This window comes from Heloderma suspectum, chromosome 6, assembly GCF_057233095.1.
Source record: "Heloderma suspectum isolate Gila_16-S chromosome 6, 16-S_ref, whole genome shotgun sequence".
NCBI lineage: Eukaryota > Metazoa > Chordata > Lepidosauria > Squamata > Helodermatidae > Heloderma > Heloderma suspectum.
In genome coordinates this window covers 85,455,925-85,528,013 of record NC_139463.1, presented here as the reverse complement: position 1 = coordinate 85,528,013, position 72,089 = coordinate 85,455,925, and the positions used below count along the sequence as shown (strand labels likewise).

Here is a 72,089-nt window from a genome sequence, read left to right as displayed (position 1 = left end):
AGGGCTGGAGGGGGAGGAAAACTCCTGTTGTGTGGGCAGAAGTCCACTTCTGTAACATTCAATTTAGCCAATAGTGTTTAAGAGGATGCATTAGGGATGTCAGAGAATTCTGCCACGGATCTCAGTGAGGCCGAATGCCAGTGCATTCGGCCCCCCGAAATCTGTGGCGGAACAGCCTGCCACCCCCCTGCCACCCCACGAATCCCCCCTGGGTCGAGACTTACCTGGGGTGGATCTTCCGGGTGGTGGTGGCTCCGGTGGCGGCGGCGGCGGAGGCTGGTCTTCCGACCAGCTGCCGCCACCTCCATTTGTCTTGTAAAAAAAACAAAAACAAAGAACGACATGATAGGCTACGTAAAGATTTACGTAGCCTATCATAGCTGGGTTAAAAAACAACAACCCGCGTACGCAAATGGCTGTGGCTACGGCTATGGCCACCGCCATTTGCGTTCCTTCTTTTTGGCCGTCTTAATCTATGTAAATATTTACGTAGACTATGATGGTGAAAATAAAGGGGAACGCAAATAGCGTAGCGGGCGCTATTTGCGTCCCTTTTTGATTCACCGTTTTAGCCTACGTAAATCTTTACGCAGGCTAAAACATTGAATCAAAAAGGGACGCAAATGGTGCCCACTATGCTATTTGCATTCCCCTTTATTTTTGCCGTCATAGACTACATAAATATTTACGTAGATTAAGACAGCCAAAAAGAAGGAATGCAAATGCGTACGGGGTTGTTGTTGTTTTTTCCCAGAGCCCTCCGCGGCCGGAAATCCGGCTGCGGACAGCTCTGGGCTGGGCTGGGCCTGGCCGACTGCTCCGCAGAGCTGCCGCGGAGCACAGCCGGCCGTCAAGGATTCCGGGGGGGAGGAACAGATTGCCTCCCCCCCATCAAGGATTCCAGGGGGAGGGACAGAACGCCTCCCCCCCAACAACAACATAATCTGTGGAAAGGAAAGTGACTTTCATACATCCCTAGGATGCATCCTCAGCTTTATGCAAATTTAGCATGCCAGGTAAAATTGTAAACGAGTTATCTTTGATAATCATTATTATCTTTTATTATATGCTACAATGGCATAGAACTACAGATGTGAGTGTGATCCACAAGGGGGCACTGGTGTCCTTAAAGAACAATACAAAAAGTCACACACAGATCTGTGCCTTTGTGAAGACCTTTGTGATCTTGAACTCCAGGACCACTTACCCGAGACTGGAAGTGTCTGAAGATGGGAAAAGTGTGAGGGACACCAGAAAAGTTTCTAAGGTTTCTAATGCTGAGCAAAGGTTTGACTCCCATACATTCGTCCTGGCATCCCATGGATTTTCCAAAGGCAAACATTACTGGAAAGTGGAGGTTGGCCAGAAAAAAAATTGGTACTTCGGAGTTGCTGCTGAATCTGCTCCTAGGAAAGAGAAGATCACACTGTCCCCTCAGAATGGCTACTGCGTCACAGGGCTTGATGGTGGGAAGGATTACTGGGCTCAGAGAAAACCCATGGATTCATCCCAAAGTGAATGGAAAACCCACAGGGATCGGCATATTCTTAAATATGTCAGTCGGATTCCTATCTTTTCATGATGTCCACAGCAAAAGTAAATTGCACACTTTTATGAGTAGTCATCCTGGGAAGCTTTATCCCTTCTTCTCGACAGGCTCGCTAACTGCAAATCCAGAGAGCCAGACACTGAAAGTTCAGCCATGGTTTGAAGATGAGGAGATTGTGGAGGAAGAAGGAAAGAAACCCAACATTCCTGGGATAGCTCAGAATTCATGTAGCTCTTCAGTTTAGAATCTTAGTATCACAGAGTCAGAAGGAGCCATTTAGGCCTTTGAGTCCAACCCCGCCCCCCTCCCGGATCGTGTTTAAAGCACCCCGACAGGTGGCTGTCCAGTCTCTGCTTCACTACCTCCAGCAACGGAAAGCCCACCAGCTCCCTAGGCAGTTGGTTCCATTGTCTGACTGCTCTGACTGTTAGGAGGTTTTCCTGATGTTCAGCTGAAATCTGCCTTCCTAAACTGAAGCCCATTATTTTGTGTCCTACAGTTTAACTAGGATGTTCTTCTCATATTGGTGGTGCAGATGGAGAGACTCAGAAGGAAATACACAAATGAGTCAAATCGTGCCTTGTCTTTGTCTCAATGAAAATGAATTGGGGTGGGGGCAAGTTAACTGCAAAGCCGTTAACTCTTGCTGCTCCATTTTATTTTGGCTCATGTTTTATACTTCTATGCTGCTTTTATAGATTTGCTGCTTTTAGAGTACTTAGATGCTTTACTTGATTTCATTGTTGTCCTTAATTATTCTTATTTGTAAGCCAGCCTGATCATCTAATTGAAGTGTGGGATATACATTGCTACAATAAACAAATAAATATGTAGAATATGCAATAAATTTTTCTGTTAAGATTTTATTTTCTTTAAAACATCTATTTTGCCAAAAAAAAACAACAACCCAGCAACCAATGTTTACAAAAAACACTTGCAATCTACCCCTATGCAATACAATAATGATGTCTTTAAAATGGTGGAGTAACACCTTCACCCCCTTCATGGATCACTGCCTTGTTGTGGCGAAGGGGCTTGCGTAACTCAGTGAAGCCATAAGCCATGCCGTGCAGGGCCACCCAAGACGGACAGGTCATGGCAGAGAGTTCTGACAAAATGTGGTCCACTGGAGAAGGAAATGGCAACCCACTCCAGTATTCTTGCCAAGAAAACCCCATGGAACGTATCACAAGGCTAAAAGAGATGACGCCGGAAGATGAGCCCCTCAGGTCGGAAGGTGTCCAATATGCTACTGGGGAAGAGCAGAGGGTATTTCCAAGTAGCGCCAGAAAGAGTGAAGCGGCTGGGCCAAACCCGAAAGGACACTCAGCAGTGGATGTGTCTGGCGGTGAAAAGAAAATCCGATGCTGTAAAGAACAATATTGTTTAGGAACCTGGAATGTCAGATCAATGACTCAAGGTAAGCTGGAGGTGGTCAAACATGAGATGGCAAGATTGAACATCGACATCTTGGGAATCAGCGAACTAAAATGGACAGGCATGGGCGAATTTAATTCAGGTGACCATCATATCTACTATTGTGGGCAAGAATCTCTTAGAAGAAATGGAGTAGCACTCATAGTCAACAAAAGGGTGGGAAAAGCAGTACTGGGGTACAATCTTAAAAATGATAGAATGATCTCAGTACGAATCCAAGGCAAACCATTCAACATCACAGTAATTCAAGTCTATGCCCCAACCACTGAGGCCGAAGAAGCTGAGGTTGATCGGTTCTATGAAGACCTACAACACCTTCTAGAACTAACACCAAAAAAAGATGTCCTCTTCATCATAGGGGATTGGAATGCTAAAGTAGGAAGTCAAGAAATCACCGGGATAACAGGCAGGCATGGCCTTGGTGTACAAAATGAAGCAGGACAAAAGCTAATAGAGTTTTGCCAAGAGAACATGCTGATCATAGCAAACACTCTTTTCCAACAGCACAAGAGGCGACTCTACACATGGACGTCACCAGATGGTCAATATCGAAATCAGATTGATTATGTCCTTTGCAGCCAAAGATGGAGAAGCTCCATACAGTCAGTAAAAACAAGACCTGGAGCTGACTGTGGCTCAGATCATGAGCTGCTTCTTGCAAAATTTCGGCTTAAATTGAAGAACGTAGGGAAAGCCACTAAACCTTTCAGGTATGACCTAAATCATATCCCTGATGAATATACAGTGGAGGTGAGGAATAGATTTCAGGGATTAGACCTGATAGAGTGCCTGAGGAACTATGGACGGAGGTCCGTAACATTGTTCAGGAGGCAGCAACGAAATCCGTCCCAAAGAAAAAGAAATGCAAGAAAGCCAAGTGGCTGTCTGATGAGGCTTTACAAGTAGCTCACGAAAGAAGGGAAGCGAAAAGCAAAGGAGAAAGGGGAAGATATACCCAACTGAATGCAGAGTTCCAGAGAATAGCAAGGAGAGACAAGAAGGCCTTCTTAAATGAACAATGCAAAGAAATGGAGGAAAACAACAGAATGGGAAAGACTAGAGATCTCTTCAAGAAAATTGGAGATCTCAAGGGAACGTTTTGTGCAAAAACGGGCATGATAAAGGACAAAGAAGGCAGGGACCTAACAGAAGCAGATGAGATAAAGAAGAGGTGGCAAGAATACACAGAAGACCTATACAGGAAAGATCTGAATGTCCCTGATAGCCATGGTAGTGCGGTCACTGAACTTGAGCCGGACATCCTAGAGAGTGAAGTCAAGTGGGCCTTAGGAAGCATTAGTAACAACAAAGCTAGCGGAGATGACAGTATTCCAGCCGAGCTATTTAAAATCCTAAAAGATGATGCTGTTAAAGTGCTGCATTCAATATGCCAACAAATCTGGAACACTCAACAGTGGCCACAAGACTGGAAAAGGTCAGTTTACATTCCAATTCCAAAGAAGGGCAACGCCAAAGAGTGTTCAAACTACCGCACAATTGCGCTCATTTCACATGCCAGCAAGGTGATGCTCAAAATCCTACAAGCTAGGCTTCAGCAGTATGCGAACCGAGAACTACCGGAAGTACAAGCTGGGTTTCGAAGAGGCAGAGGAACTAGAGATCAAATCGCCAACATTCGCTGCATCATGGAGAAAGCAAGAGAATTCCAGAAAAATGTCTATTTCTGCTTCATTGACTATGCTAAAGCCTTTGATTGTGTGGATCACAACAAACTGTGGCAAATTCTTAAAGTGATGGGAGTACCAGACCACCTTACCTGTCTCCTGAGAAACCTGTATGAGGGTCAAGAAGCAACAGTAAGAACCAGAGATGGAACAACCGATTGGTTCAAAATTGGGAAAGGAGTACGACAAGGCTGCATATTGTCACCCTGCTTATTTAACTTATATGCAGAGTACATCATGAGAAATGCCGGGTTGGATGAATCAGAGGTCGGAATTAAGATTGCCGGGAGAATTATCAACAACCTCCGATACGCAGACGATACCACCCTAATGGCAGAAAGCGAAGAGGATCTCAAGAGCCTCTTGTTGAGGGTGAAAGAGGAGAGTGCAAAAGCTGGTTTGAAACTCAACATTAAAAAAACTAAGATCATGTCATCTGGCCCTATCACTTCCTGGCATATAGAAGGGGAAGAAATGGAAGCAGTGACAGATTTTACTTTCTTGGGCTCCAAGATCACCGCAGATGGTGACTGTAGCCATGAAATTAAAAGATGCTTGCTCCTTGGGAGGAAAGCTATGGCAAACCTAGACAGCATAGTAAGAAGCAGAGACATCACCTTGCCGACAAAGGTCCGTCTAATCAAAGCTATGGTTTTCCCAGTAGTAATGTATGGCTGTGAGAGCTGGACTATAAGGAAGGCTGAGCGCCGAAGAATTGATGCTTTCGAACTGTGGTGCTGGAGAAGACTCTTACGAGTCCCCTGGACTGCAAGGAGGTCAAATCAGTCCATCCTAAAGGAAATCAACCCTGACTGCTCATTGGAAGGACAGATACTGAAGCTGAAGCTCAAATATTTTGGCCACCTAATGCGAAGAGAAAACTCCCTGGAAAAGACCCTGATGCTGGGAAAGACTGAAGGCAAAAGGAGAAGGGGACGGAAGAGGATGAGATGGCTAGATAGCATCGCGGATGCAATGAATATGAACTTGAGCACGCTCCGGGAGAGAGCGCAGGACAGGAAGGCCTGGCGTGCTATGGTCCATGGGGTCACGAAGAGTCGGACACGACTGAACGACTGAACAACAACAACAACACCTTCACATGAATCTAAAGAGGTAAATTAAAATAGGGATATTTCTAAATATGTTGCCTGGTAGCCTGTCTTTATAGGATGGAATGTACGCAATCCACCAAGGAACTCTAAAACAGGTGCAGCACTTAATTAGACTATCTTCGAATGTCCTTGATTAGGTATTCAAGATTCACGAGCTGTCTCGTCATCTGGTTCAAAGTGCTGCACCCATTTTCAGAATCCTTGGTGGATTGCAGCTGTGCTAGTCTGATTCTGGGAAAGAGGATGCTCCAGAACAGCCAATGGCCATCCTGGCTGGGAATGATGGGAGCTGCAGTTCAACACATCTGGAGGAGGGTGCCAGGTTGGGGAAACCTGTTCTAAAAAAAAACAAGAGAAGGAGGTGGCACTAAGTTATCTGTCATCAGTTTTCCACAATCCCAGAGTCACCTCTCCATATCATATTCTCCATCCTGCACATGCTTCATCTGCTTTGGGAGAATGAGCATTTCACTTGCACTTTCTGCCTCCTTAGGGATGACATGGTTTTAAAGCTTGTGAGCATTAACTCAAAATTTCCCTGCTTTTTGGCACTTGGCTGAAAGTTGTATAGCCTTTTTTATTTTTTGGTAAACCATAGGGGTTTTCTTGTTTTGTTTATTGAATTGACCTTGAACTCAGTCTGTACAAAGTTAAGAAGGGAAGAGGTAAAGCATAAACCTGAATCAATGAGATCTAAAAATGTCTAGCTGTATCGTGGATGTTTTTTAATGACTATGGTTGTGGCTAGGGCCAGGCCTCATTCATCCTATGAAATATATCCCACCCACCTGACCTTTTTTATCAGGGGACACAGTTGTTATCTTCAATAATTCTGGCAAGAATGAACAATAAACAGTAAGCAAAGGCAACAGCTTCCTTTAATCAAATCTACAACTAAATAACCGCCACAGGCTCAATATTCTCCTAATCCTAATGTTGCTCTCCAAAATATAATTTAATACAGTGCTTGACTGGCCTTATCGGGGTTTCCAGTTGTGCAGAGAATTCTACTGGCATTCAAATGAACATGAATAGAACCCCCTTTCAGACCTTGCTGTAGTGGAAATGAGAAAGACCATTGTATATCAAGGATCTAGTGGTGCAAATGTGTGGGCCTTTGGGCACAGCTGCCCTGCAGGGCAAGGTAGAGTGTGATAGAAGTGAAAGTACAGTAGGGATTAACACCCTGATAGAGAACTTGAAAGGCAGGAGATGCCTGCAAAAGAATGTAACACAGAGAAGTGATTTTACAGCCTGCAAGAAATAAGACGGGCGAGAGAAGAAGGGAAAAAAGGTCAGAGGAAGCAGAAAAAAATTTATGAATCATGAAAAAGGAAGTTTTGAAACCTCATCTGCAAAATTGGCATGTAGGGGAGAGAAATCAAGCGAAAGACAGAGAATGTTGAGAAGGCAAGAGAATGTTGAAGAAAGTTTGTGTCAAATTTGAAAGGAAAACTTAAGAGAAAACCTTGGGGAGAAAAAGACCTAGGCAGGGCAGCATGTGTGTATCTGAGAGAGAGGGAGGGAGGGAGAAGTTGAAGAGACAGCAGCAGCAATAGCTTCTTCAACAGGGTGCCCACAGAGCAACAAGCCCAAAGATGAAGAGTGGAGGGATGAGAAACACCTTTTCCCATGCAGTGCAGTTGTGATGGGGCCAATCTACACAGCCAAATCAATGCGGTGACAGAGTGCATTGGGGTCATTTGCAACAGATGATGCTGTGGTCAATCTGCCACCATCCCACAGCATCCATCCTGAAAATGTGCATTTTCAAAAAGTCCTTCTACTCCATTGTTTTTCTTAAATGCAGCTTCGGAGCGGTTCCATGGCAGTGTGCTCCATCCCCGCACGTTAAATCCTGGGCATGTCTCTGTGATCTGGCTGTGACCTGCAAATGACATGGTCAAGGGGTGGGATCATTCCCCCCCATTCCCTCTTTTCCCCCATTTGCAGTAGGGCTGCTTTCACAATAAGTAGCCACTTTTTCGCATTCATAATAGCAGTAGCACAGTTTCATTCACAATAGTGGAGTAGCCCATTTATATGTAGTGCACAATAAAGAATACACAGAGCTGAAGGAGAAAAGACTAGGGATGTCAGAGAATTCTGCCACGGACCTCGGTGAGGCCAAATGCCAGTGCATTCGGCCCCCCGAACTCCATGGCAGAACGGCCTGCCAATCCCCTGCCCCCCGCGGATCCCCCCTGGGACGAGACTTACCTGGGGCAGATGTTCTGGACAGCGGCGGCTCCAGCGGTGGCTCCAGCGGCGGCTTCGGCAGCGGCGGCTGGTCTTCTGAACGGCTGCTGCCGCCGCCGCCATTTGCAATCTGTTTTTTGTTTTTTTTACCCAGACTTGATAGGCTACGTAAGTCTTTACGTATTCTATCATGGCTGAGTACAGGGACGCAAACAGCGGCAGCTACAGCAGCCGCCATTTGCGTCCCTGCTAGCCAGTGGCCGGATGTCCGGCTGCTGGCGGAGCCGGCTGGCAGCTCCGCGGAATCCCCGTGGAGCAGAGTCAGCTGGCTCCCCCCGCCCCAGCGGAACCTGGCGGAGCCAGGTAAGCGGGGTTCCGTACACCCCTAGAAAGGACTGCCGGTAGTAGGAGCCTGCAGCCATTGTATTTCGCAGTTGTGTTACTGCAGTACACCTGCAACTTCACCGTTGCGTGATACACCAACAGGCACTACTGTCCCCAGGGAGAATAACTAGCCTGCCTTTCCAAATCATCAAAGCACTAGAGTGCACTTTTGAGCCTTCAGAATCGGTTTGTACTTCCTTTTCACCAGTGGGAGTAACTGGCCTCTATTTCCCAGCCCAGCCCCATTGTGAGGCATGATTTTGCGCTTCTCTGATGCTTGTGTTACATCGCAGCTTGAAAAATGTGCATAAAGGGGAAAACAGGGTGAGAGCTAAAACTCCCTGACAGTTTGCTGGAATGGGGTGAAATTGCACTGGTGGGGTACTCTCAGGGCGAGCCTTGAGATGGTATACTGGACACTTGGGGTTTTCAGCTTTTTTACTGAGAAGTGTGCACCTTTGGAAAAAGGGGTTGGCAGCTGAACTCCCTGACTGCTTGCTGAAATGGGACAAATTTGCACTGGTGGGGTGCTCTCAGGGCCTGAGATAATCTGAGCTGTCAGATGCTGTACTGGATGATTGGAGAGTTCAGTTTCTTCAATGCAAAGTATGCATAACACTTCAGAACTGCAAAGTAGTTACTTTCCCATTCATAATAATGTAGTAGTGGCGGGGGGGGGGGGGGGAGAGCCTCAACAAGGGCAGGACACAAGCCTCTCATTGGTTGAGCAGCACCTGCTGGGTTGATGAAGTTCAGTTCTACTCCACCCAACCAACCCAGAAGTATGTTCATTTCAAGCACTGTGTGACCCATAAAAAGTGGGGGGTTAGGTATGGTATACCCCACTTTTCTTGCTTTGTGTGTCCCTGACAGACCAAAGCCAATTCCATGAAAATGTGGATAATACCCTGAAGCACTTCTCCTTCCACTGTCATGTAGACGGGCCTCTGGAGGTTCCAGAGATGAGACTAAAGACAGACAGCCATCCACAGAGACCAACACCCATGCTTACCTATGGGGCGGGGGGAGAAATGTATGAGCTCCCTCCTGGGCCGTTCCATAGGGGGATTTATATCCTTGAATGTATTACTGGTATTGATTCATGGAGGTGGTGGGAATTTTAAATTCCCATGGGCTGATATGCATTTGAAATCCAAGAAATGGGAGGAGATAAAGGTGAATCCCCCTAAACATCCCTTCACCAGACAGACCAGTGAATATGAAGCTTTGCCACCTACTAGGCAGGTGAAAAGAAGTCTTTGAAAGAATACAGAGGTTATTGGAGGTGGGGATCTTAAGATTAGTGGTTTACCCCTCAGTTCCCCTGTATTCATGGTGAAGAAGCTAGATGGGAAGCAGAGGTTGATGATGGGCTGCCCCCGCCATCAGCTTAAGAAACAGGCCCCCGACCCTAGATATTGCTGTTGAGCTAGACATGGTCACTTTGCTGGAGCAAAGAAGAAAAATACTGGCGAGTGAATTCTGATTTGTTAAGAAGAGTGAGAAATTAATCCCCAAGAGTAATCCCAAAGAGAAAGTTCAGGATTCAACCCCACAAGTGCAGGGTCGGGACCTGTTTGCTGAAAAAATGCTGAACCTTGAGGACCCCAATCTCCCAGATCGCGGCTCAACATTTGTTGAACAGGATGGGTTCTTGGAGACAGTATTTACCACACCTTGTTCAAATCTTGCCCAAATGCCAAACTGACTGGGAAAAAGCCCAGTTTGAGTGGGCAGCATCAACAGAAAGCTGTGATGGATGGCAAAGCTGCTGTAGCAGCTGCAGTGCTGTTAAAGCTCCTTTTCAGGAGAATCTTCCCTGCAAACTGCATGTCTGCCAAGGCAGAGATAGCTGAGTAAAGTCTGTGGCAGAAAGAGCAAGAGTAGGGCCAGATTGACATGGGGCATTTACACCAGTCCTACTGTGCCCTGATGTTAATAGTGACAGATGACATATGCCCTTCTCTGTAGCCAGTGCACTGTTTCTAGCTCTAAAATCTGGTGTTTCCAAGAGCATCTCTACACCAGCCTACAAAGCCTCATTTAAAACAGGGCTTTCTCCTTCCATTTTAAATGCAGGATCACAACGGACTCCCTTGACACATGCTTCCTTTCCCCCCTCCCCTTTCCCCCTCCTTCTCCCCCTTATCTGAGTCTTCCATATGTTTCATGGGTCTAGCTCATCTTCTTGAGGCTTTTCCTTTTTCATGGAGTGAACTCAAGCAGAACACAAGCAGGGTAATTTGATAGCTCATTATCTCCAATCTATTTAAAAATGGAATAAAGTTCATTTAGTGCAGGAGACACCCTGGAGGTTCACGACGTCACCTAAAGGACCCGCAAACTTCCGTGAGTAACTCATCTGTGCAGAAGCCCTGAAACTGCTTTCCTGATGGATTATCCCATCGCAGGGCTTTCATGGCACTTTCGTGGTCTATATCAGCTGAGCTGCCCTTCGTGAGAGCTGCGGGAATAGCATCGATTGGTGGAAGGGAAAGCGGCAGGGCATGTGTGTGGGGAGAGCAGAGTCATGTCTACCTAGAAGTAACTCCAAATTGAACTTTGCAAAGTACAGGAGCAGAGGAGTCAGGATAATTCCTCTGCCTGTTATAACATTCATTGAGCTCAGGAATGGGGAGTGGGAGTGAGCAAGCCTCAAGCCTGTCATTTTAAAACTACATATCCCTACTTGGGAGTAACTCATCTTCTTTTGAAATTCACCACCTGTAAAGGGGGGGGATGAGTGGTGGGGAGCAAGCCTCAGACAGTGGGAGAGGGAAGGAATGGAAGGAGTAAAGCTTCCATTTTTCCTGGGGTGGGGGGGAGGGTTGGAAATACATATCTCAGTATCTGCACACCTATGAATGAAGCCAGTTCTCTCTTTTCTCCCTTTTAATTTATTTACCTTAAGGAAAAATGAGTTGGCCTGGATAACCATTTATTTATTTATTTATCGTATAGCACATTCACATCGCGTTACAATAAAAACATAGAGCATAATAAATATGAAATATAAAATATAGACAGGAAGATCACAAATGTATGTCTAAGTTACAGATATAGTTTTTTGCTTCAGTTGTCACAGCCAGGAAATCAGCAAAGTCTCCATCGTAGGCTCAGTTTTGGCACTCTGTCACTATGTGTTGGATAGTTTGTTTTTCAGCCCCACAATCACAATTTGATGATGTTATTTTGCCCCATTTATAAAGGGCATCTGCACATCTATCATGGCCCGTGTGAATTCGGTTCAAGGTTGTCCATATTGCACAGGGCTGGTGAAATTCAGGTGGTTTTTCCAAGATGCAGTGCAAGCTTCGGCATTGTGGAGGACAGTTTCCTAGCCAATGTTGTTTCCACGTGTTGTGGATATTGAAACCATCTTCTAGAAGAGCTTTAGTGGTAGAAATGGCTGGATGTCTCAATCTTAGCCTGTTTCGCTCCAAGTAGGTTGCATCATTTAATATTGGTAGCTGGAGATTGTCAATAATCTTCGGATATTCTTGAAGAAGGGCACTCTTTCGTCTTACATCCAGAGGTGGTATGTGGCTCAAAACAGGCAGTCAGTATGTGGGAGTAGGTCATATCGTCCCATAACCATGTCTATTCAGAAGTAAATCACATTTTTTTCAATGAGGTTTACTCCTGAGAAAGTCAGCAGGTTGCTTTTGGGTTCCCTTTATAAAAAAAATAAATCTCCATGCAGCAGTATTGTAGTTTCACACCCATTCCTGCAATGCCCTTCCCCTCCCCTCTTCACAATTCTCAGGTACCCAGACCTTTATTTCTTCTTCTTCTTCTACTTCTTCTTCATCATCATCATCATCATTGCTGTTGCTGCTGCTGCTGCTGCTCAGTCATTCACAATATCGCTTTCCCGGAGAAGCATTGTTGTGCACATTTGCATTACTTCACCGGGGCTTAGGGGCACCACCGCCACTGGAGGGAGAGAGAGGGGTGGGAGGGAGGGAGAGTATTTGTATGTCTACTTGGAAGTAACTCCTCTATTGTGCATAAGCGAGGGGGAGGAAACCTGTTGATTCATATATGGGAGTGCAGAACTGTGCATTTCTAGGCGCTCAAATAGCGATCGTCCTCAAACACACACACACACCTCATTCTCTTCCATTTCACTTGACTGAGCACAGAAAGGAGAACAAGGGTGGAAGTAACCAGGTGCCTCCTATTGACTTAACAAAGCACAGGAGTGGGAGGGGGAGCCTGTCTGTCCACACATCCACAGCAATTTAATTCAACTACTTTAATTCACCCCAACATCCTCTGAGAGAGGGCGCATGCGAGGGGAGGTATATGCTAAATGTGCCTGCTGGGGCATTTCTGAGGGCAGGGAGTGGGATAGCAGTTCATATTCTGAAGGAGAGCCACCAGACATGGGGGAGGTGTTTTCCTAGGCTAGTCCAGACATGACTAGGCCAGCTTCTCAAGTTACAAACGTCCAGCTGGCTGCAGATGAGGGTCCCTCTTCACCCCCACCTGTGAGAGGTAGTGAACAGGGAGAGGCGGGGTTTAGGGAGTCTGACTTAATAGACTCCAGACGCAGGTGCAGAGCAAAGAGAGAGAAGGCAGGGGTGGAACTTAGACGGTCCACCCAATTAGCCTTGCTTGAAAAGTTGCGCTTAGAGGCCTCACGAGAGGGACCTCCCCACCCTTAAGTTAGGCTAATGAGACCGCCTTCCTCTTCAAACAGCGGGCAACTCTCGTAACTTCCTTTTAAATCCCCTGAAGGCATTCCTTTGTAGATTGAGAGTCACTGAGAATTTGCATCTGTATGACCCTGTGAAGTACTGGATTAAAAGCTATAGACTGAAGCCTCTCCTCTGTGTTTGTTTTTGGCATTGAAATAAAGTGGGGGCTAAACGAATCCTGGCACCTACTGAGAAGTCATACACGTTCATTGCACTTGACTGAGCAGGGAAAGGAGAATAGGGGCAGAGAGCAAGCCTCAATTCATGACGTTGTCCTACTTGCCCACCCAACCCAAACTAATGCAGCTTCAGGTGCCATTTGCCCAATGCAGGTGATTTTTGTTTGTTTGTTTTTAAGGCATACATCACTTTACTGGCTACCATGTGCCACCAGAGAAGTAAACCTGAATTGATGAAACTCAGGATTAAACCGGAAATAGATCATGAAGCGTCTCCATATGGATGGGGCCTAGGTAAGGAGGGGGGGAATGGGTGAAGTAGAGGTTTGGTGTGAAGGCACGAGAGGCTGCAGCTGACTGACTACACCCCATTCGAGCAGCAACAGTTTGTATACTGAGCTCTTGCCGAGAATGAGAGAGACTCGCTGCTCAAAAGCCAGTAGTAGAAATGAAATGCCCATAATAACTAGGGTGAAAGATAAATCAGCCAGTCCTCACATTGGTAGAGCTTGACCGATAAGGGGCAAAAGCAGGACACCAGAGAGTGAATGTTTTTCAAGAGCAGGTGTTAGCCCGCATTGGAGAAGCGATATAAGAAAAGTCTTGTTGTAGAAATGGAGCAATCCCTAGGGTGAGAGACATACAGTCAGGGCCAAAAATATTGGAACAAGTGTTTTGGCAGTTGGCCTCTGTATACCACCACATTGAAGTTGAAAGGAAGCACACCCAGATGGGAGTGAAGTCAGGACTTTCAGCTGTAATTCAAGGGGTTTGACAAAAGTGGGGCACTAACCATTCAAGAAGGACAGCCAGTGGCATACACACACACCCATCATTGGTGGCTCATAAGTAATGGAACAAATGGCTGACAAGCAGCTGCATGGCCAGGTGTGGCCTGTTTTCCTGGGTACCCCATGGCCAATCAAGCAGATAAAAAGCCTCGAGGTAGTTCTGAGTGTTACATTTGCATTTGGTAGCTGTTACTGGAACTCCCAACATGAGGTCCAAAGAGGTGTCCATGTGAGTGAAGGAGACCATCATTAGGCTGAGGAAACAAAATAAACCCATTGAGAGAGACAGCAAAAACAGTGGGAGTGGCCAGCACAACAGCTTGGAACATCCTGAAAAAGAAGGAATTAACTGGCAAGCTCAGCAACAGCAGAAGGCCTGGAAGACCACGGAAGACAACTAAAGTGGATGACCGCAGAATGCTGCTCATGATGAAGAGGAACCCTTTCACGGTTTCACCACATCTAGCCAGGTCAAGAATGCTCTTAAGGAGGTAGGCATGTCATTGTCAACATCTACAGTCAAGAGACGGTTTTAGGAAGGTAAATACAGAGGCTCCACAACAAGGTGCAAATCACTGGTAATGCTCAAGAACCGAAAGGCCAGATTAGCCTTTGCCAGCAAACACCTAAAAATGCCTGCCCAGTTCTGGAATAAGGTTCTTTGGACTGATGAAACCAAGATTAACTTGTACCAGAATGATGGGAAGAGAAAAGTATGGAGAAGGAAAGGAACAGCTCATGATCCAAAGCATACCACATCATCTGTCAAACATAGTGGAGGCAGTATTATGGCATGGGCATGTATGGCTGCCAATGGAGCCAGGTCACTGGTGTTTATTGATGACCTGACTGCTGATAAAAGCAGCAGGATGAATTCTGAAGTGTATAGGGCTATACTTTCTGCTTAGATGCAGCCAAATGCTGCCAAACTGATAGGATGTCGTTTCATATTACAGATGGATCATGACCCAAAGCATACAGCAAAAGCTACCCAAGAGTTTCTCAAGGCAACAAAGTGGGATGTTCTTCAATGGCCAAGTCAGTCACCTGATCTCAGCCCAATAGAGCATACTTTTCACTTACTGAAGACAAGACTGAAGGCAGAAAGACCCACAAACAAGCAGCAGCTGAAGGCAGCTGCAGGAAAGGCCTGGCAAAGCATCTCGAGGGAGGAAACTTAGCATTTGATCATGTCCATGGGTTCCAGACTTCAGGCAGTCATCCAGGTATTAAAGGCGATCCTTAAGTTTGAAATGATGTTGGTTTGTTCCATTACTTATGAGCCACCAATGATGGGGGGGGGGGTATGCCACTGGCTGTACTTCCTGAATGGTTAGTGCCCCACTTTTGTCAAACCCCTTGAATTACAGCTGAAAGTCCTGACTTCACTCCCATCTGGGTGTGTTTCCTTTCAACTTCAATGTGGTGGTGTACAGAGGCCAACTGCCAAAACAGTTATCCTTGTTCCAATATTTCTGGCCCTGACTGTATGACCAGGTAACCCATATTGAAAACCTGGTTCTTTGATAGAAATGAAAGGGGCTGGCAAACAGTCACTATTCATCCTTTCTGAGGCTGGGCAGGGTAATCCAGTCAGTATGCTGAGCTGGTGGCATAAATCATAGAATCACAGAATAGTAGGGTTGGAAGGGGCCTACAAGACCATCGAGTCCAACCCGCTGCTCAATGCAGGAATCTAAGTCAGAGCATCCCCGACAGATTGCTGTCCAGCCGCATCTTGAATGCCTCCAGTGTGGGAGAGCCCACTACCTCCCTAGGAAATTGGTTCCATTGTCTTATTGCTCTAACAGTCAGGAAGTTTTTCCTGATGTTCAGCTAGAATCTGGCTTCCTGTCACTTCAGTCCATTATTCTGTGTCCTGCATTCTGGTTTCCCATACTCTGGGCATTAGTATATAGACATGGAAGACCATGTGTTTCATGGTCTGGCTTTCTTCCTACATGTGTCTGAAGACTATTACTGGGCACTATTAGAGCTGTTCTCTCCATTGCAGTGCATGAGCCTACGTCCATTGTTACCCCCAACTTTACATCTCCCTTCCCCGTAGGTATGAAGTGCCCATATGGTTCCAATCTGACAGTGAAAGTCACCTTACAAGTGCAGAAGTGCAAGAATGGGCCAATGAATGGAAGATATTCCCTATCATCCCCAGGCAGTGGGGTTGATTGAAAAGATGAAACAGCTGGTAAAGCAGAAACAGGAACAGCCAACCCCAGGTCATATTCTGAAAAAAGGTGGGGGACAGTTTTGGGGCAGGTTGAATTTGAACTCAACAGCCATCCCCTGAGTGAGGGCCAGACACCCTTACAATGCATGGTGAGGTGGTGGCACCCCAGAGATGGAATACCTCAAGGTATGGAAAATCCAACTTTGTGATGTGGACCAATGAAAGCTACACCTGACAGTGCTAGAACAACCTTGTGGCACCCCAAAGATGTGACTATATCTGCAGTTTGGGCAAATAATTATACCCTTTGGAATTGGAGTTGCAGTCCCTCAGGAAACGTATGGGTGGATTGCCCCATGATTTGGTTTGGCGCTTCAAACATTCAGTTCTTAGGAGGGGTGGTAGATTCAGACCATCAAGGCAAAGTACAAGAGCTATTTATTTATTCATTCATTCATTCATTCATTCATTTCATTTCTATACCGCCCAATAGCCAAAGCTCTCTTGGAGGTTCACAAAAATTACAACCACATAGCGCAGCATAAAACAATATAAAATATGAAAGCTTAAAACTGCAGTATAACAGTACAGCCAGAATAAAACCTAGCAGCAATGCAGAGATTTAAAATACATTTAAAACACCAAAGCTTAAAGACTAGGAAGCAAAAATGCTAAATACTGGGAGAATAAAAAGGTCTTCACCTGGCGCCACAAGGAGTACAATGTAGGTACCAGGTGAACCTCTCTAGGGAGCTCATTCCACAGCCGGGGTGCCACAGCAAAAAAGGCCCTCTTTCTGGTAGCCACCCACCTCACTTCCTTTGGCAGGGGCTCACAGAAAAGGACTGCTGAGGATGATCTTAGGGTCCAGGCAGGCACATATGGCATGGGACGATCCTTCAGATAACCTGGCCCCAAGCCATTAAGGGCTTTGAATGTTAATACCAGCACTTTGAATCGGGCCCAGAAATGGACTGGCAACCCGTACAGCTGGAAAAGTACTGGTGTAATATGATCTCATTGGCAAGTCCCTGTTGTTAGAAAAAGAGACTCCGTAACTGTTGGCGTCTCAAGTTACATAAAAGCCCGAGTGGCGAAAAATGTAGGCAGAGCAAAAAGAAAATCATACTGACGTGCTTATGACTAACAGTTTGGTAAGCTGATACTAACTGTTTATTGGCTATTGACTTGGTGAGCCGATGTACTAACTGTTTCATTGGTTACTAGTAAGAACAATAGAAGCAATATGGTATAAAAGGCTTTTGCACACGTGTCTCGAGGTCCAGACTGCTCTGCACCCGTTTTGCAAAACGTTTCAATAAAATAGTGTTGGATCCACTGCTGCCTGCCTGGCATCCTTTCCTTCTAAACCGAAAGCAAGGACTATTTTTATCTAACACTGTTAACAATCTTGCTGCCCTATTTTGGACTAGCTGAAGGTTCCAGACCATTTTCAAATGCAGCCCCATGTATAACACATTGCAGTAATCCAGATGAGAAGTTATCAGGGCATCCATAACTGTAGCTAGGCTATCTCTGTCCAGATAAGGGTGCAGTTGGTATTCCAGCTAAGTACTAGTTAAAGTGAAGTCAATTTTAAAATTCGATCATTGCATTGCATAACCAATCAGGGAGAAATTTGGTGTGCTTATCATTCAGCACATGGATTTCTCAACCAGGCCTGGTAGGCCTTCCGCATTATGCCTGGTCTGTTGTATGCTATTAGCCCAGCGTCTGGCTTCAGCTGTCTGCCTGGGAAACAGTGTTTATGTTTAGTGAGGAGACCCAAGGTTTGCGGGAGCTCGCTACTGCCATCTGTCTTGGTTGCCTGCCAATAATGGAGGCTAGTTTGTTTCTCCCAGTGGGAGGGGGGAAGAAAAAACCCGCTAAGTGTACAGTATTTAGAGTTCTGAAGGATGTTTGAGATTCAGAACCTCACTGTAGGCCAAGCTGGTGCTCTTATCTGATTTGCTGACCTCTGATAAGAGTGCGGGGGTCCTGGTGATTGAAGGAATGTATGCTTTATGCTTTGAATGTATTGTCTTGCTTTTTCTTGCTTGATTGGCCTATTTTAGCTAAATAAACTTATTTCCTTCACTCATGGATGCATTCATTTCCTCTGACTATCCAAAAAGAACCATTGCCTATTAACACAACAATTGGCAAAACACTTGCCCATTCAAGACGGCAAGGTCTGAACTGAGGGAGCCAGGGCCAGCATGCCCAGAGATGTAGGGGGTGGGGGCAGCATGCACAGCCCTGACCTTCTACCCACTTTAAGCTCTCACACAGTCAGGGCTTGTTTCACATCTGGATTGACAAAAACACTGACTGTTACAAGCGGGGGGGGGGCAACCCACCTCTTCAGAATCATTCTTGCTCTATTTGTGTTATATCACTTTAGGACCGTAGAAAACAATTTGGTTCAACCGAGGATCTGAACACACCACACCATTTGAATTTATACCAAATCTCTGTGGAGGCATATCAGGTTGGCATAGACAAGGCACTGAAAATACTACAGGGTTAATTTCAGCCACCACCACTTTCTGTTTACTTACTGGTCTTGAGTGCAAACGATCAGTTTTGGAATTAATCAAAGTATCAAATTGTAGGAATGTCAGAAAGGCCTACAAAAGCATCTTGGTTTACAGGGGGACTAAGAACAGTCCCGTTTGACACCCTCAGATGTGGAGCTCACTGAACAAAGTTAAGAATCTTAGAATTTGTGGTCTCATCCTCACCTCTTCAGAAGTAAGATCTATATGCACTTCAGTGCATGCTCAGAGCCATAATGCACTGGCTCTGATATCTGAGAATGCTGATTCATAGGCTTCCCCGTGTATTCTTGATTAAACAGTGGAGATAAAGAATGTGTTTTTAAAACCCGTCTGGCCCTAATTCTGAATTTGCCTAGATAAGATCTAACTCCAAAGATAATGTTAGCTAAGTCTGGTGGATCAAAGGTTAATACACACCTCTTTAAATGCAGGGGGAGGGGGAGGAGGAGTTAAGATTGTTTTAAGATGTCTAGGCTAGACAGGGACAGGGAGGGAGGAAACAGGGCCTGATGGTGGGCAGGGAGGCGAGGGGAGTGTAGAGAGATGGATCCACTGGATCCGCAAGCCTCTCTGTTGCCTTCTCCACCCACTTCAGGCAAGTCAGGTGGACAGGCTCAGAGGCTCTAAAAAAATGCTTTTTAAGGAGGAACAGGAGGCAAAAATGCCTGTAATTCCTCCCACTCTGCCTGGTGCTTGCTGGCACAGCTTTGGATACATGGGGATCCGATCTCTGAGCCTTCTGTCTGTGTATTTATTACATTGATATCCTGCCTTTTTCTTCTTGCAAGGAGTCCAAGGCGGCTTACGCAGTCCTCCTTCTCGCTATGTCATCCTCACAATAACCCTGTGAGGTAGATTAGGCTGAGTGTCAGTGACTGTGACTCCCTCTCTCAAAATACTAGAACCTGGGGTCATCCTATGAAGCTGATTGGTGGGAGATTCAGGACAGATAAAAGGAAGCACTTCACACAGTGTGTAGTTAAACTATGGAATTTGCTACCACAGAAAATAGTGACCACCAATTTTGGATGGCTTTAAAAGGGGGTTGGACAAATTCCTGGAGGAAAAGGCTATGAATGGCTACTAGTCTTGATGGCTATGTGCTGCCTCCAGTACCAGAAGCAATGAGACTATGTATGCCAGTTGCTGGCGAACATGGGTGGGAGGGTGCTGTTGTGCTCATGTCCTGCTTGTGGGTTCCCGGTCGACAGCTGGTTGGCCACTGTGTGAACAGAATGCTGGACTAGATGGACCCTTGGTCTGATCCAGCAGGGCTCTTCTTATGTTCTTATGACTGGCCCAAAGACAGCCAGTAAGCATCATGGCTGAGTGGGGACTAGAACCCGGATCTCCCAAGTCCCAGCCCAACACTCGAACTGCTACACCACACTGGGTCTACTGAGTATCAATCCATTAGGATTGCACCCTTAGGCTTCTAAAATGTTTTGGCGTCAGTGTTAGATCTAATATTAGCTTGTCTTTAAAAACATCATCAAAATTACTGAGGCAGTGTTTTTGCAAGATCAAGTTCGTGCTGGGAAGGAGATGGTTTCTTGTGTTGGTAAGGAGTTGGTGATGGCCATCTTTGCTGAACCCCTTTGTTTTAGGGTTAAATCTAAAGTGCACCGCTTTAGACACAGTAAGATTCAGCTGGTCAAAAATGAAAATTTAAAAATGCACTCAAATACATTCCCCAGAAGTAGCCTCAAAAACTTGGGAAATTTATCTCTCAAGGTCAGGATAAAGCAAATAGAAACAAATATTCTGTTCTGAATAAGCAAGAAGTTACTCATTTCCTGTTTCCCCCCATTCATATAAATCTCTAGGTCTTCTATTCTACAGAAGGGAGTTGCCTACAATGAAGCATTTCCAAGTAAAATGTGCAAAATGTTGGGACACAGGAACTGAATATTCACCGCTGATTTCCTGTTCTATAAAGAACTGCTGAATGCTATACAGACCCTATGTTTACTGAACAAGGCTCTGGTGAAACAAAACATAGTAAGCAGTCCAGATTCGCAGAGTCATCACAATCCACTATTAAAGGAACTATAATTGCAAGCTTAGGTACATTCAGTCCATTAAAATATATGCCAATTATTCTATTCAGTTACTTAAAAAAAATGCTGGTTCAATACCAGAGTTAAAGCCATTTTAACAGACATGCCCTCTGAGTAATGATGATGTTGTTCAATGGGTAGTGGCCAATGTTAGTCCTACTTAGAGTAGACCCATTTAAAGGAGTGACACATACGTTAGTCCATTTATTTCAATGGGTCTACTCTAAGTAGGACTAACGTTGGCTACTACCCAGTGTCACAAATTCTGCTTGCTTACAGTTTCAAACTGTGGCAAATTCTTAAAGAGATGGGAGTACCAGACCACCTTACCTGTCTCCTGAGAAACCTGTACAAGGGTCAAGAAGCAACAGTAAGGACCGGACATGAAACAACCGCTTGGTTCAAAATTGGGAAAGGAGTACGACAAGGCTGCATATTCTCGCCCTGCTTATTTAACTTATATGCAGAGTACATCATGAAAAATGCCAGGTTGGATGAATCACAGGTCGGAATGAAGATTGCCAGGAGAATTATCAACAACATCAGATACGCAGACGATACCACCCTAATGGCAGAAAGTGAAGAGGATCTAAAGAGCCTCTTGTTGAGGGTGAAAGTGGTTTGAAGCTGGTTTGAAACTCAGCAGTAAAAAAATGAAGACCATGGCATCTGGCCCCAACACTTCTTGGCATATAGAAGGGGAAGAAATGGAAGCAGTGACAGATTTTATTTTCTTGGGTTCCAAGATCACCGCAGACGGTGACTGTAGCCATGAAATTAAAAGATGCTTGCTCCTTGGGAGGAAAGCTATGGCAAACCTAGACAGCATAGTAAGAAGCAGAGACATCACCTTGCTGACAAAGGTCCATCTAATCAAAGCTATGGTTTTCCCAGTAGTAATGTATGGCTGTAAGAGCTGGACTATAAGGAAGGCTGAGCGCCGAAGAATTGATGCTTTCGAACTGTGGAGCTGGAGAAGACTCTTACGAGTCCCCTGGACTGCAAGGAGGTCAAATCAGTCCATCCTAAAGGAAATCAACCCTGACTGCTCATTGGAAGGACAGATACTGAAGCTGAAGCTCAAATATTTTGGCCACCTAATGCGAAGAGAAAACTCACTGGAAAAGACCCTGATGCTGGGAAAGATTGAAGGCAAAAGGAGAAGGGGACGGCAGAGGATGAGATGGCTAGATAGCATCACCAATGCAATGAATATGAACTTGAGCACACTCCGGGAGAGAGCAGAGGACAGGAAGGCCTGGTGTGCTATGGTCCATGGGGTCATGAAGAGTTGGACACGACTTAACGACTGAACAACAACATGCACACTTCAAAATGAACTATTGGGCTCCAGTCAGCCACCATTTTTATTTTCTAATAAAATCCAGCAGGGGCTGAGAGGCATTCTTGGAATTAAATATGAGGCCAGTGTGTTGCTTTGCAGCATGGCAGCCTCCCAGTTGTTGTTGTTTTTTTTAAGTACTTAAAATATATTTGAAAATCATTCATTCATTTCATTTATATCCTGCCTTTTTTCCACCTAAGGAACCCAAGGCAGCATACATAATCCTCCTGCTCTCCACTGTTATCCTCACAACAATAACCCTGTGAGGAAGGTTGGGCTGAGAGTCTGAGACTGGGCCAAAGTCACCCAATGAGATTCCATGGCTGAGTGGGGACTAGAACCCAGGTCTCCCAACTCCCAGTCCAACACTCTAGCCACTACACCACACCAGTTCTCAGTCATGAGGAACAAGGAGGCCAAAGGGCCTGGAAACAAATAGATAGCCAATGCAACTCTTTAAGTACTGGCAAGGTGTGCTTTCTGTAACTTGTACCAGTTAACAGCTTTGCTGCTGTGTTATGAACCAACCGAAGTATCCAAACAGTCTTCAAAGGCAGCCCCTTTCAGAATGTACCGCAATGGTCTCCTTCAGATGTTGCCAGGGCTTACATAACTGTGGCCAGGTCCCAGGTTTCCAAGAAGGGTTGCAGCTGGTTGCCAGCCAAAGCTGGTAAAATGTGCTATGAGATACGGGATACACCTGGGCATCCATTTGCAGAGCTGGATCTAATGACACACCCCAACTGGGAACCTGATCCTTCAGAAAGAATGCAACCTCATCCAGAAAAGGCCAAATTCCGTTTCAACCATGTCTCCAGAAAGCAGGGCCTTGGTCTTATTTGGACCAAGCTTCAGTTTACTGGATGGTCTTCATCCAGCCCATTATGAACTCCAGACACCAGCTCAGGACATCCACAGTGGCACCTGAAGAAGATGGAAAGATGCATGTTGATGGCATTTCAGCCCTAATCTCCAGGAAACCTCTCTCAGCAGTTTCACATAGACGTTAAAAAGCATAGGAGACAAGATGGAGTTGTGCAGCAGAGCAGAAGCTCCTCAGGAACACCTTCTGAAACCACTCATACAGACAGAAATGGAACCAGTACAGATCCTTGCCCCCCATTTCTACACGGTCAATAGTATCTAAAGCCAATGAGATGTCCAGGAGAACCAACAGAGATGAGCTCCTCTGCTTAGATGAGCCAAATATGTATCCTAGGATACTTTAACAACGCAGTGAAGAAAGATCATCAAAAGCTGATTGGAAATTTATTAACTGATGTGTGAATATTAGTCGCAAAATCTTGGACGGAACAGTGTGGGATAAGGACATTGTGGCAAACTGAAGGGAACCAACCATACTCTGCCATCAGCCAGGGGCCCCTGGGACTTTTCATCCCCTGCCTCTAAGGATGTCACAATGTCACACACCAGCATCATGTCACATCATGTCACACGCCAACGTGTGTGTGTGTGTGTGTGTGTGAGAGAGAGAGAGAGAGAGAGAGATTATTATTGTTGTTCTTGTTATTTGTGTGGTTGTATGTGTGTCAGGGAGCAATCCTATGGCTGCTAGATAGCGGTTAGATGGCAATAGGATATGCTGTTATCTGGGAACCGATCTCGGATCCTGTGCTCTGAGGTTGGTTCCTGGAGAACTGACCCCAACAACACCACAAGCAAGAAGGATCTTGGAATTGTTGTAGATCACAAGCTGAATATGAGCCAACAATGTGATGTGGCTGCAAAAAAGGCAAATGCTATTTTGGGCTACATTAATAGAAGCATAGCTTCCAAATCACGGGAAGTACTAGTTCCCCTCTACTCAGCACTGGTAGTACTCATCTGGAGTACTCAGTACTCATCTGGAGTTCTGGGCACCGCACTTTAAGAAGGATGCAGACAAGCTGGAGAGGGCTCAAAGGAGGGCAACAAAGATGATCAGAGGACTGGAAATAAAGCCCTATGAAGAGAGACTGAAAGAACTGGGCATGTTTAGCCTTGAGAAGAGAAGACTGAGGGGAGATACAATAGCGCTCTTCAAGTACTTGAAAGGTTGTCACAGAGAGGGAGGCCAGGATCTCTTCTCCATCTGCAGGACACAGAATAATGGGCTCAAGTGACAGGAAGCCAGATTCCGGCTGAACATCAGGAGAAACTTCCTGAGTGTTAGAGCAATACGACAATGGAACCAATTATCTGGGGAGGTAGTGGGCTGTCCCACACTGGAGACATTCAAGATGAGGCTGGACAGCCATCTGTCAGGGATGCTCTGACTTAGATTCCTGCATTGAACAGAGGGTTGGACTCGATGGCCTTGTAGGCCCCTTCCAACCCTACTATTCTATGATGCTATGACCTCCCCCCACTTCTGCACTGCCTTGGAGGCAGCGTAGAACATCCCCGTCCTCCAAGCTTGCAAGACAAGCATGGAGTGGCCAGAAAGGGGCGTGGCTGGGGGCGTTCCAGGGTGGGGAGACCGTAGCTGTCTGTATGACACATCCTATGTGTCGTACAGCAGCCTCCTTCCCCACCTCATGCTCCTGCGGTTAGACAGCCGCAATCAGCTGTCTAGCAGAAAAAGCAGGGCAGGAGGAGTGCAGAGGGAATGATCCCCTCCATGCTTCTTCTGCCTTGCTTTGGATAGGTGGTCACCTCCGATTGGCCACCTATCTAGATAGGATAGTGCCCTCAGTGTGTGTATTGTTGTTGTTCTTCTTGTTGTTGTTATTGAGTGTAAGCCCCCTTGAGGAGGTAAATCTTCCAGATAAATAAATAAATAAATAAATAAATATAAACAAACAGTATTATGACTAACCCCACAAGCCACAAATGACACTGAAAAAATATAAGAAACAATCCCTTCCACTCTTGGAACAACGGTAAGGGAGCAATCCTATGGCCACTAGACACTGTCTAGCGGGCCATAGGACTGTTCAGTTTCTGGGAACTGGGGTTGAAGCCAGACAGTTCCCAGAAACGCACTCCCTGCCCCGCCTCCTTGTAGCCAGCATGGTTCTCTCTGTGCTGACTACATCTCCGTGCTCAGAAGCGGAGCACAGAGACAGGGAAAAGGGGGTGGTCTCGGGGACAGGGAGAAGACTGTGGAAGCTTCTTTACACCGCTTCCTATTGGGTCTCCAGGCCCCTGCCCTGCCCTGCCCCTCCCCCTCCCCAAAGCCACACCTAGACAGGAGAAATTGCCCATCTAGGCAAAAATGCAGGGAGGCCGGAGCACAGAGGAGAGGATCCCCTCCGGGCTCCAGCTGCCCTACATAGGTTAGTCAGCAGCCTCCGATGTCGGAAGCTGGCAACCATCTGGATAGGATTGCGCCCTAGGTGTTTATTACTGGAACAAAGTTAAAGCACTGGAGAATGTAATACATTGGTTGGTAATATAATGGATTAGTTCTTTGGTTTTTCTTTGACATTTTAATTGGGAGGGAGGAATGGGCAACCTGACCCTTTAATTAGATACATGGGAATGTGGAGGTGCAGAGATTCCTGGAATAGGGGATATCACTGAGCTGCTACGTTGCCTTTCTGCACTCCCTCCACAACTAGAAGCAGCACCTTTCCCAGAAATGTCCAGGTGCCCCTCGAATTTCAGCAAGCCAGGCTATTACCTAATTTGTCTCAGTGCTTAGGCTGGCCCTGCCTGCAGCTGTCCTTGTATTGTAAACAGGTTCTGGCCTGGGCTTGAGACCTCATATAAATAAAACCCTGCACAGATATCCAAGCACAAGGAAAGACGGTTGCCTAAAGCCAGGCTCTGCCAAAGGCATTTGCACACGTCCTTTTCATGTGACACTTTGGAGAACCAGGTTCCTCGTCGTGTTGGGCAATTCCCTCCATCATGTTTGTGCATGGTTGAAAGTTAGCTTTGTTATTTGCTTCTGCAAACAGATGCCTCCATCTCCGATACTTTTCTGTTTGATGACACCGCTTCGAAAATGACAACAGCTACAGATTTAAGGCAATCTAATTAGCAATGTATGCCCCAGTCATTCAAAAACTGGCAGATACTGAATCTGGTATTTGTCTCACCGGAAGATGAAGGAAGGAAGGAAGGAAGGAAGGAAGGAAGGAAGGAAGAGTTGTGGGTGTGCTACTTCCCCAAAATAGGAGAAATAAAGCAGGTAAAACAAGATCTTATTTCCCTCCTTCCTTATTTGTGAACCCAACCTTTGGTAATTTTCTATTTTTAATTAAAATATCAAGTTGTGGATATATACTATCACATAGGCAATTAGTTTATTTCTGTATCTCAATCAACAGATTTCATTATTCATTGTTCCAATTTTCCTTCTTCCAGTGATAAGTGGACCTACTGAAAAGAGAAGAAAAGAAAAATAATACCCTTTATCAGCTCAGTTTGGGGGTGAGTAGAAATACGTAGGCCTTCACATTACATACAGACACTTTACAACAGATATTTACAGTAGGTTGGATTCAGATTTAGCGATGCTTCAAGTAAACCTATTGAAATTGGTAGAGCAGGTTAGTCATGACTAATTTAAATCCCATTAATTTCAGTGGGTCTGTTCTAAACAGGACTAAATCCAGATCCAACTCTATGCAAATGAATTGTAATCAGCCAATGGGCATGCAAGAAAGTGAGCAGATGGCATACAAAAAATCCAGATGTTTAGTAGCCTCTGGCACCTGAGTTGCTGCAGAGGTCAGGATTCGGGTTTTTCCTCCTAGCTCCGAAATCTCACTGGCTTCTAAGTTTGGGAGGGTTTTTTAAAAAAATAATCCCAATGTTTCACACACAGTGCTAATTATAGTGGAGATGAGTGAAAGTTACTTGATGAGCAGTTAAGGGAGCAATCCTATGCATGTTAAGACAGAAAGAAGTCCTACAACTTCCAGCATGCCCCAACCAGCATCAAAGTTTAAGACCTTTTCTCTGTCTGAACATGCATAGAATTGTACCCTAAAGGTACAATCCTATGTATATTTAGATGGAAAAAAGGCCTACATCTCCCAGCATGGCTGGCTGGAACATGCTGGGAGTTGGCCTTTTTTCTGTCTAAACTTGCATAGGATTGCGCCCGAAGTGGTTTAACATTAGAAGCTACCTTGTACAAAGTCAGGCTGTTAGTCTATCTAGGGGCATCTCTACACCAGCCTAAAATCCTGCATTTATGTAAAATGGGGCTTTCTGCTTCCGTTTTAAATGCAGGATCACGACGACGCCCTTTTTCACCTGCTTCCTTTTCCCTCACCCCTTCCCCCCTCCTTCTCCCCCATAGCTGTGTCTTCCATTATCTTTCATTAATCTTGCTTCTCTTCTTGCCGCTTTAACTCTTTTCACGGAGGAAACTGAAGTGGTAGCTCATTATTTGCAATCTATTTAAAAACGGAACAAAGGGCATTTAGTGCAGGAGATGCTCTAGAGGGTCACGGTGTCATGTCAGGAGCCTGCAAACTTCTGTGAAGGAGCAATCTCAATCGCAGGATAAAAGCTCAGTGTGAAGGAGCCCTAGCTCAGTTTTATCTGTACTGACTGACAGTAGCTCTCCAGGGTTTCCAACAGAGTCTTTCCGTCACAACCTGGAAATGTCAGGGACTGAACCTGGGATCTTCTACATGTGAAGCATGTGCTCCCCACGGAGCTATAGCCCTAACCTGTGGCAACCTAAGCTTAGAAGGACTAGGGTCCTCTACTCTAAACATTGCTACGTCCTGGCACCCTCCTCAGTGACTAATATGAACGGAAAAAAAAGAAAGAAATGTTGGTATTCAAGTTTGATTTGAAGCCGCAACCCTATCTCAATCCCAGAAACATGTGCCTGTGTTATTCACTAGTGAGAGAAAGGCACCCTTCGCATGCTCAGAGGCACATGCATTATTACTTCACATATTCCAGAGCAGATCCCTGATTCTCGAGACTAGTCCTGTAGCTGAGCTATGACTCAAATTAAGCCTCAGCTGGACCTACAAGATTAGGGTTACCCATCAAGCTAGCCATTTTTGGGGAACTGAAAGTTGTTTCACAATGTCACAAACGTAGAAAACAGCAGTGCCGGCAGATAGCCAAGTTAAGCTTGATTAGACTCCTCCCTCCCAGTTTCCACCAGCCTCTTCCCAGTATTTTGTCTCCCAACCTTTGGCCGTGGCATTGACCGACACGAGTGTCCCATCAGGACAAGCTACAGCTCAAACATCCAGGCTCTGAGCATTCTGTCCAAGTAAAAGATCTGCACTTGCCTGGCTGAGTACCTGGGACCTATGGCTTCCTGCAATCTCCCCTTTGGGGGGAAATCTCGGGGAAAGGGGCTCAGAGAGATGGCAACGACCCTGATTCTCCTGGCCTGTCTTTGGGGTGAGTGAACTCTTTTCCTTGAAGCTGCAAGTTAGCAAATGTGCACCTGCCCCCCTTCCACCCCTTCCACCCCTGCTGCAGCCACCTGCAGCAAAACCACATTGCTTGTTTATCAGAGAGCACACTAGGCTAGGTGTCAGCAGAAGGTGGTGGTGACCCATTGGTAGCCCACTGGCCAATTTCTGGTGGACCACTGGTTGTTGCAGTTCTTGCAAAGAGTACCGGGCTTAGTAGAACTTGGTCTGATCCAGCACATCTCTTCTTATGCTCATTAGCAAGAGTCTAATACTCAGGAGTATTAGATTTCACGCTAGAACAGGGTTGGGTAAAAAGTGGATCATGACCTACTTGTGGCCTTTTTGATGGTTGATTTATATATCATTTCTTTTTTATTACATTTTTAATCTGCCCAATAACAAATGTTCTCTGGGTGGATTACACACAGTTAAAAACCTAAAATGACATATAACAGTTAAAAATGTAAAATACAATACAAATATTTAAAAGAATAAAATACAATAGAATGCAAAGAATGCAAAGGTTCTTGCAAATAATTCTCTCGGTGGAGCTTTGTCTGATCCAGCAAGCCTTTTAAAATGTTTTTAAGCAAGAGTCCATACTCAGGATCACAATAGAGGTTAATTATGCCATCGCCGTTCAAAAATCCTGAACCAGTTTGTAGACAACAGGGACTCTAAGAAAACAACAACAATAATGCCAACCAGTTAATCTCACACATCTGAAGTCAGCCCACCCCTGTATTAGAACACAACCCTGGAATAAATGGAGTTTAAAATGTAGGGAAGTGTCTCTGGGCATGTGCAGAGTGTTCTTACCTCTAAGTAAAAACATCCCTAGGATTTAGGTAAAGGATTTATTAAGCAGTGCCACTAGAAACTGAGAATCAGAAGGTTTGTTTTATTTATTTATCGGGACAGTACATTTGTATGAAGGATACAGGAAAGGACTCTAGGGTTCCTCATTAACTTGAGGGGAAAGATCAGTCAAATAGATTAATATAGGATGACTCAGCTGGGACACCTGTGTTCTGTTCTCCCCTCCCTCAAATTATGCCAGATCGCAGCTTCTGCCGCCCGTAACTGATTTTGCACACTAGCATTATATTGGAAATGTGGGGAAATTGACTTAAACAAGGCAGTACCGTCTACCGAGGGCTACAGTCTCACTTTTGGACTATGCCCAGTCCCACTGATTCTACAGGCAGCTGCTCAGTCATTTGGATTAGCTGTTATTAGCATGGAGAACATCGCAGTCACTTTGCAGCTTGCTGATGTGAATCCACACCTGATCATGTCTTTAAGCTTCATGTCAAGAAAGGAGGGGGAGGGAATGGCTGTGCACAGCCGCTGGTTGTGGCTGCGTGCGTTCCAGGCGGTGGCTGTGTGTTTCATCAGCCAGGCATGTGGGGGCCTGACAGAGGGAAGTACTTCCCCACCCCTGTCCTTAAAGCAGTTGAGAAACAGAGATGGAGTTGAAAGGAATTCTACATAAACACTTGGAAAGCGCTCAATACCTTCACTGTTGAAGGGGAAAGAGTCTAAGCCATACTACCTTTGAAGGGCCCAACTCATCCAGCAGACTTTGCCTGCTGTTTTCTCAGCAACTGATCTCTCAGTTCATTCAGAAATGTTTTCATAGAAAACATTTCTGAAAATATGTGTTTGGGGCAAGGGAGGATAAAAGTTTCCCTCCCCACCCAAACTAATGTTCAGCTTTCCTTTATATATTTATAATACCCATAGCCATGTTCATTGTAGGAAAAGAGAGAGAGAGAGTTTAGTGGCACCTAAAAGACAAACATTGTGGCATGTGGTTTGGGAAGCAGGATTTACTTCATGGGCCAAAGTAGGCCTCAACCCATAAGAGCTCTTACTGAAAATAAACATGCTAGACTTTAATGCCTCAGGACTTGGTTGGGTTGAATGTATAGACAATGACAATTGCAAGCACCATCTCCGTCAACAGCGGCAGCAGGGGGTGTTGCTGGTTTTTAAAGTATTTGCTGCTATTCCTGTCCAGCCAACCAGAGAAAGTAGAGTGGGTGTGGTCTACACTAGTCCACAGCCCTGCCTCTCTCGTGGAACCTGTGAGAGGCCAAGAGCCATGGGGAGGATTCTAAGACCCCCTCTACAAGGGGCCCAGACATCAGGCCAACATTGGCAAGGAACACTTCCCACCGGCTAGGTTAAAAAGAAGATGAAAAAGACCGAAAGTAAAGAGAAACACAGACTTTGATCATTGTCTACAACAGGACTGCCAAATTGGCAAAGGCACAGAAGCAAAATATATTGGGGCCAAACTTACACGCACAATTTAGCTCTGCATGTTGTTGTTTTTATAATTTGTAAAAGTGTTGGACTAGGACTGTGAAGACCAAGGTTCAAATCTCCTGGTTCATACATAATGTTAAGCCATGGTGTGGTTTGCTGAAATCTAGCTTGTTGTTGTGTCTGAACACATCCACACAAACAAACCATTGTTTGTTAACCAGCTATAAACCACAAATAGAGCACATGGTTTGTTGTTGGCATATGAAGCCTGGCTTGTTTAAACCATGGCTTGTGATGATGTCTGAACCTAGAACTATGGCTTATACCTGGGTTGTTTGTGTTGCTGGCCACCCTGAAACAGAGGTGCCCAGCAAGAGCAGCCTGAAAATGAAACCACTCTGAAGGCTGGCAAAATGAGCAAGAGGGAATCAAACCAGAAATAGGGAAATCAAGTTGTGTTTTGTTTCCTGTCTGCAAGACAAGTAATGACTAAAGCAACAAACCATGGATAACATAAACCTTGACTTAGTGTTACATGTGAATGTGACAGCTACGATCTCTCAGCCTAATGTACTTCACAAGGTTTTTATGAAGATAAAATTGTGAGGGAAAGAACCATGTATGCCAACTTTAGCTTCTTGGAGGGAAGGCAAGATATGAACAAATGAGGTAAATAAATAAATAAAATTAATAAGAGAGGGGTCACAGCCAGAGGGAGAATACATTTTTAAATCTCTTTATCCCGGTTTCTTGGTCCTATCAAAAATCACCTTCCCAAAGGTGCTATTTGCATCTGAAGGGAAACTGATACCAGTCCCAGTGGCAGCTTCCCTTCCTGATACACATACCAGCTTTGGGAAGGCAATTTTTGCCAGGACTAAGATGTGGGAGGAAAGAGGGTTTTTTAAAAAAAAAAAATATTCCACCTACACTGTGGTCTTGATCTTGATTGCTGCCTCCTCCGTTTTCCGGCTGCTAGTTACAAATAAAAAAATAAACACATTGGGCCAAATGTTGTGTTTAACATAGCTTGTAGCTTGGCCCTTAGATGGCTACCCTAAGATTTTAGCTAATCCAGCTAGCTGCATAATATGCCTCTTAGCCTCTGTATTCCAAAAATGTCACTTTTATTATTATTTTTAGAGTGAACAGAGGCAAAGGAGAGCAAGGCACCTGTGTCCTTAATAGTTGCGTTAGAATAATGATTTTTGCAAAGTGCACATTGTCAGTGCAGGGGTTAAAAAAAGCTGCACCTGATGAATTTTCCTCCCCTATGCAGTCATTAAAGGTATAGGATCTCTGTCCCCTTTGCATCTGATCACTCTGTTCCAGGAGTTGGCAACATATGGCCCCCCAGATATTTTTGAATGCAACTCCCATTCACCCTAGCCAGCATAGCCAATTATGAGGGATGATGGGAATTGTAGTCTAAAATATCTGGGAGGCCACAAATTGCCCACCCCTGCTCTATTCCTTTGTCTCCAGCACACTTCTCACTGTCTATTCAACTGCTTTAGGTTCTCCTTCTCCTACTCCTGCCTCTGAGCCTTCTGTAATCTGGTTCCTTATACCTCATAAAGTCTTCCAGTTTTCGTCTGGCTTTTTTCTGTTCGTTAGGCTTTCTTTCTTTCTTTCTTTCTTTCTTTCTTTCTTTCTTTCTTTCTCACTGTCCACTCACAGGAGCCACTCTTGCAGCAGAGTTTATGCTAAAAAGGGCTAAGCTGAGGCCGGGGTGGCAGCCAAGGGATAGGTGATGGAACATGAATATGTGCAACCATCAACTTCAAAAGTGGATGCCGTGAAAGGGGATGACAGTGTTTCATTCACTACCCTCACTCTGAATAAACTTTGTTCAACCCCACTGACCTCTACATCTTCACTATATGATCCCTGATTGGCTAGAATAAAAATAGGACAGTGGGAAACACCCTAACTGGTGACAAAGCAGCAGCAGATGGGGGAAATGACAGTGGAGAGCTTCAATGAAAGGTTATGATTTGCACAACTATGGCTATTTTTTTTTGGTTAAAAGTTCTTCCTCACTTTGAAGTACTAATCGTGGGCAAAAAATGAAAATAAGTCAATGCAGCTCAACTCTTGCACCACTCTAGAATCACCTCTCCTTAGCCACAATTTTTGCCAAGTTCACTACTCAAGAGGATTCCAAATATAAGATGGCTGACCAGGTCAAATCTGGGTTCTCTGCAGCTTCTAGTTGCTGCTACAAAATAAGTATGTCGTCACAGTAGTAGCAGCAAAAGTAGCAGTACGAGTAGTTCCCACCAGAGAACGCCAGGTGTCTGTGCGATGTGAAGGTTATCGACCTGATTAGTGCAGGTGAGCTGTTCAGCAGCTCCAGATTATTCATACTTTTATATTGGCTGCTAAGCCATACCCATTAACAACTAGAATCACAAAGCTTCACTCCTATATGGGTGAGACCTAGCGGGCAGAAAAGGCAGCCAGGCTGCAAGATCCTGATCTGAGGATCAGGTTTCACACATGTAGTACAGAGTGGCTCTACTCAGGGCTACCATGATACAGGGCTCCTTCTCACCAGGCTTTTATCCTGTGATTGAGATTGCTCCTTCACAGATGTTTGCGGGCTCTTTACATGACCCCATGACCCTCCTGCACTAAATGCCCTTTGCTGCATTTTAAAATAGATCGCGGATAATGAGCTATGAAATTACCCCGTTGTGTTCTGCTTCACTTTCCTCCATGAAAAGAGGAAAAGAGGAAAAGTGGCAAGAAGAGGAGCGAGATCAATGAAAGATAACGGGAGACTCAGATATGGGGAGAAGGAGGGGGGAAGGGGAGGGGGGAAGGAAGTGTGTGTAAAGGGAGTCATTGTGATCCTGCATTTAAAATGGAAGCAGAAAGTCCCATTTTAAATGCAGGATTTTAGGCTGGTGTAGAAATGCCCACAGTGTGGGAACTGTTCTCAACACACCGCCCCATCCTCCCAAAGAATTCCATGGAAACACTTTCAAGGCACACTCTTGTGTAGAGAGAGAGAGAGCTGATTAGAAGAACTGGGAAAGCACCTTGAAAAGCAGGGCTCTGCAGAAAGTAGATCTCTCAATATTTTGGACTTCAACTCCCAGCATTCCTGGCCATTGGCCATACTGGCACGGTCTTCCTGGACTTGAAGTCCAAAATATCTGGAGATCTACCTTCTGCCCACTCCTGCCTTAGAGGTACAAGCCCCGAGAAAGAGCTCCATGAGAGGTGCGTCAAAGATAGCGTGGCTGTAGGCACCACAGTGGGTATGCAACGCTTAAACACTGCACTTACTTTTAAAAGGGGAACTGGGGCCTCCAGGGGGTTGGATTGGTGGGGAAGAGAGGAAGTACCCTCCATCCCTTCAGAGGGGCCCCTTCAGTTCTGTATTGGGGCTTTCTGGATCTGCAACTAGCCGTATCAATAGTAGCAACAGGATCCAGGAGCTGTTGTCGCTCACAGATCAAATCATTCTACTGATTTCAAGCTGTCTTTGCCATTTTATACTTTGTGGCACAACCACTCAAGTGATTGTCCTTAGTCAAGAAGTTAAGTGAGGTTATGACGTTTGTGGCTTGCTGAATATCTCAGAAACAAGTTGTTTAGAGAACCATCAGCTGCATTAGCAGCTGAACAATGCTGACAGGGCAAAATGTTTCGAGAATACAAGGAAAAAGATAAATGATTAATGGAACTTCCATTTATGAAAAGAGAACGAACCTCTAAGGCTGCAATCTTTGGGGCCAGACTTGTTGTGCTTCACATGGTTCACCCTTATGTGGTAGGTTTTAATATTTATATATAGCCAGCAATGCATGGGGGCCCTCCAAGCTGGATCAAAACCATGAGGTTGGGGGAAGGGGGGGGGGCTTTAATGCTATGCCTGTACTGCAGTCCCTATCAGAAGTGGATGTCCTATGTCTGCTATTCACAATGAGAGGGGAAACTCCCACTGCTGCTAAAGGAAGCTTTCCTCCCATTACAAATTACTGGTCTGTCCGATTCTGACCTGGACTGTGGTTTGAGCAAAGGACTAAAGCCCCCACGACCACCACCACCACCACCATAGTCCCAATCCAGTTCAGGCCCCACCATGCTGGCTATTCGTCCTTCCGATAGGCATCGGGTTTGCCACTGTGGGAACTCAATGCTGGAGTAGGTCATCCTTTGGTCTGATGCAGCACAGCTTTTCTTATGTTCTTATCACTTTCATGGCACCTGCACATTGACAGGGCTTCACTCCCCCTTTAAAATGGACGTTGCAGTCTTGATTTAATGTACCCCTCTGGGTCATGCCTCCGACATTCAATAATTGCCACCAGACCACTCTTTGGACTATTTCTACTTTCCCATAAGGAAGAGCGTTCCTTGGCAGGGGTTGAGGTAGGCGTTGGAACCCCCTTTCCTGATCCAGCTGGCCGCTTGAGCCCTCCCAAGCTCTCCTATATGCAATAGCAATCCTGTTAGATCAGTAATATTACAGGCAATTTGGGGTGGTTTTAGTACTTGCAGGGCACACGAGTCTTCAGCTTTTGGTTGAGGGGAAGAAAAAGGAAAGCATTACCTGTGATAAGATCATGTTTGTTGAACTCTCAAGAGGTGGTGAGCTGAATGAAAGACGTTCTCCCTGTTTCCAAATCAGAGATACATATTTTAGCCTTGTTGAATAAATCAGGAAGCGCTAAGGAAGGGGTGGGCACCTTTGGAAGCTCCGAGGGCCAATTTCTGTCCCCCAGAACCCACAAGGGGCTGCGCACACACACGGCCATTCCTGGATTCAGTAGCGCACACCTTGTTTTAACGCAAGATCATGCTTCCAACACCCCAGAGATATGATTTGCATTAAAACAAGCCACGTGATCCCCGTGCACCTTGTTTTAAAGTGAAAAAGTCATCTTTTTCTTGCCAGCATCACGCACCACCTCATGCACCGTGCATGAGGTCTATGGGAGGTTGTTGCCCTCCCCTGCTCAAGAGATTGGAATGTTTAATCTCTGTCATGAATCCAAAAGGTTTGATCAGTAAATGGTAATCTTTGCTCATAAAAATGGAAGAGATTTTAATTATGAGCCTTGTTGGGAAAGGGATGCAGGAGAGAACATAACAAAGGAGGCTTGGGTGTGGTCAAGATAGAACAGCAGGAGCACAGCTCTGGTTCTTTTTTCACAGCAGGAGCAGTGACATGGGGCTCCTTCACAATGGGCTTTTATCCTGTGATTCAGATTGCTCCGTCATGGAAGTTTGCGGGCTCTTTACATGACCCCATGACCCTCCTGCTCTAAATGCCCTTTGCTGCATTCTAAAATAGAACACAGATAATGAGCTATCAAATTATCCTTTTGTGTTCCCCTTCACTTTCCTCCATGAAAAGAGTTAGAGCGGCAAGAAGAGGAGCGAGATCAATGAAAGATAATGGAAGACTCAGATACGGGGAGAAGGAGGGGGAGGGGGAATGGAAGTGGGTGAAAAAGGGAGTCGTTGTGATCCTGCATTTAAAACAGAAGCAGAAAGTCCCATCTTAAATATGCAGGATTTTAGGCTGGTGTAGAGATGCCCATTATCTGCCGAAGTTCTATTTATCAGTGCTATAAGTTGGCATTATAAGCTGGGTAGAGGATAAGGGCTGCCTGGCACATGATCCCTTTGTTAGGCTAGGCTCAGACAGTGACTGGCCCAAGGCTGCGCGCACGCGCACACACACACACACACACGAAGCTGCCTATGGGTCAACACAGCTGCCTGAATTTGGACTGTCCTTGGCGGTGCACCTATGGACTCTTCTTGGGGGGTGGCTTTGGGAGTTATCATGATGAGCTCCTGCACTTCAACATTTACCATTATTCGGCTGGTCTTGGTTATATGAACAAGTGGCTGAAATGTTATCTCTATTCCCCTCAAGGAGAGGGTTTTTTTAAAAAAAAAAATTAGATTCAATTTCCTTGGTGTTAGTGCTGGACTCCAAACCATCTGGCACAAATGCACAAACTCCAGGCAGATAAATGTTGGAGATGTCAGGCTCTTTGAGCAGAATATGGGGGGGGGGGGGTTGCCCATTGATATGTCCTTTTTGGGAAGAAACTTTGGAAGAAATAGAAGAAACAAGAGGGTGTGATGTACCACATACTCCTGAAGCTGCTTTACTTGGCTATTTGAAAGATCTGGCATTAGAAGGGATCTTGAACTGGTTGCAAATCTGTCAACATCGACCAAAGAAACCACAGCTGGTCACTGGAATTCGGTAAGAACTCTTCCTTTTCCTGGATTGGGATAGATGTGTTTGGGCTGTAGCTTTTAAAACCAAACTCTCTTGCTATAGAAAAGCTGAGGAAACTCAGTAGGCAGACAGATTCCTAGAGAAACTATTGGAACAACACACTTCATGCTAACTTCTGTCCATACACTTTATTTTATCTGATTTAATTAACTCTTCAAAAATATTCCAATTTACCGTATTTAGGGTGCAGGGTGGCCATGTTTCCTGCTTTATAGAGGACAGTCCTCTATTTGAAGGTCCAAGTTTGGTTTAAGGATAAAGAACCATCAGCAGGGAGAGCACTCAGGGGCTGGGAAGTTGCCCATCAACAATTGGTAAACAGACAGCAGACTGAGCAGGCACACAGGTCGCCTGGTCACAGCCCTCCCCCACTATAGTTAGGTGCATTGCTTTTCCATTTAAATTCTAGTAATTATTTCTAGACTTGCATTTATACCTAGAAATTAGCATAGGCAAATTTTATGCAAATCTCTGTCCTATCTTCCCCTCTTTTTTCTTTTCTTTCTTTTTTTGGTGATGGATTTCCTCTTTTTGGCCAATGGGTAACTGGCCATCTTATTCCAGTGCAATTCCTGCACCTGGCATTTGGCTGGCTGAGAGGCTGTAGGAGGCGGTGTAAACAGAAAGGGAGGCCTGCCATTTGGATAGCACTTACATTGCTGGATAACCCCCGGTGCACCCATGGAAAGCTCTGCAGGCATGAATGTTCTGCCAGCAGTGGGGAGGGCACCAAAACATAGCATTAGAGGGGCAATGTTGGGGGGTGCTAAGCCCCCTCAGTCCCCTGAGGCTGGCATAATAATTTCCCTCCCACTGGAGTCAATGGTAGGGGGAAATTAAAATGCCCCCTTTCCAGTCCAGCCACAGTGAGACAGTAAAGCTTAGGAAGTGCAGTGGGCTTTCCTACACAAGGCATTTATTGCCTTAAAGAACCCTACTCACAGTTGTTTACGGGTTCTTTAGACAACGTCACGATGCTCCAGTTTTGCTTCTGTATCTAACCAGCACTTTTGGTGACTTTTTTTTAGAGCCGGGACAATGCGGCATTTAACTGTGAAAGTGAAAGAAAGCACGATTTCCTCTTGTGTATTTGTGCTATTCCACTACGCCACAGTGCCACCTAGCGGTTATATAGTGGAAAAGCAGGAGAGGAAACACTCTTTGTGTAGTGCTCGGATCTCAACTCTGCAACAAAACTGAAAGTAGATACAGTGGATTAACAGCCTCATGTAGAAAAGCTCAGTAACTCCACCGCAGAATCTCACCCCCACTGCCACCACCACCACTACAAGAGTATTCTGCTCATTTCTTTCCATCTCTTTCTTTTCAATATTTTTATATTTATTTTTTACTTGCCAATGATATCCTTGTATTTGTCAATATTTTAATAACAGCGACTAAATTTAAAGGAAAAAAATGAGACTGGCATTCTAATTCAGAAATACAAAGAGAGATTGAAAAGGAATGAAATAATATAGGGGAAAGCGAACTTCTTGAGATTGGCTTGCATAGAAATTAGTGGCAAGCTGGCCCTACACTTAATTACTGAGCTAATCTAAATGCACACACCTTCAAATGATAGATAGAGATCCCCCTGGATGGGTCAGGCCTGACAAAGGGGATACTAGGGAAGGAGGCATTGAGCTTCTCTGACTCCAATCCAATGTCTGACTTGTAAAATGCTATTTTAGGATCAGCCATTGTGAACTAGGAATGCCTGAGTATCCATTTGTCCTGTCAGGGGCTTGATCCTTTAGGTGCATGCCAAGCAAGCACATGCAAAGGGTAACTGCTTTGTGCATGCCCCGAGCATAGGGCAAACACTTACAGATGCTGATGTACCTCTAGGGTGGTACGAGTGTGTAAAATCCATTCCATCTGTCTTTTGCGGATTGTCAGGCACCCTTCGTTCCATTGTCCACCCATCAGCAGAACTGGGAGGGTTGTTCCCAAATTTGTGCAAATTCACATTTGCGTAAAAGTGCATTTATGCAATTTTGCACTTGTGAACGTGCGCACATTCCCCCCAAATGTGTGTTTTCATGTTTTAGCCTATGGGGGAAATGTGCATTTTTTACTGTTGTTTGTGTGTGTGTGTGTGTGTGTGAATATTTTTCTACGACAAAATTTGCGCAAATTTGGGAAAGTTAGAAAACTGGTCCACAAGTCTGTGGAATCTGCCCAACAGGGGAAAATCTGGTCCACTGCAGAATCTGTGGGTCAGATTCATGTAAATCCGCACTCATTTGGTTCCATTGTGGATTTCTCCGACATCCCTATGTACCCCTCCCTAAAGCTTCTTCACTGTCTCCTTCTCTCCCTTCTCCTGTTCAATGGAAGTTTTTCTTTCTTTCTGTAGCCCTTGCAGGGGTGTGTGTGTGCAGGATTTAGGGAAGGAAGCAGCGGGAGGGAGACAGGTTTAATTCCCCCTGCCCCTGTTGACCAGTACAGATCCAGAGCAGGGCCCCACACGCTTACACTAAAGTAAAACAAAAAGTTTGAATCATCTAAATGCTATGCATTTAATGTCAGGTGTCATTTAGGAAAAGGGGATAGGTTAGCATTAGAGGCAGGAAAGGTGTTGACAGAGGACTCCAGCTCTTTGATGAAGTACAGCATTCCTGCCTGAGTGCATATAGATTAGATATCCTAGCAGTGTGCCTGGTGGGAACATGATGCTAATTGCATCCATTTCCACCAAGGAGAGCCTTCCTCTGCCACAGGTACATTGGGGGCCCTTAGTGGGGCAGGGAAAGGGGGAGAAAATGGCTGCAGAAGGGGCTCAAAGTGCATGCTGAGCAGGGCACTGGTACAAACATCTCTTTTTGATTCCTCGTAACATCCCTAATGTTAGCAAGACTCTCAGTCTGATGGGCAGCGATAGCAAGAGCATTTCCTCTGAAGTTAGAATTCATTAACTCTGTTATTAGTGGGTACAAAGAAGTCTCCAACTTAGATTCCTTATAAGATTATAAAATAATAAGTGCAGCTGACAGGATGGGCCATTTCAATGAGGGAAGGGTTAATGTCTGACGAGAGCAGTTCATTTAATTTTAGCAGACTCTTCAAAATGGGAAAGGGTGAGTGATTTCATAGAAAATCTACATTTCCTAAGATCATCATTGAGCAAGGCGAATTTGCACAATCAAGACCTTATGTACTTTATGTTAGCTTGCCCCATATGGCACCCAGGGATGCAAGCTTGATTTATTGTTGCCTTCTGGTATGAAAGACAGTTCAAGAAAGAGCTCTTCCATCATGTGGCTTACTTCTGAATATACTTCCTGAAAATCTGTATTTTGTACAGATAGAGAGAGAGAAAAAAATCTTTTGTGTTTGAATCAAACCAGAAGTATTTCTAGCAGTAAACGAGGCAGCTAGGAACAGCACCAGTGTTTGCTTAAGGTGGATTAGCTCAACAAGAATTCTAGTTTTATGTCACAATTTCTTCTTTTAGCTTGGTTTTCTCTCTGCTTCTTCTCTGGCATTATTAAATGCCTTCTTGACAGTGGTAAATAGTCACTAAGGGTGCAGTCCTATGTACGTTTAGATAGAAAAAAAGCACTACAACTCCCAGAATTCCCCAGACAGCATGGGAGCTGTAGGACTTTTTTCTGTCTAAACATGCATAGGATTGCACCCCAATTGGTTTAACTTCTTTGGAGCCTATACTACTGTACTGCAGGAAGCACAGGGACAATTATTAAAAAAAAAATGAGGAGATGCCAAATATTATCAAGACCACCCCTCACCCTCCACAATTGGTCTGCCATGTCTTGATCTTTTTCATTTCTCTACCCCCACCCCACAAAAAACAAAATCTCGGGCCCATTTTGTTTTGTTTAAGAATAGGATTGTTAGCAGAAGTAGTTTTAGATAAGAACAAAAAGTGTGTGTGTTGGAGTGGGGGGAGGCAATGGAAGACACAGGAAAGGAATAAGAGAAAACAAGACATCAAAGAAAACAAAGACCAAGGGTAGACAAATGAATGCCTTCCAGATGTTTTAGGCTACCAGATATGTAGAGTCCCTGACCATTGACCATGCTGGCTGGAGCTTAAGGAAGCTGCTGGCTGGGACTCACGGGTGTTGTAGTTCAAAACATCTGGAGAGCCCCAGGTTGTTTTACCCCTGTCAAAGATAATTCTGGGGGTTGAATCCAAGAGCGGCCTTCCTCAATCAAGTTTTCCCATGGGAAGTTCCCTCTTCCTGATTGGGGGGGATTTCCCCTTCCCACAGCTCTCCCCAATCATCAAGGTCTCCTGAGTGAATGTGTAGCCCCTCTAGCCCCTGAGTGAATTTGTAGCCCCATTTTCAGGGGGCTAGAGGAGTTGCCATGGGAAGGAGGCAGGGTGGGGAGTCCATTTCTGCCAGCACAGCTGATTCAGCATGAATCTGGATCCAACCCATAGAAAAGAGGTAGAGAAAGCTCAGGTGATTGGGAGTTCTTCTACATGAGGCATTTATTGTGCGCTGCGCTCATGATTCTTTAATCACAGTTGTTTACAGGCTCTTTAGACGATGTCGTGATCCTCCAGTTTCACTTCTGTTTTTTCAGTGCACGTTCCCAGGCTTTTTTAAAATGGTGCTGTTTCTCCTTATGTATTTGAGTGATTCCACTATAGCAGACATCCACTTAGATGTTATATAGTGGAAAAGCTTCTCCACATGGGGCTTTTATCCTGCAATTGAGATTGGTTACTCACGGAAGCTTGCAGATCTTCTACCTGACATCGTCAACCTCCAGCGCCTCTCCCATGCTTTCCAATCATTTCTCAGTTTTATTTGATACAGAAATAATGAGGTGATAAAAAGAAGCAGTTTGAAGAAGTTCAAATTTGTCTGTGTAAAGTAGGGATGTCAGAGATTTCCGCCATGGATCTCAGTGAACTCCGTGGCTGAACAGCCTGCCACCCCCCAGTCCCCCGCGGATCCCCCCCGGGACGAGACTTACCTGGGGCAGATGTTCGTGACGGCAGAGGCGGCGGCGGCTCCAGCGGCAGCTTCGGTGGAGGCGGTGGCAGCGGCTGGTCTTCCGACCGGCTGCCGCCACCACTGCCATTTGCAGTCTGTTTCCCCCCGCCCCCCATTCGTGATAGGCTACATAAAGACTTATGTAGCCTATCACGTCTGGGTTAAAAAAAAAACACGTATGCAAATGGCGGCGGGTTTTTTTTTAACCCAGACGTTATAGGCTACGTAAGTCTTTATGTAGACTATCACAGCTGAATACAGGGACGCAAACGGCGGCGGCTATGGCTGCCGCCATTTGCATCCCTGCTAGCCAGCGGCCAGATGTCCAGCTGGTGGTGGAACTGGCCAGTGGCTCCGCGGAAACCCTGCGGAGCGTAGCCGGCTGGGCAGGATTCCGGGGGGAGGTGCGGAGCGCCTCCCCCCAAGATGAGGATTCCGGGGGGAGGGATGGAGCACCTCCCCCCCCAGCAGAACCTGGCGGAGCCAGGTAAGCAGGGTTTCGTACACCCCTAGTGTAAAGAAGAACTGGGGCTATAACAACAGCGCCATCTAGTGGCTGTATAATGAAAAATATAGCACTTACCGATAAAGCCAATCCTAAAAAAAAAAAACAAGGAAGTAAAAACAAGGAGCCCATCTCAATCCTACAAAGAATCCAGAAGCAGAAGCTCCAGTAAAGTTGAAGGATTAAAAAACCTGATGTGTCAATTCTGCGACTAAACTGAAAGCAGATGCAGGGATTAACAGCCTTGTGTACAAAAGCTATGAGTAACGGAAATAAAAGAACAAACAGGAGCTGAATTAGAGTGTGTGTGTGTGTGTGTGTATGTGTAAACCTGAGGAAAACCCCGAGGAGTTAGGGCCCAAAAAGATGTAGCATGAGAGTTGCTAAGGACAAAGACTATGGGATGGCCACCATCTTCATGTCACACTTTTGATCACTTGGAGGCCTCCAGCTGGCTGCTGTAGGACCAAGAATGCTGGACTAGATGGATGTAGCCTGTTCCAGCCACACAATTCTTACTCTCTTTTACCTCATTTACCTTTTCTGTCCTCTTGTTACTATTTTCAGAACAATGATCCAAGAGAGACATTCCCCTTACCTCATCAATTCACCCATGCGCTGCAATTCTTTTCCTTAGGTGTAGCTTGGAGCACAGAGAATGCAGATACGGAGCAAGTTGAGATCCGGCTGGTGAATGGTTCCAGTCGCTGCAGTGGGAGAGTGGAAGTGCTCCATAACGGGATGTGGGGCACCGTTTGCGACGACAGCTGGGGCATGGAGGAAGCAAGAGTCGTCTGCCGGCAGCTGGGCTGCGCGGCAGCAATATCAGCCCTCCGTGAGGCACGTTTCGGGAAAGGGATCGGCCGCATCTGGCTGGATGAACTCCGATGCACAGGGACAGAATCAGCCCTCGCTCAATGCCCGGCGAGGCCATGGGGAGACAATGACTGCCATCATGGGGAAGATGCTGGTGTTGTGTGCTCAGGTGAGGTCATCAACCACGGGTGGATGTGCACTTTACCTTTGACACGGTCAGCGTTGCAAAGTGGCAGGGCCTACACCAGCCAGAGGGCCATTTTGGAGAAGCTCTTGGGGGTCCACATTCCAGTTGTGGGTGGGGCTGAAGACAAAAGCGGTCAAGAATACCCAAAGTACCAGCATATTGTAGTGTAAAGCTCTTACTGCCAGACACTAAGCCTTAGGAGAGGCATTTCAACCTCTCAGAATGGGCGGGGGGGGGGGATGACACAAAAGCCAGGAGGCCACCAGAGGATTGGAGGTAGAGCCAGAGGAAGGGGACTTGGCCACTTGGGGAGCCCCCGAAGACCACATTGGGACACCAGGAGGGTGGAATTTGGGTCTCAGGCTGGAGGTTCTGTGCTCATGGCCTATAAAGCAGCTTTATAAGACTCCACGCATGAATATGCAAGGAAGAGCAGAATAATAATGATAATGATAATATATCATAATAACTATAGAGAATATCTGAACGCCATGGGACAGAAGCCCGGGAAGGGGGGGGGGGTGGCAACACTAGACCTGATGGTCAGAGTCCTCATCACAGTTACATTTGGCCAATATTTCTTATGCATGCGCTTCCTCGAGTGATGATAGCTGGTATTTACCACAACAAGGGGAAAGGCTTATGAAGAAACAGGCTCCCTGAAGTGGTAAATACCACAAGAGGACAACATTTCTCCTCATGACAGCATTCAGACCTTAATCCAGCTAGTGCCGGTGGAGTAGCCGCCATCAGCACTTCTATCTGCAACAACAATACCTGGAGACCATGTTGACAGGTGCATTGCATATGGCAGCCTTGTCCACCCAGGTGCCCTCCAGATGGGTTGGACTACAATTCCCATAATCCCCCACACAGTTATGGACCCCTCTTCAAGATGCCCACCCCCACCCCTGCCTCAAAGGTAGAAGCTCTTTTCTCCCTCTCACTGCAACAGCATCCTCAAGTGCAGCGTATTAATTTTCCACATGGGGTGAATTGAAACTGATGGGAAAAACTGATTTCCCCAGCAACAATATATTGGGCTTTTCTACATGAGGCTTTTACTGTGCGTTCATCATTCCCTACTCATGGTTGTTTATGGGAGCTTTGGACAAGGTCGTGACCCTCCAGTTTCACTTCTGTTTTTTAAGAGCTCTTTTGCAGGGGGAGGGGAGTTGGAGTGGAGCAAATGCAGCATTTTTCATCCCAACACAAAGGGCATTTCTACATGAGACTTTTATTGTACGCTCATGATCGGTCACTCACGGAAGTTTATGGGTCCTTTACACGACGCCGTCAACCTCCAGGGTGTCTCCCATGCTTTTTGTCCATTATCCCACCTTTTAAAAGATCAGAGATAGTGCAGTAATTAATAAAAATCTGCTTTAATAGCTGTGTGAAATTGCACAGTTGTGCTATAACCACAGTGCCATCTAGCGGCTGTCAAATGAAACACATAGAACTTGCCAAGAAAGACAGCCCCCGCAAAACAGCCCATATCAGCCCATGTCAGGAGCTGATCTTAATCCCACAAAAAATCTGGAAGCAGAAGCCCCAGTAAGTTGTGGGATAAAAGGCCTGGTGTGGTGAAGTGCAAAGTGCAAGTCACCACTACTGCAATTATGTTATTCCACTATACCACAGTGCCACCTAGAGGTTTCATAGCAGAAAGGCAGGAAAGGAAAAGCTCTTTGTTTAGAGATCTGATCTTAGTTCTGTAATGAAACTGGAAGTAAACACAGAGGATTAACAGCCTCATATAGAAAAGCTGATTGTTGTGAGCTACCCCTGTTGTAACACAACGTATTTTGGGGTGGCTTGCTCTTGCAAGGGCAATTAAGACCCATTTGCTTTACAAAATACCTGCTCCCGATGGAGATGAAAACTGTTAGAAGTAGTGTGTGGATGTGGATCAACACAGCTGCCAGAATTTTTGGACTCCCCTTCACAGCATGGCTGCGGGGACTGTCATGATGAGTGGCTGCACTCTGACATTTACCAAGGCAAGGCTATTCAGTAGCTTCCCCCCAGATCACGTTGCTCAGACTGTTGCATGATGAGCAAACAAAAGCATTCCTTCACACAACACACCATCAACTGCTGGAGCACATTGGCACAGGATGTTGTGATGGCCATATGTGGCGTTTAAAGGAATGCAATTAATTCACAGAAGGTAGGTCAACTAGTGACTATTAAAAATAACAGGCAGAAAACCAATGTCTGTTGTTCAGCAGTGGTAAACCTCTAGGGTCCTGGAAACAAAATAGGAGTGGGATTCCATCAGCATAAGCTGTTTGTGAACATGCATAAAGAACCTGGTGAGCTCCTGCCAAAAGCAGGATGCTGAGAACATTGGTCTCACTAAGCATGGGAATGCTTATGTTTGCATGTCACAAAAATATTGTCTGCCAGGAATGGTGGCTCTGAAGACCTGCTGTTTTAGTATCAGCTGCACTGGATGTGTTACATTCTGTTTTCTCTCTAAACAGAGATGAGATTGGCTGGTGGTTCAGCTCCCTGCACCGGCAGAGTTGAGATGCTGTATAACCAAAGATGGGGAACAGTGTGCGACAACGGCTGGGACTTAGCCGATGCCCAGGTCGTGTGCCGGGAAGTGGGCTGCGGAGATGCTTTAGCGGCAGCAAGTGCAGCTAAATATGGACAAGGATCTGGTCCTACCTGGATGGATCAAGTGAACTGCACAGGAGAAGAAGACAGCCTAAGGAAATGCCCACCAAACACCTTGAGGGAACACAGCTGTGACCATAGCAAGGATGCCGGTGTGGAGTGTGCAGGTAACAATAGCGGAATTGTGGAAATTAAAAAGGCCTGTAAAATCATATACTCCATCCTCTTGCCTGAAAGAGAGCCTATCCAGCTGCTCACTTTACCCTGGGGGAGCAGTGTCTAGTCTAAAACTAAGTGGGATTTGCAACTGGCAATCTCTGGGCCAAATATGCCCCCTTGGAAGAGTGCTGCCTGGCCCACTGGTTGCCATATGAAACCTACATTTAAGAAACCTACATTTAAGGCAGGTAGGCCAGAAACCTACATTTAAGGCAGGTAGAAAGGGAAAGCCGGGAGGGTAAGAAAAAGGACAGGTGAAGCACCAGCCTTGGCGATGGCGTGGAGCTTTGCTAAAAAGGCCCCTTGGAGAACGCAACAAAGGGCGCAGCAGACTTTTCCCTCACTTCTTCCTCAAAGTTCCTTTCCCCGGTCTGAAGGAGTCAGAACTTCTCTACAAATAGCTGATGTTCTCTCCAGGCTGAAGATGGATGGACATTCTATTTCCCATTGCTCTTACCAGCAAAGAAGCTCTGGGCCTTGATTAAAATCCATTTTTATTCCCTCAAGAAAGCCCTAGTGTCCCTGCTGAAAGAAAGGTTCAGGGCATTTCCAGGACCTGTTAGGGGTGAGACCACTTAACTCACAGGCAATGGTGAAGACTCACTGGCAGATGACTTTTAGAAAAGGTCTTCGGAAAGCAATCCCCTTTTCCTGCCATACAGCAGATTAGAGATATTCTTCCAGAAATTCTTCTCAAATAGGAGGTAGATCAGCCCCATCATCTGACCTGCTGACTGTGTGTGTTCTGAGGAGAACTGGATAATTTATTTGTTGTGCACACAACAATGACTGCACATATGTGTAACGTCATAAGAAACATTTTGTGGCTAGGAATGAGGTACAGTTGTCACTTGCAAAGAAAAGAATGAGATGGATGTAAGCTTATTCAAGTAAATGTACATTTGCCTCCTTATATAATAACAATAATTGATGATGATGATGATAATGATGGACTTTAAAATACTTGCAAAATTGCTCCAGAATGGATGAGGAGGTTCTAGCCAATCAGAGCTGTGCACAGCCAGCTTCCACTGAGAGCACAAAGAAGCAGTTTCCCTGCGCTTGATCTCAGAGAGAAGGTTTGCATGTTTGGACAAAATGCAGCAAGTGCACTACCACAGCCATGCCAATCAAATTATGTACATTTGTAGGCATCCCACACAACTGGGACTACAGTGTGATAGTAACAGAAGACAGGGACTTTATGGGAAAGCAGTTATATGGTAAAGTAGCTCCAGAAATGTTCATTCTTGGTTAATTGTTTTCATCCTTCTCAGAACCACCTGAGATCAGATTAGCAAATGGCCCCAATCACTGTTCTGGAAGAGTTGAGATATTGCATGAGAAACTCTGGGGGACAATTTGTGATGACGATTGGGACCTTGATGATGCCAAGGTTGTGTGCCAGTATCTTCACTGCGGAGCTGCTTTATCAGCCCCACGAGGTTCTCGTTTTGGAGCGGGAAGTGGCCATATCTGGCTGGATGGCGTTAACTGCACAGGGTCAGAGACTGCTGTCAGCAAATGCGAAGCAAAAGCATGGGGGGAACATGACTGTACCCACACAGAAGATGCTGGCGTTATGTGCGCAGGTAAGACACAGCCACACTCATGCCAATTCAGAACTGAAGCAAGGAGGTTGAGAGGTTCTTCTTGTTCAACGCTTTTATCTTGCCGAAACGATAGCATAGAATATCATAAACTGATAAGGATCAAAATGTTCATCTAATGCAGGGCTGAGCAATGTGTGACCCTCCAGATGTTTTGACTAACAGTTCCCACAATCCCTCACCATTGGCTATGCTGGCCAGGGCTGGTGGGAGCTGTAGGCCAAAACATCTGGAAGGCCACAAGTCGGCCACTCCTGATCTAATGCAACCTTTTCCTGTGAGGCTGGATCATTCAGTCACCATTCTCCCTGCCCCAAATCACACCTCCAAATTCAACCCGTGCATTCCAGATTAGTGTGCCACAAGCAGAAAACAGATGTGCTGCAGAGAGGCACCTGCAGGCTAAATCATTTCAGTTCATGCAAGCAAAGTAACCAGACTATGAGCCGCAGACTAAAGGAGGAAGGACGCAATGTTTTCAAGTGTAATAATTACATTAACAACACATATCAGTTTCATCTGTCCCTCTGTTTCCAATTCAAGCCCTCCCTTGTTTGCGGAGCTGGAGCAAAAACTGGAATGCCCATGCACAAGACACAAGGCAGAGGTATCACAGACTTGCGGTAGCCCCAAGGTTTGCAGATATGCACAAAATATTTAGGGGGTGAGGAACATAAGAGCGAGAGGGGGCAAAAACAGCACCAGAAGAATGCAGTAACATGGAACGTTAAATGCGGGGTGGGGGGCTGACAAACTGGTGGAAAGTAATGGGATGGATTGGTTAGAAAGGGAGTAGAGGGGAGAAGACATAGATATAAAAAGGGGAGAAAGAACAAACAATGATTCAACAAGTTCAGAGGCACAGAACGTGTTGCCCTTTGGATGTTGTTGGACTGTAACTTCCATCTTCCCTCACTGTTGCCTATGCTGGCTAGGGCTGATGGGAGTTGCAGTCCAACAATATCTGGAGGGACACGCATTGCTCTCCCCTGAATAGCTCATTTCCTGCTTCACACAGAGAAGCCATTTTAAAATGCTCCCAGGGACAGAACAGAGAGTTGCCCATAGAGGCCCATGAAGGAATGTAATAACTGAATGTAGCTGGGATTAGGCACAAGCATGTCCCATGCCCTCAGTGAATCTACCTTCTCACCACCATTGCCACCAGTTTCTGTTGCTCCAGAATGTCTGGAGGTTGGAGGGGATCTTGTAGGCCATCTAGCTGTGCTGGCTCCACGTTTTTGAGGGCCCTTGCACAAGGAACGCTCCATGGGGCCCCCTCCCTCAGAGCATCTCCCTCCTCACTGCCATTGTCACTAGCCGCTATTGCTCCCTATCCTCTTTCTCATCACTGCTACCACCTGCTTGCTTGACAGACAGAGAGCCAGTAAGCAAGTAGGCAGCAGCATCTCCTGCTCCTCCTCACCACCACTGTTGTTTGGCCAGAGCAAGAGGCAGGAGAATGTTACAATGGTGAAGAGGAGGGGCATCTCCAGGGGACTGTTGTCAGTCGCCCCTGCTGGGGTGACGAGTGACGACCCTCGGCAGGTGTCTACCTTTGCTGCCAGCCCTGCCATCTAGTCCAACCCCCTGGAAATCCAGAGCTAGAATATCCCCAGCATATGGTTGTCCAGCTTCAGCTTGAAGGCTTCCAGCAAGGGACAATCTATCCTACCACTAGGTGATTGGTTCCACGGTCAGACTGCTCTTACTGTTAACGAGTTTCTCCTAATGTTCAACCAAATTCTACCCTCCTGTAAACTAAGCCTATTGGATCTAGTCTGAATGGGTTTGGCACATGTCTCTCTTCATGATTTCTCCCTTAGTTATCTCAGTGACGTTCTCTGCCCCTTTGTGCAATGTGATGCTAATGGAACTGGATGTGGTTTTACTCCAAGAGTGTACTACTGCGTTTAACTCTTTTTGTCCCACCAGAGCTCCGCCTAGTGAATGGCCCAAGCCGCTGCTCAGGCAGGATTGAGGTGTATCACAACCACCAGTGGGGGACCATTTGCGACAATGAGTGGGATTTAAATGATGCCAATGTCGTGTGCAGGAATCTGGACTGTGGAACTGCCTTAAAAGCTACCGGTGGGGCGCACTTTGGCCAAGGAAGCAATACTGTATGGCTAGACAAAGTTAACTGCACGGGAAAAGAATTGTTCCTGAGTGAATGCCAAAAAAGCGCCTGGGGAGATAGTCGCTGTGACCACAGGAGGGATGCCAGTGTGGAGTGCTCAGGTGATTTTGTGCCATATGAAGTTGCCTGAGATCAAGATCAAATTCTTTCTTCATTACAGTCAGATATTCTGTAAAGACATATTTTGGGGATGAAAGGGGGACAGCACAACTGTTCTGAAGGAAGTGGGTTGTTACCTACAAATAATGCCAGCAGTGGAGGCTGGTGGCCCCAATTTCAGTGGGACTGTGAATCCATTCTGGCTTTTAGTCCAAGGCACTGAACCTATTTTGGGGATAGGGTTCAGCACCTTGGATAGCTCCTTTTGAATTCTGTCTGGTTCAGGCTAAAACCTAGAATGGATGTACAGCCCCACTGAAATCGGAGGCAGCAGCTTCCACTGAATGCCAGGAATATTCAGCAGACACCCAGACAGACAATGCTAGTGTTTAAAACAGTATCGGTTCCCCCAAAAGCAAAAGCAAATACTCACCCTCCTTCCAAAAGGCACCATCTTACCATCCAACTGCAAAAATGGGCCAAAACGGTTTCTTTCAGTTCCCACCCAAGTAGGTGGGGGTACAGTGGAGCCAGGACTCTCAGAGTCAAAGCACTGGGACTTTTAGATTAGCAGGAACAAGGACATCCTCTGCCACGCCCTCAGGTTTCCCTGTTCCCTCTGAGCTTAGCTGCAATCCTCACAGTAGCGGTAGGGGTGGGGGGGTGATTTTCCCAGCAGCAATATATTGTTGTGAGCTATCCTTGCCAACTCTTTGGTTTGGAATGGGCAATTAAAACCCATCAGCTTAATAATAAAAAAGTCCTGCTGCTGGTGGAGATGAAAACTGCTAGAACTGGGCATGAAGGTGTCTGTTCTTTTCAATAAAGATATTATAAAGTAACATAATTATCCTACAATCTGTTATAAAGGAAATGAGCCTCAGCACATCATAAATGGCTGGCTGTGGACCACATGGTTCTTTAACGTCCCTCTCATTTGTATCCCATCCCGTTCGGTCCCATCCCCTTTGTATCCTGTCCCTCTTGTTAGTTTGTTTATTTGTTTGTTTATTTATTTATTACATTTATATCACGAAGGGTCACGAAGGGTCGACTTAATGACTGAACAACAACATGCACACTTCATAATGAACTATTGGGCTCCAGTCACCCACCATTTTTAATTTCTAATAAAATCCAGCAGGGACCCAGAGGCATTCTTGGAATTAAATATGAGGCCACTGTGTTGCTTTGCAGCATGGCAGCCTCCCAGTTGTTTTTTTTAAATAAGTACTTAAAATATATTTGAAAATCATTCATTCATTTCATTTATATCCTGCCTTTTTTCCTCCTTAAGGAACCCAAGGCAGCATACATAATCCTCCTCCTCTCCATTTTATCCTCACAACATCAACCCTGTGCGGTAGGTTGGGCTGAGGGTCTGTGACTGGCCCAAAGTCACCCAGTGAGCTGCCATGGCTGAGTGGGGACTAGAACCCAGATCTCCCGGCTCCCAATCCATCACTCTCACCACTACACCACACTGGCTCTTATCCAAAATTGAATTTGGCCTCAGGCTGAAAGAGGTTCTGCACTCCTGATGTGAAGGGAGAGGAAGCAGTAGAGGCTGGTGGCTCTGATTTCGGAAGGACTGTGAAGCCATTCTGGGCTTCAGTCAGAAACAGAGAGGACCATAAAGGAGCTGTCACACATGCTGAACTTATTTTGAGGAACCCAAGGCAGCATACATAATCCTCCTCCTCTCAATTTTATCCTCACAACAACAACCCTGTGCGGTAGGTTGGGCTGAGAGTCTGTGACTAGCCCAAGTCACCCAGTGAGCTTCCATGGCCGAGTGGGGACTAGAACCCAGATCTCCTGATTCCCAGTCCAACACTTTAGCCACCACACCACACTGGCATCCCATCCCTCCACCCCTGAGCTCAGGGTAGCATGCATGAGTGGGGTTTAACCATGGGTTACAAGACTGGGTTGTCTCTCCCCCACCAACCCAGAAATCCTGGTTTGCACATCACGCATAACAACGTGGGAACGTGGGGTCCTCACGTTGTTCTGCTCCTCCTGTTTGCAGAAGGAGCAAATTAGGCCCCAGGAAGCAGCATCCTCACTCCTCGCTCCTGCTTTGTTCCCAACAACTCAGGGTTTTTTGTTTTTTGTTTTTTAAAACCTGGGTTGTCATGATGTGTTTACTGGATCAGTGACTGGCCCAAGGTCACCCAGTGAATTTAGTGGTGGATCAAGGATTTGAACCCAAGGTATCTCAAGCCAAAGTCCAATAAGCTAACAACTACACTTCCTTTTACCAGCTCACTATTCCATGACTGCCGGCTGATCTTAATCAATTGGGTGTCATGCTATGTACTGCACAGTACAGACACACATAAAAAATATGGATGAACGCAGCTGCATTTTCAGCGCGATGACAGGAACTGTCATGATGAGGCCATGGACTTCAAAATTTACCACTGCACCATTGTGTGTGTTTCCATAACAGCTAGTAGCCACCAGCCATTAAAAACCATGAACACTCATATAAGCAAACCTCTTATAGCCCTCAAAGTTCACTGAAGAAGCATTTTCAACCATTACTGAAACGAACACCTAAAAATATAGTGCTGTTTAGATGTTCAGAGCCCTTGACATAAAATAACCTTTTAAGGCAGGTTTGTATTATTGCAGGTGGAGGTGTGGGGGGAGTGACTGAGATTTACCCGCTGGCCTGAGACTGCCTCTTACCCACTACACGAAGTCCAGGTGGGGAAAGCCATTACTCAGGGGTGGACAACTTGTGGCCCTCCAGCTGTTTTGGCCTACAACTCCTCTCAGCCCTAGCCAATGATGGGAGAGTTGATGGGAGTTGTACGTTGCTCACGCCTGACCAAGTTGCTCACGCCTGCCCCAAAGGCTACGTCCCAGCAGTGACCCTAGAAATGGTTCACATAGTCAGAGATGAGCCCAGACTCATGCACTGCATCTGCATTGCTCTCACAAACAGGCAACCCAACCACTCGAGTCGCCTCAGGATGACTGGGCCTCCCTAACTGGGAGAAAAGGCAAGGGAGGATGAAAAACTGGGTGGTGGAGAAATAACAGTGCCTTGAACTATATTTCAGACCCAAATGAGGTGAGACTGGTAAACGGTACAAGTCGCTGTGCCGGGAGAGTTGAGGTGCTCCACAACCAGCAGTGGGGGACAGTGTGTGATGACGGCTGGGACCTGAGCAACGCCCAAGTTGTGTGCAGGGAGCTGGGCTGTGGGGTTGCCTTGTCAGCCCCACGAGGAGCTCAGTTTGGAAGAGGAAATGATCCCATCTGGCTGGACGATGTCAAATGCAGAGGGACAGAAGCGGCCCTCAGGGACTGCCGCCTAAAAGCTTGGGGAGAACATAACTGCAACCATGGAGAAGATGCCGGTGCTATTTGCTCAGGTAATGAGTGGGTGCTAAAGGGTGCCGTAATGCAGCCTTGGAGACTGGCTAAATGTTGAATTTGAATTTTTATTTATTTTATTCAGTATTACATTTCGTAGCCTGCCTTTTTTCCTCTTGCAAGGAACCCAAGGTGGCTCACATGGTCGTCATCCTCCTCTCCCTTTTATCCTCAAATCAACCCTGTGAAGTAGGCTAGGCTGAGAATCAGTGACTGGGCCAAAGACACCCAGTTAGCTTCATGGCTGAGAGGCGACTAAAGCCTGGATCTCCCAAGTCCCACTCCAACACTCTAACCACCACCCTACACTGGCTCTTACTATACCACACTGAGGCTGCCTTTACACTAAAGAAAACTCCTGCAGTCCTCCCGTTGTGGAGCCTTTCTGCATTTACAGCAGGCTCCCAGACAGTGACCACATGGTTGCTGAGAGGGGAAGCGTTTAATTTTCAAGGTTCTATAGAACTCAATGAAAGAACGCCATCTAGTGGCTGTTTTAATCACGTAACATTCCGAGTTTAAAAGATAGTTCATTAGTTCCAGATCTGTTTGAGATGAAATAACCAGGAAATATCTCTGGATGTGCCCTGGAGGTTCACATGTCATCTAAAGGACCCACAAACTTCTGTGAGTGAGCAATCTCAATAGCAAGATAAAAGCTCCATGTGAAGGAGCCCTGAATGAGCATACCTGACTTGTCAACAGCTTTCCTGTGCTCTATTGCTGATAATGGGGGGGGGGGGAGAGAAGGAGGAGACAGACCTTTTTTTTGCATCTCCCTTTCTGCATTTCTTGCGTAAGACAATGCTCCTCATTCAATAGCTTCAAGCTGCGATTAATGTATACTCAGGATTGAAACTAGAACTGTTTTTCTTCCAGGCTATTGTCCTGTTCCCATATCTTCTAATCCTATCTTTTATTTTAGTTTTGGGCTGGCCAGGGTGGGGGAGGAGTGGCCCCATTGCATCCTAATCAACTTGTTCACCTAGACATCTTATTAATTTCATCCACTAGCTGAAGCTTTAAAACAAGCTATTTCAGCACCCAAGAAATCAGCCAAATTTGAGCTCGTGGTTCCCAATTTTAAATTCTGCAACTATGCATGAGTATTATTGGAAGAGGCATTTTCCTCTTCCAAACACTGAATCAGTGACTCCACCTTATGGACAACTAGATGATGTGGTAAACGCATGATTATATTTGCTTATCTTTAATCTTTAAAATAGCGTCCAAGGAGGCCCCTACTGCAGATGGAGATTGTGATGTGGGTAAGGGGTTTAACCCTTTTCCCCATGTTGCTTTCTTGATGAATTCCCCACCCCAAGCTTCTATTTACCCCTTGAGAGCTCAAAATAGCAGCTGGAAGGGGATTGTTGGAAGAATGGCACAGGAAAAAGGGTTAACTTGCCCTCCCTGTACCACAATGTGTACTGAAGGCTCCCATGGATGCTTTTTTTTTTTTTTAAGTTACATAAATATGATCACGTGTTTTGTTTGGGCCTCAGGCGGAGTCACTGATCGGTGTTCCACTTCCTTGTTTGGCATCGTGAAAGCGACTTCCTTATTCAAGAGAACCTCACTTCCTGTGAACAGACAGACATCTCAGGAATGTAGGATCTTTCAGCTGGGGATATTCTGGCCTCCCTCTTGAAGCCAAGGCCTTCCAAGCCCGATGAAAGGCTCTAGCAGATCTGTGAGCTCAGTTTCTAAGGGGACAAACGATCCCCACCAGCCCATGCATCTACTCGTGATATATGGAACCCAAACTTCTGCACCTCGCTGCAGCTTGTGCTACTTATTCTCAAATAATTCCTCTGCTCTTTGCAAACTGCTCTCAGGGATGCTGCTAGGGTAGGGCTGAAGTCCAGGGGCCCCCCAAATGACCACCTAGAGAGTGGCAGCTGATGGGGCTCATGGCAAGCAGGCCTGACATCAGCACCTGGGCCAGCCCAGGCATACTAGTGGAGGCTGGTGGCTCCGATATCCGTGGGGCGGTGAATCCACTCTGGGTTTCAGTGAGAACCACTCAGAACTCTAAAGGAGTTATCCAAGATGCTGGAACCTATCCCCAAAATGGGTTCGGCACCTTGGATAGCTCTTTTAGAGTTCTGACTGAAACACAGAGAGGATTCACCACCCCACTGACATTGTAGCCACCAGCCTCCACTGACCAGAGTTGACTCTACTCACCGCAGCGGCTTTTCTTTCTTCATTTTAAAAAATGTTTCATAGCCGGGGGCAGCCAGGCATGCATGTACAGAGTTACAGATGCTCAACTGATTATGTTTTACTTTTACATGTTCCTTTTGTACAACAAGGATGGGTGGCGCTTATTCCCAAGTAAATGTGTTTAACATCAGGGCAGAAGAAGCCAATTGCATTTGATTCCTGTAGTCCTGATGGTGCTACGCTTTAAGTGAATTTGAAATGGGAAACTTCACATGGTCAGAGTATACCTTTCTTTCTTTTTAACAGGATTAGCAAACAGTTCGTTCGCTCTAATGTATCAGGAATGTGGAGACAGTTGTAAAGTATGGAATGGCGGATGGGTGTGGGGGAGAGAAATATTAGTTGTGTGCTTCACAACTGGAGCAACGTACATGGCTGTCTCAAGGGGGCCACTGTAAGATCATGAAGTCCAGGGTCTAAATTACCTAGCTGTACCAGCGACTGCTCTCCTACAGGCAGCAAGAAGAGGACAAGGGAAGGACAGCTTCTCCTCCTCATCGGGAGAAAAATGACCTGACCCTCTGATTGAGAGAAATGGCTCAGCTTCTTTACCCGTTAGATGTTCATGAGCCTTACCAGTAATGTCTTGCCTTGATGTTGTGTCCTCCCACCTTTTGCGTCCCATCAGAACTCAGGCTGGTGAACGGTTCAAGTCGCTGCTCGGGGAGAGTGGAGATATTCCACAACCAGGAATGGGGGACCGTGTGTGATGACCGCTGGAGCATGAAGCATGCCGAGGTCGTCTGCAGGGAGCTGAGCTGTGGCGTCGCTCTGAAGGCCAACATGAAAGCTTCATTTGGGCAGGGCACGGGGCGCATCTGGCTGGATGACGTGAACTGCCAAGGAACAGAAACTGCCCTCAGCGAATGCGCAGCCAGCGCTTGGGGAGTCACCAACTGCAACCATGGAGAAGATGCTGGCGTGGAGTGTGCAGGTAATGTATGTTTGGTGCTTAATTACCCTTTAGGACCAGGATACATGGGTTGGGACAATGATATTGGAAGGACCACACGCACACATCCTGAAGCTGCTTCCTTGTTGCATTCAGCAAGAGGAGCCTTGTTCCACATTCTGTTGCCTTCCACAATGTGGTTGGCTAGAATGCAGGATGGAGCCTTCTCAGTTGTAGCCCCCTTGACTGGAACTCTGTCTCCTCAGGGATTTGGGTTGGCTTCCACCCTGCTGAGTTTCAGCTGAGGCATAATTTTTGTTTTGTCTAGCTTTCGGATTGAGTTAAGTTTCTCTTTCTACCCCCTGCCTGCTGGTTAACTGTATTTTTAGTGATCCCATCATACTCCTGGCTTAATTGTTATTTTTAATTGGCTTTTGGATTTTAATTGTACAGGTCTTTGTATTTTACTGTAAGCCATTTCAGGACCCTTTATTAGAGCTGAGAAGTGGGGTATATATTCCCTTATAAATAAATATAAATAATTGTTTTTTTAAAGACAGGATTCTGGACACAACTGTGTCTAGAAAGAACACCCTCTCTCCTGGAAGGCCTTCCTCTAATCCCTCATGTGTGGGGACTTACCCTTCTTGCTCACCACTGAAGGAAATATGCACTCTGGCCCTATATGGGGGCAACTTCCTCTCTCCTTGTTCTTCCTATTCCAATGTTAGACCCTGGCATTAAACAGCACCAGCACTGAGCCCTAACTCAGAGTAAACCCTAATATTCCTGTAACCACAGCCAAGGAGACTAACTCATTCTATGTCCTTGTTGTACCATTCTGTATTAGATGAAATGGTCCTTTTGTGTGTAGGGATTTTGTTCTGGTGAAGGCCTTTCTCATATTAAGGCTGGGTCCAGACCAGCACTTTTGGCACATTCAAATGAGCCTCAAGGCTGGTTGCTCCTTCACAAGGAGATATTTGGGTGAGGAAGCCTTCGTCTTGATATTTGTAAAAACAGAATGGAATCTTGAAAACTATTTAAACTGGAGGTGCAGAAAGCGCGGGCTGCAGGTGGGCCCTAGACCCCCAGCATCTGTTGCCGCTAAAAAAAAAAAGTGTGTGTGTGTGGGGTGGAACCATTCTAAAAACAGGCTCTGTGATTCCTACCATAGCCTCATTCCTAGAGAATCCCTGAATATCCAAGGAAACAGTGCTTGAAGGTTTCTTCCAGCTTCCTAGGATGCTCTTTGAATAAGGCTTCTATGGTAGGAACCATAGAGTCAGTTCCTAGAACACCTTTTCCTTCATTGGGGGATGGGGGCATTGGGTTGGGTAGCTGGAGGGGGGATGGGCCTGTTGCTGCAAGACCAAGATCTGTTGCTGCTGGGATGGGTATGAGTGGTGCGCATGCGAGCATGTGATGAGAGCCAAAGAGGTTGTGCACCCCTGTTTTAAAGGGCTGCTCACTTAATCCAGTAGAATTCTAACCAGTGATTCCACCTGGGGGTTTGCGAGAATGACACCTAATGTAATGGGCTGTCAGTGCGATGGCAGAAATTTGCTAAATGGTGAAAGAAATGAGGGTAGGTGTTTCCATGAAAATGTCCTTTAATTCAATCCTGGGACCACTGGATTTGATTTCAGGGCAGAATTTCACATGGGCTTTAGTGTATTTGCACAAATGTGGGGGGCATTTGTAGGGGAGAATCAGCAAGTCAGAGGGGGGGATGCTTAACTTTTCCCATGGCCATTATTCCGCCTGCCCCCCACCCCACCCTGCCCCACTCCCAAATGCTCTCCCAGCTGTTTTTCTGCTGTTTTTTCTCCCGCCCATTTCTGAAAGTATTTATATAGTGCAATCAATGTGGAGGGCACTTTATAGTGTACAAGGTTGCTGACCCAAGGAGCATACCATCTAAAATTTGACACAAGGGAAACAGAGGAAGGAGGGGGAAGTTAGGGCGATCTTCAGTGATGCTCTCTGTGCCATCTGACAATTTAAAAAATATGAATAAAATCACAATTTAAAACACCAAATTATAAGTATCACAAAGAAGCAAGGCCCATCAGAGCAATAACATAAGAACCACTGCCAGCATAAAAGCTAAAAGGCCTTGACAAATAAAAAGGTTTTCACCTAGTGCTGAAAAGAAAACAAAGATGGCATTGGCACCAGGCACATGTGTCAAGGGAAGAAATCCCAGGGATGGGGTGCCACATCAGAAAAGTCCCTACAATTGCCAGGGAGACATTTGCAGGGGATAATTAGCAGGTGCGAGAAGGGTTAACCACCCCCCACTGACCGATTCTTCATAACAAATTTCCCTCTTGCATTTGTGTTTATTGGCAAACACAGGTTTGTGGAACCACTCTTTGCCACAATAAGAGTCTGGCCTCAGTCTGAAGGTACTGAACCTGTAAGTGAGTTGAAGCAACCAGTACTAACATGAGTGAAATAGAAGTCCTTATCACCTTCCTTGAGACTCTTTTTGAAATGTCTGCGGCCTTGTATTATTTTTATGTTTATATATTTTACTGTTTCAGACCCAGTGGAGCTGAGACTGGTCAATGGCTCACATCGGTGTTCTGGGAGGGTGGAGGTGTTCCATCTCCAGCAGTATGGGACCGTGTGCGATGACAGCTGGGACCTAAATGATGCCACCGTTGTGTGCAGATACCTCAACTGTGGAACGGCCATATCCGCCCCACGTGGAGCTCGGTTTGGACGAGGATCTGATCCCATCTGGATGGATGATGTGGAATGTTCTGGAACAGAATCTTCCCTCACTGTTTGCAAGGCCAAGCCTTGGGGAAGCAATGACTGTAACCATGGAGAAGATGCTGGCGTTATATGTTCAGGTAATCTGCTTTGATGCGATAGCCTGCACTAGAAGGAGGTGGTAATGGAAAGGCAAGTGGATCAGTCCTGGTTCCATCAATAACCTGTTCAAGTATTCCTGACCTTCAGACAAATCACTGATTCAAGACATTCTTTTTAAAACACTGAACCCCTGTCCCACATTCTTTTCCCAAAGTTCTCTGAATACCAGTTGCTGGGTGACAACAGTAGGAGAGGACTATTGCCCTCATGTCCTGCTTGTGGACTTCCCATAGGCATCTGTTTGGCCACAATGGGAAACAGGATCCTGGACTAGATATGTCTTTGGTCTGATCCAGCCTGGCCCGGCCCTACCATTAGGTAGAGTTAGGTGATTGCTACAAAGGTGGCAGATGCTGGGGGTGGCAGCAATGGCAGCCTCCTGGCTGTTCCTCCTGAACTTCCTGGCTGTTTCCATCTGTTGGAAGAGAGAGCTGTGTATGCCACACAACCTGCCCTGCCCTGCAGCTCTCTCATTAAAATGGTCCGCCCCAGGCGTCTTATGGATCCGAATGGATTCCTGCATGCGCTTGGGGATTCTCTGGAGCACACCAACGGCCACTCGGTCGAGACCCTGGTGGGTGGCTGGAATGCCACAATCACTGGGGCATTAGATCGGGTGGCTCCGAAATGCCCTCTCCCCCTGAACAGGGCTCGGACTGCACCATGGTTCAATCCACAGTTACGAGCTCTGAAACAGGACGTGAGACAGCTAGAGCGCCGGTGGCGGAAGTCTCGCTCCGAAGGCAATCAGACACGGGCTAGAGCTGTATCTTCAGCCTATCATGTGGCGGTGAAGGCAGCAAAAAAGGAATATTATGTTGCCTCTATCGCGTCTGCAGAGTGCTGTCCCAGGAGGCTGTTCCAAGTGGTCCAGAGCCTGGTTGGTCCAGTTGCTCCAGAACCTCTGGAGCATTCTAAGGCCTCCTGTGAGGCCTTGGCAAGGCACTTTGCAGATAAAATTGATCGGATTAGGAGTGTTATTCCGTGCGCTGTGGATATAGTTAGTGAGCAGGAGGCGGTCTGTGGCACACCAGTTTTGTGGGATCGGTTCCAGCTTCTTCCTTCTGATGAAGTGGACAAGGTGCTTTCATCTGTAAGGGCGACCACCTGCTTACTTGATCCTTGCCCATCTTGGCTCATTATGAGCTGCAGAGAGAGACTGGGTGAGGGGATCAAGGCGGTGGTGAACACCTCCCTTGAGGAGGGAGTGATGCCATCACCCCTCAAGGAGGCAGTGATAAGACTGGTTTTAAAAAAGCCCTCCTTGGTTCTCCAAGTTCTGAACAACTTTCGCCCAGTCTTGAATCTGCCATTTTTGGGCAAGGTGATTGAGCGGGTGGTGGCGATGCAGTTGAAGGCACATTTGGAAGAAGCCGATTATCTAGATCCATTTCAGTCGGGCTTCAGGCCTGGGTATGGGACAGAAACGGCCTTCGTCACCTTGGTGGATGATATGAGGAGGGCTCTGGATAGGGGCGAATGCTCCTTCCTTGTTCTCCTCGACCTCTCAGCGGCTTTTGATATCGTTGACCACAGTATCCTCCTGGACCGCCTGGAGGGGTTGGGCATTGGAGACACTGTATTACGGTGGTTCCAGTCCTTCATTTCCAGCAAGTACCAGAGGGTAGCACTGGGAGAGGAGGTTTCAGACCTGTGGCCACTCACTTGTGGGATGCCACAGGGTTCCATCCTCTCCCTGATGCTATTGAACATCTGTGTGAAGCCACTGGGGGCTATCATCAGAAGGTTTGGGGTGCGGTGTCACCAGTATGCAGATGACACGCAGCTCTACCTCTCGTTCAAATCTTCACCAAGGTTGGCCGTAGAATCCCTGCCCAAATGTCTAGAGACGGTGAGTGGCTGGATGGGGAGGAACAAGCTGAAGCTGAACCCTGACAAGACCATGGTACTTTTGGTGGGAGACAAGAGGAGGTTGGGGGATATTGACCTGGTGCTGAATGGGGTACAGTTACCCTTGAAAGACCAGGTCTGCAGCTTGTGGGTCATCTTAGACTCCCAACTGTCCATGGAGGCTCAGGTGTCAGCTGTGAGCCGGACAGCGCTGTACCAACTGCATCTGATACGGTGGCTGCACCCTTACCTTCCCGACCATCTGCTCCTATCAGTAGTACATGCCCTGGTCTCCTCTCATCTAGACTACTGTAATGTGCTCTACATGGGGTTACCCTTGAAAATGATTCGGAAGCTGCAGCTGGTACAGAGCGCAGTGGCTCACCTGATTAAAGGCAGCCACTGGCGAGATCACATCACTCCAGTGCTGAAGGAGCTGCACTGGCTACCAGTTGTTTTCCGGGCCAAATTCAAAGTGTTGGTTTTGACCTTTAAACCCCTATATGGTTCCGGCCCAGCCTATCTCAAGGAGCGCCTCCAGCAACACCAGATAGGCCACTCAACAAGAGCGGCCTCAGATGGCCTTCTCTCTGTCCCATCAGCCAGGACAGCTAGGCTGGTGAGGACGAGGGAGAGGGCCTTCTCTGTGGTGGCCCCCACTCTGTGGAACTCCCTCCCTAGGGAATTCTGCCATGCCCCCTTTAATGAGCTTCCGCCACGCATTAAAAATGTGGTTGTTCAGGCAGGCATTTGGGGTGGGCTACGGTAATTTTAGAAATGTGATGTTTTTAATGTTGAATTTTATTGTATGAACTGTTTTTATTGTTGTACATTGCCCAGAGTGGCTGGGTGACCAGCCAGATGGGCGATCGATAGATAGATAGATAGATAGATAGATAGATAGATAGATAGATAGAGGGATCCGTCTGTGCAGACTCTTCAATCCCTGCTGGTTTCCGCCAGCGGCAAGGACCAGTTTAGGACCAACCCAGGCTGGAGTATTATGCTTGTTTGTAGGGAAAGGTTTGTTGAAGTCCTGACACTTTCAGAGCCATCTGGGTCTGAATGCTCTGGGTTGGTTTTCTGCAAGATTGACCCTTTGATCTTTCTGCACTTTACTGCTTTTTCCCTCAGATGATCTCAGGCTGGTCAATGGTACCAATCGCTGCAGTGGGAGAATAGAGATCCGGACAGCCCACAGTGTGGAGTGGGGGACCGTATGCGACCGCACCTGGGACTTAAACGACGCTGAAGTTGTGTGTAGGCAACTGGGCTGTGGAAAGGCATCATTGGCCCCACATGGAGCTCATTTCGGACGGGGGTCAGGCTCCATCTGGATGGATGATGTCAATTGCAAAGGCACAGAAGATGCCATCCAGGAATGCAGAGCAAACACCCAAGGGAACAACAACTGTAATCACGGACAAGATGCAGGAGTGGTTTGTTCAGGTAATCTGCAATGGCAGCCTTGTTCTTTGCAAAATAGGGAGATAGTGAATTATGTGCCCAGGCAGGGGGAAAGATAAAAAATTCTATGTCAGACATGATGGAGAATTAAGTCGAGAACAGTTAGCACCAGGAACTTGGACTTCTTCTCCACCTGCCACATCTGTGTTGCACCTGAAGCTGCTCCCATAATCTCCAAGTTCTTGAAGTGACAGTCAGTGTCTCCAGTTCCAAACTGAGCAAACCTAGATTTATTTTATTTTATATTTCATTTCATTTCATTTATTATATTTCTATACCGCCCCATAGCCGAAGCTCTCTGGCCAGTTCACAAAAATTAAAACCATTAAAATACATTCTATAAAATATAAAAACCATGCACATAGTGACATGAAACAAATAACACACACAACAAAAACATGTATCTAAAACAATTTAAAACCATCAGCCAGAGACAATCAAGAGACTCATTATACACTGCCAAATGCCTGAGAGAAGAGGGCAGTTTTAACCTGGTGCTGAAAAGATAACAATATTGGCACCAGGCAGGCCTCGTCAGGGAGATTATTCCATAAATGGGGAGCCATCAACAAAAAGGCCCTCTCCCTTGTTGCCACCCTCTGAGCCTCCCTTGGAGGAGGCTTCCGGAGGACGGCCTTAGATGTAAAGCGTACTATAAGGCTCGGTTTATTTATTACGTGTATATCCCGCCTTTTCCTCCAAGGAGCCCTGTAAGATAAAATGACCCTCGTCTCCATTTTAGCTTAACATTTTATCTTTGTTAAGATAAAATGACCCTCCTCTCCATTTTATCCTAACAACCATGTGAGGTCGATTAGGCTAAGAATCAGTAACCGGCCCAAAGTCACGTGGCGCAGCCAAGGAAGAAACACCAGCTGACACCCAATTTTAGGGCTGGTCCTTCAGAGCTGGCCTAGCCACGGAGTGAAATCAGCAACTGCCTAGGCTTCAGTGGTGTAAACATCTTTGGGATAGAACCACCACCTGCCCTTTTGGCAGATGCGCACAGGGGCAGCTTAAAAACTTGTCAGATGGGTGATATCCCCTGCATTTCAGGGGATATAATCGCTAGAGTTTTCTGATTTTCTCTAGCTGTCGAGCCAAGCCATAGATACAGCAGTTATAAAGGAGAGAAATGACAGGTGCAAAAATTAAAATGGGGGAGTATTCCCAGCAGCTTAGCATAAAGGCAGAACCAGAGTGGGAGACAAAACATTTAATTTGCCTGAGGAAGAAAGAAACCTTCAATCAGCAGCCCTGTCTTTCCCCTTTCTGCTTTGAAATCTAACTTCCCAACTTTGTCGTTCTTCTGCCTTCACTGAGCTTTCTTAAAATTGGTCAATGGCAATTCAGCTGGCCAAGACAGCTTGCTAGATCCACAGAAAGCACTTTGCATTGTAGCTCAGCTGTGTGCACCCTAATTAGTACTTGGCAACCCTGAGCTTTCCTTGCTCTCTGGTTTTCTGATCTGCACTTGGACTAGCAAGGTCTTCAAGATCCTAATTCAAGGGCTGGGACTACATTTCCTCCTTTAGAAGTTGCAAAGGTTCTCAGCTCCTGCAGGTAAGCACTTAGCTAGAGGATTCTCCCTACCCTAGAGTGATGGGAAACCCTCCAGCCATATCCTTATACTGAATACTCTTCATCCTGGGCCCTCCATAGAGTCGTCCACGCTGGGCGTGTCTAGCGTCAGACTGGAAAGTGGTCCACACTCCTGTGCCGGGAGAGTTGAGGTTTTCCACCAGCAGCAGTGGGGAACCGTTTGCGATGATGGGTGGGGCCTTCCGGATGCCAACGTGGTGTGCAAGCAACTGGGCTGCGGCTTTGCTTTGGAAGCCCCGCATGGAGCGCGTTTTGGACGGATTTATAATGTGCCCATCTTTCTGGACGATGTGAACTGCACGGGGACAGAAAAATCCCTCAGAGACTGCAGGGGACGTTCCATAGGAGAGCATGACTGTGACCACGCAGAGGACGCTAGTGTTGTATGCTCAGGTAACTCTTTGGGGATGAACCTCAAGCTACACACAAATGTTTCTAGCAAAACTCCAACTTTAAAATATAATAAAATCGGCCTCGGGAAGATGGAATTGTGAGCAAAGGGACGGTGGAGAGAAAGGGGTGCTTAACCATTTCACCACTAGCAGCTTTTCTGCTCAGAATCCCTCCACAGGATTCCTGATTTACCCTTGTAAACACATTCTGGAATCTGCAGCAGGAAATGTAACATGGGGGTGATTCTGAGAGGAACAACAGCCAACAAGGTAAGGGTTAAATCATTCTCTCCTTTACAGTGCTCAGTGCCATACCCTCCAAAAGCTGTTTTGTAATTAACAAAAATGGAACTGGAACTAATACTAATGGACTTCCAGGAAAGCAGTAATCTTCCCCCACTGTTGCTCCTTAGGAATTACATACTGGGCCTGCTCTGATGCAATGGGAAACCATAATTTCCCACGATATTCATGAGCCTTCACAAACCTTGGGCTCATGCACTCCCCCTTCCCCTCCCCTTGTGCAGCCATGAAGAGGAGATCAGAACCTTTTGCTTGTGCTTTTAAAGTAACCACAGTCCCACTAAACTCAAGGAACTGCTATTTTTTTAAGCTGTGGTTTAAAACAAGCTAGGATCAAAGTCTGGTTACACAGCTTCGTTTGTTCTCACAAACCACAGTTTAAAGCAGAGGTGGGCAACTTGCGGCCCTCCAGATAGTTTGGCCTACAGCTCCCATGATCCCTCACCATTGGCTATGCTGGCTAAGGCTGATGGGAGTCCTCAGCCAAAACATGTGGCTGGCCACATGTTGCCCACCTCAGGTTTAAGGAAACCACAGTTCCCCATGCTTGGACCTAATAGGGAACTGTGGTTACTTTAATGTGGAAGCGGAAACTTTTGACCTCCTCCTTGTGGCGGTGGAAGATATGGGGAGGGAGTAGCGCATGACCCCAAGGCTTATGCATGTAGCAGGAAACCATGATTTCCTGTTATGTCCGAACCAGTCCACTGCCTTCAAAGCTGTTGATTCCATTTAGCTACCATGGCTAACAGCTGTTGATAAGAACATAAGAGCCATGCTGGGTGAGACCAAAGGCCTATCTTCTCCAGAAGCCAGTTTTCCACACTGGTCATCCGAATGCTCATGGGAAGCCCACAACTGACACGCGACAGCTGCTGTTGCCCCCCATGAATCTGTCTCATCCCCTTTTAAAGCCACCTATTCTAGTGGCCATCCCTACATAATATATGTGAGGAGTTTGGCACACTCCAAAGCCAGGGAAGGCAACATCCAGGGGCCAATTCCCCCCACCAGACACCATACCCATGCTGCCGAATTTGCTGCCAAAATTTAGCAGCATGGCAGGAGAAAAGTGCTGATTTTTCATTCAAAATGCACCACAGCTTGCTCTGCTGAAAATAAGGGGAAACGGTCCCCTCCTAGCTGCCTCATCCCCAAATTTTGGTGGCAAATTTGGTGGCGGGGAGGGGCACAAAAATGTCCAAGGGGCTGCATGCGGCTCATGGGTTGTGTGTTGCCCACCCCTGCTCTAAAGCATGATATCAAAGAAATCCAACTCAATCACACCCCACTGCTTGACCTGCAGTAGTTTTGCAGGAAACTACAGCTTTAAGATTCAGCAGTAATTTACTAGCATCTTCCTGCTTGGATTCTAAATAAGCCCTGAGTGGCTGTGAATGAATGCCTGTGTGTACTTTATTTATTTAATTTGTTCATTTACAATAAAATGACAAAATTTAAAAACAGCAGATGGCAGAGCTTAGCATAAAAATTTAACGTCGGAAATCAAATGCACAGTCAGCATGCCTGAGAAAGCTCCAAACAGGCCTTTGCCCGGTGCGAGAATGACATCAAAGAAGGCACCCGGAGGGCTTCCTTGGGGAGGCCATTGCACAGTCAGGTGCCACCCCTGAGATGGTCCATCACATCCACTGGAAATATCACATGACCTTCTGCCTTTTGTTTTCCAGGTCATATGGATTTGCGATTGACTGGTGGCCCTGATTCCTGCAGCGGTCGGGTGGAGTTGAACAACAATGGCACCTGGGCTTCTATTGGTGACGCTGGCTGGAGCCTTAAAGAGGCCATGGTGGTATGCCGGCAACTGGGCTGCGGTTCAGCGCTGTCTGCACCGACGGGCAACCAGTATGGAATGAATGTAGGCCCAGCCTTTCTGGATGAGGTGAAATGTATCGGAACCGAGGCAGCCTTAACTGGATGCCAGGCCATGCCGGCAGGCCCCCATAAGTGCATCTGTGGCTCCTATGCAGGAGCAGTGTGCAAGGGACAGTCAGGTATTGACAGGGCTTAAGGATCGGTGAAGGAGGGGAGCAAACCTAGCAACAGCCCTCACTCTCAGCTTCTCTCCTCTCATGGCTCCACAGGATCGGGTACAACCGCTGCAGTGATTCTGAGTCTCTTAGCTATTGCCCTGATTATTGGCGGGGTTGTGTTCTACCTGCGGAGGAAGAGAGTGAAATTCTTTTCAGGGAATCCCTTCACTCGGAGAGGAGGTAAGAAGATTTTCCAGCCTTGATCACCTGATCAGATATCCCCAAACTTGTCTGCACCAACCAAATATTTGCAAAGTAGCTTGCACAGTTCCCAAGTAATAACTGTGTCTGCCCTGGGTAGCTCAGCTCCTCCAGTTCGTTTGGTTCGTTTGTTTTTCACACAGAATTAGCACAGGTACTGATGTTGTTGCAGCATCCCTTAAATGCTACAAATGGTTACTGGAACAAGAATTCTGCATTTTCCTACATCTCAGCCATTGTCCAACCTCTCCTCAACTGCCATAATCGGAGCTTCTTTTTTCTTTCTACAAAAACATTTCATTGGAGTATGCATGCAACCTCACGGCCGCCTTTGTAAATAATTTTGCTTAACACAACCAAGTTGGTGATACCCCTGGAGAGCACAACACCATCCAGGTGAAACTCGCCACCCAAATTCACAGAACATCCCAATAAACAAGAGCATATGAAAGATGTGTAACCATTTCTTGCACAAAAGTGTTGCAGTAGCATGATGAGGTAAGAAAAGAATCATTCGAAACAGAGACACCCGAATCAAGGCCTCCACAGAACATCATCATGCTCAGGCAGGTTCATACGGGTGCAGGTGATCCTTGAGAAGCCTGGTCCCAAACAGTTTAGTGCTTTAAAGCTCAAAGCAAGCACTTCGAGATGCTCTTGAAAACAAGTGGCAGCTAATGGAGATCTTTGAAGGCAAGCAAAATGTCATAAGTTCTATGGCATCTAGTCAAAAGCCTGCCTGGTGTATTTTAAACCCGGACTGGCAAGACAGTCACCTAAATCCTTGGCCTCTGTGGGATCACACACACGCACACACCTGCCACCCATGGTGGATATCAGATATACAATCAGCACATCAGTAGGAAGAGGTAGGAAGTGTTTCCCTAACTTGTTGGGGCTGATCTGCCTGACCACATTAGTGTCATGGGTGAAAGTTCCCTCCACCATCTCTCTGGTCCTGCAGCAGCATGCAGGACCAACATGACCATGGCAGGTAGCAACCCATCAGGCTGCAGCCAGATCCAATTAATGGCCAGCCTGACCATGTGTGGCTCTGATTAAGCCCTGCTATCAGTCCCTCTACTGGTGAACTCGGGTGAATGAGTGCCAACAGAAACGGAACCAAAACAGGGCCACTGAGAAACAAAGAGGGAGGTATCAGCATGCTCAGGGGAACCCAAATGTTTGCAGAAGTACCTCAAAAATATTTGAAGACCTAAGGGAACAGTCCCATGAGCTCTGAGCATGCTTAGTTGCAATGCAGTGTTGAATGTCATTTGGAAAAGACAACTGGAGGGGGGCAGGGAAGCACTATGTCTAAAAGGTGAGGATACACTGCAATATTTTTGTTGCAGGTCCCTCTTATGATATGATAATAGCATTCACTTTTTGAAATCTTTAAGGACCAGTGCTATAAGGTAGGAGGTAGTGGGAGGGTTCCAACAGAAAGGGAACCCAAGGAGCTGACACTCAGGTATCATGGAATTGCAGCATTTTGAGATCACCCATCGGGGTCCCAGGCAGTTCACTCTCTCTCTTCCTTGCAGAAACATTTATGGAAAATATCACCGTGGGAACAGATATGGTTAATGGCATTCGAGAGATGTATGCCCGGGGAAGAGAGCAAATTGTACCCACAGCAGACCCTGACGGCGACACCGTTTGCCTGGTGAAAGCCACCTCTGAGGCTCCCACAGAAAACATTAATTGACAGACTGGGAGGGTGGCGATGGCTTGGATGCTGATGAGAGATGAACATCTGGCAGGAGATAGGCCCTCTGCCATCCATTCACAGAAGGAGGCCATATCCGTGCCACCAGCTCTTGCGTTGTTACCATGAATTTTCAGAGACTAGATGTGTTTTGCTGGGATCCCTGGGAACATGCAGGTATCCCAGCTTGGGAGTACCAGAAGGAAGTTGGGACCCCTTAGGCAGGGACAGAAGACAACAAACTGGAAGTCCTTGGGAATATCCACAATGCCAAAACTTTTAAGGCTTTGGAAAGTTGTTTCAAAATCCTTGCTTTCTGACTATTACATGCAACAGTTCTTTATCTGAGCTTCCCTGCTGTAACCAATACAGAGCATACTTGCACATACTAAACAACAGTAAGACCCAGAAATCATGCCTTCTGCTGTTCTAACTCTCTCACAAGATTTCCCCCCCAGAAAATTCTTCCTAGAATTTTCTAGGAAGGCACTTTCAAACATGGAAAGTGAAGTGGTACAGTCCCTGCATAAGGCCTATACCTCTTCTCCATCACGCACCTGCATCATCATTCTCTCCCCAACACCAACGCCATCCAAGTACTAACCAAGCCCGACTCTGCTGAGCTTCTGGTTTGGACAAGATCAAGTGTGTATATAGCTACAGCTTCCTCCTCTATTATTCCTTTGGCTTATTCTTATCCTTTGTCAACTGGCCACTTGCCCAACAAAGAAATGGTTGTGCTCCATGTGTTAATCCAGATGAGCAAAATTTTCTATTTGCCTGTTGATTAAACATTGATGCTAGGTGAAAGAGATGGCAGTCTTGCAGCTAATACTTGGCCGGTCTACTCAGAAGAAAATCCCACTGCTGTCAATAAGCCTTACTTCCTAATAGGTATAATTAGAATTGCAGCCTTAATGGGGGGGAAAGCAACAGTAGGAACAAACCCAGTTCCTCTCTGAGAACCCAGGACTGTTTCAATCATAATCACTCTTCCAGCTATACTTCAGAGGAGCAGCAACACTGCATGCCCATGTTACAGTTACAAGTCATAGAATCATAGAATAGTAGGAAGGGGTCTACAAGACCATCTAGTCCAACCCCAAGTGTGTACAGACATGCATGATTTCAGCAATAAGTCTGCTGCAGAACTGTACTCACCACACACTTGACACACATACAACCTTCTTCTGTTCTGAGGCATACCTGAAAGCAGAGACCTGATTTGTAGCCATCATGAAGCAAACATCTCTTCTCTCGGAACTGGTCTGTGCGCAACGTTGATTGTCTGGCCCTTAGGTCAGTCATGAAGCTACCGCCCTCTCTTATCAGAACAGGTTTCAACGTTTAAATCAGAGGTGGGGAACCTCTTTTAGCTTGAGGGACGAATTCAATTTTGGAGAAGGTGAGAATGGAGGAAACAAAGTTAACCCAGGAGGTTAAAAAACACCACCACCACATTTGCTCCACTGATAGGACTCAGGCTGTGTACAGATGAAATTCCAAACTGGAAGTCCATATGTACAAAGCCTTAGTTCCATCAGTTTGAAGAACACAAAAGTGAAATAGTCCCAGGCCAACCCAAGGCTTCTATAGAAAAAGCACTCACTAACTTGTAGGTTTTTTTGCTTATGTAACAAGCCATATTAAAATCTAAGTAATGGTATATTTCAGTGAGTCAATGCATCATGTTTAATTATTGATATTCCAAATCACACCTTTGGAAGTTTGTCTTTATAGATGTGCATCCAGAGCAAGACCAGAAATGAGATGGTCTGGGGGATGGGAACATAGGAAGCAGCCTTATACTGAATCAGACCATGGGTACATCTAGCCCAATATTGTCAACAGTGACTGGCAGCAGTTCTCCAGGGTTTCAGGCAGAATTCCATCCTAGTCCTACCTGGAGATGCCAGGGATTGAACCTGGGACCTAATGCAAGGCATGTCCTCCACCCCTGAGCTATGGTCCCTCCCAGATAGTGATGTGGCTGTTGACATGTAACAGGGAACAATTTCCACGTGGATTTTTTTTTCTTAGCTTACACTGCTAACACGTTGTACAGTCCACAAACAGTATTGTGACCTGTCCCAGTTTCTCCTTTGTTTCTGCTTTTAAAGAGTATACAAATCTTTAAATTTACAAAGAAAAGGAGAATAAAGGCTTTAAAATAAAGTGTTGGTCTTAACACTCTGTAATATGAAGAACTTAAATACTGGTTGTTGCTTTCTTGCATAATTGAGGAATATGTTCTGAGACAATTCACACTTTAACAATGCAATCTTTTACATATCTACTCAGAAGTAAGTCCCTTTGAGTTCAATGGAACTTACTCCCAGGTGTGTATATATAGGATTTCAGCCTAAAGACTAGCCCTATTTTTCTTGGCTGTGCTTTAAAACAGTAGGAAGATAGGATCAGAGTGTGGTGTTAAAATATTCTTTGGATTTTCTAAAGTTTGTGCTTTTTTCTTTTCTTTTCTTTTTTAACTCAATCGAATAATAACCATGAAGGTAAATATGAAAAGTGGTCTATAGGAATGCACAAGTCACCTGGATTGTGCATAGCACACTCATGAACGGGGGGCATTTTCTTTTCTAAAGGAATTTTCAAACCCTTCTACATTCGGAGAAACACTTCACAACATTTGGACAATAGCTCAAGAAACTTCCCAAACAATATGGGGATGAGTGCAATTTTCCAGAGACGAGGCTTCAGTGCCCTTCATAGTACCATAAATATCACAGACCTGGAGGGTACCAAAAACACCGTTTCATCCAGCCACAAGACCCAAAGGCAGAATCAATCCACCAGCCCATAAAATCCAAACTATAGCGCAC

At 46.1% G+C, this 72,089-nt stretch overlaps 1 protein-coding gene across 1 annotated transcript; it reads left to right on the top strand.

Moving 5' to 3' along the window:
- The first annotated feature begins 28,366 nt into the window (after positions 1-28,366).
- Positions 28,367-71,695, top strand: LOC146341672 (scavenger receptor cysteine-rich domain-containing protein DMBT1-like). The gene is made up of 13 exons (XM_084805127.1): positions 28,367-28,526; positions 43,210-43,557; positions 46,065-46,370; positions 47,700-48,014; positions 49,968-50,273; positions 53,346-53,660; positions 56,519-56,824; positions 59,332-59,646; positions 62,654-62,968; positions 64,649-64,981; positions 66,975-67,298; positions 67,389-67,517; positions 69,086-71,695. Exons 1-13 carry the CDS (start codon positions 28,433-28,435, stop codon positions 69,247-69,249), a joined length of 3,570 nt encoding a protein of 1,189 aa, XP_084661253.1. The 5' UTR covers positions 28,367-28,432; the 3' UTR covers positions 69,250-71,695.
- Positions 71,696-72,089: the final 394 nt, after the last annotated feature.

Excerpts from the sequence above, each read along its gene's own strand:
- LOC146341672 (XM_084805127.1), top strand. The coding sequence starts at position 28,433 with ATGGCTTCCTGCAATCTCCCCTTTGGGGGGAAATCTCGGGGAAAGGGG. Across the intron at positions 28,527-43,209 it reads TCTCCTGGCCTGTCTTTGGG|GTGTAGCTTGGAGCACAGAG; the intron begins GTGAGTGAACTC and ends TCTTTTCCTTAG. Across the intron at positions 67,518-69,085 it reads TCCCTTCACTCGGAGAGGAG|AAACATTTATGGAAAATATC; the intron begins GTAAGAAGATTT and ends TCTTCCTTGCAG.